Below are 72089 nucleotides of genomic sequence, written 5' to 3' on the forward strand. Positions count from 1 at the left end.
TGGAGCACAGTGTGTAAGTGAAAACTCAGCTGCATTTCTGACCGCTGATCGCGCAGAAGCAAGGTAGAAGCAGTAATGGTTTCGTATTTGTGCACTGTCACTGAGGCCACGTGCGGCAAAAACTGCTCTGCTAAAAGGCTCAATAAATTAAAATTCAAATTTGCAACAGCATGACCTGTACAAACTCATGTCTGTGCATATGCAACTACAGATAGAGATGTCGCGGGATCGAATCCCGGCCACGGCGGCCGCATTTTCGATGGGGGCGAAATGCGAAAACACCCGTGTACTTAGATTTAGGTGCACGTTAAAGAACCCCAGGTCGTCCAAATTTCCGGAGTCCCCCACTACGGCGTGCCTCATAATCAGAACTGGTTTTGGCACGTAAAACCCCATAACTTAATTTTTTTACAGATAGAGATGATTTCAGCCATAACACATGCAAATATAATTATAATTATGTGGTGCTGCTTATGAATAACGTGACTCTGCAAGAAATTAAGGTCTATAAATTGCGGCAGGCTCACAATTGTTTTAGTTAAAAACCTAGCAGCGAAGCACCTGCCATAAGGTGCACCTTATCATCTTGCTCAGTGAGAAAAGTCAATGAAAGCATGTTTTTTTGCGTGCAGCAGTGAAAACTTTCTTGGCTAAGAGAAGACTTGCCTGTCACACAGATTCAAACATGCGCGCGCAGATTATCTTTTGTGTGTGGGTGTGTGTGTGTGCGAAACACATGCTTTAGCTCGTGTGTCCACTCCTTTCCGCGAATTTTGGCTTACTAGATGGGAGGTGCACCCTGCCTGCGTGAAGTGAGTATAGTATAGTGTTATGAAGTCCAAGCAGCCCCAAAACTTTTAAGCTTGCAGTGACCTTCCATGCTTTCGTTGTTTTTGGGTATAACGGCAGCAGTTATGAGTAATTGGATCCTGCTAATTAGCTTTAGTTTAGAATCTTTGTGTTCACGAGAGCAACAAATTGGGTAAGATGGTTTAGATTCATGGTTGGGGGCAGTCTAAGACAACCATGAAGACAGCAATATGACAAACACACTGTGAGCGCTGAATACCGTGTTTTTAGTCTCACTTTATTTGTCCCTTGCCCAGTCCCCAACCATGAATATATTGCTTAAATAAATAAGAGAGGTGATACATGTACATGTTCTGGAAACGATTCCGACTTATCAGGGCTAGCAAGAAGGGACTGACTTTTTCTTTTAAAGCACTATCAGTTCGTGCTGCCCCGTTATCACTTTTCGTAAACAGACCTATTGTGTATGCCTGATTCTGCAGTTTGGCTTCAGGGCAGTGTTACTTCTTTTTAAGTGACAACTGACAATTGTGCAAACTGACATGATCATGACACGAGAAGGAACCTCGGATCAAAAATAGGGGGGAGCGCGAGCAATGGCAGACACACTTGCAGAAAAGACCAGAAGTGAAGCATGTGCAAGCTACGTATACCTTAAAATGTCTCACGAAAACATGTCATAGACCAAATGTACAGAGCTCAAAATTAATTTCTATAAACAAATCATGACACAAGAGACAAAAATAAAACTACCATGGTGCACCAGTACAACCTCTTGAAAAGTTTTGCATTAGGAGAATGTACACTCAATGGATGTGTAGTGAATGCTGTCCAGGTATCATTTTGTAAAATACTACTTCTATAGACTATGCACGAGACAGAGAATGGCACAAAATGTTGTTTACTCTTTGTGGTTTGCTGTAGACCTATAGGTAATGTCAAAGCACAAAGCTTATGTATCATGTTAAACAACTGCCCTGAATGCTGTGCTGAAGCCACGCCATCATACAGGAGGCCAACATAGGCATGACATAGTAGACTTGAAATGCACGAGAACTATGTCGGTAGCTGATGCAAATATTATATAATGACTGGCACTTAGACATCTCAGCGTTGCATTGGGTTGTCTGTACGTGAGCACTCCCACGCTTGTTTCCACGCCATGTGATCAGATAGTGAGAACATCTTGCAATTCACGCTAGCAATCCACAGACACTGCTGCTCTTTGTCGAGTGGAAACGAATACAGTCAAAAAAGTTCAAAACACGTACACACACCGCAGCTGATTCACATTGCATGTTTGTACAGCAAAGAAAAATTTCCACATACTGTGGTTACTGCAGCACCCAAAGGCTACAGGCTACACAGTGGTTCCTCATTGACTTTGTGTAAACTAACATCGCATAATTCTTTCACAGAACTAGCTAAAGCATCTCCAAATCGTTCCGCAGCAGTGATGGTAACACATCTGGGCGGGACCACGCCATCTTGCACAAGCCAGAGAATGCGAACTAAAAAGGACTTTACCACAATGAGTCAGATAAGATGCAGGCACACTGAAAGCAGAGCAAATTACCACAAGAGGTGCTATAACTTATTTGATACTGCTTTGATGATGATGTATGGTGTTTAATGGCGCAAGGGCCAAGTATGGCCAAAGAGCGCCATGCCAGTGTTTTTGAGTTTGCAGTGGAGTGATGAATTCTGAGAAATAGATGATGATGATGATTAGTGGGGTTTAATTGCGCAAGGGCCAGATATGGCCAAAGAGCGCCATACACATGGTAATGAGTTTCCGATGAGTTGTTTATTAAATAGAGGAATGTGCTGTGAATGGTGTATGTTAAGTGGCTGTAAATAGGCCTAAAACAGTCGCTGTAACTTGCGTAAAATATATAACTATTAAAATGATGACAGTGACTAGAGATGTGGGAAATGACCATGGATGGTTTGTTCTGAGGTAAAAATGTGTACGTGAAAGTAGCACTGGTGCCTCAACAGGACCCTTGAACGCAAGGCCTGAGAAGCACGTGCTCTATAATATTGCTGTCGCAGCAGCAGCCTCTGGAGAGAGGATGTGCTACGAATGTTGGGGGCTGATGACTCGCAATGTACCGGCATCTTCAAGGAACTTTAAAACTAACCTGTAGTCAAAGAACGGTTCTGTGCCCAGAAACATTGCTGGGTGTAGAGGTATGTATTGTTTGTATGCTAAGGGAAAATATTTCTTTCTTTGAGTCTCTAATTCCTTGCACTCTATTAAGACATGGATACAGTTAGCGTGTCGCCACATTTGCTACAGGAAGGGGGTTCATTACCAGTCAACAGGTGCGAGTGCGTGCCGTACGTATGGCCAATTCGGAGGCGGCAAAGGATAACTTCGGTTTGTCTTGTTTTCGTAGTGGGTGGCCAATTCCCTAGTTGTGGTTTAATGGCGTGAAGTTTATTTATTGTTTCCTCGTCCCATAAGTGCTGCCAATATCTCCTAAGGCTTTTGCGCAGGAAGTGCTTCATATCTATTGCAGGAACAGCTATAGAGGAAGTGTTCCCCTTCCTTACAAGGGAAACGGCAGTTTCATCTGCAAGCATGTTGCCCTCAATACCTCTGTGGCCGGGTACCCAGCATATAGCGACACGTTGGTTAGACGTATATGCTGTGCACAGCACTGAATAGAGCTCACTGAGCACAGGGTTTTTGTGTTTACGAGGAGACATTAATGCCGTTACTACGCTTAATGAGTCGGTGAATATAACTGATTTTTGAAGCTTTGTTTTCATTATATACTTCCCTGCACACAATAGGGCATGAGCCTCAGCCGTAAATATGCTTGTTTCTGGATGCATTTCACCGGATTCAGAAAAGCATGGACCGATTGCCGCATAGGACACGCCAACATGTGACTTTGATGCGTCAGTAAAGAATTCCGGGCAAGAGTATTTCGATTGAAGTTCACGAAAGTGCATCCGGATATGTACTTCCGGAGCATGCTTCGAGACATCATCAAACGATGTGTCAATTTCTATAAGTTGCCATTGCCACGGCGGTAACGGCTTTGCCGGAGCCATTACATGGTGTTGAAACAGTGGGACACCGCTTTCTTCGCTGAGTTTCCTCACCCACAGTGAGAAGGGTTGCATTGCGGTAGGTCGGTTGTGGAAAAGTGTGGCACACGTAGTGTCATTTATAATGGAGTAACAAGGATGTCGGCAGTCCGAGTTTACTTTCAGGAAGTACATAAAGCTTGAGTAGGACCTTTGAAGGTTTAAGGGCCACTCATTTGATTCCACATAAAGACTTTGCACAGGGCTTGTTCTGAAGGCTCCGGTTGCCAAGCGGATGCCTAAATGATGAACAGGATCGATCATCTTTAAGGCACTGGGGGCGGCGGACTGATAGACTATCGCACCGTAGTCTATGCGTGAACGAATGAGGCTTTTGTATAAGTTCAACAAACACTTTCTGTCACTGCCCCATGTGGTGTGCGACAATATTTTAAGAATGTTTATTGCTTTTAAGCATTTGGCTTTAAGGTATTTTATGTGGGGAATAAAAGTCAGTTTAGAGTCTAGAATTGTGCCTAAAAATTTGTATTCTGTGTTTACTGGTATGAGCTGTCCGTGTAGTTGCAGTTCAGGGTCTGCTACGAGCCCTCTCTTTCGTGTGAATAGAACACAGGAACTTTTATTTGGGTTTACTTTAAAGCCATTTTCTGTGGCCCATTTAGAGACTTTGTTCAGGGCAACTTGAACCTGTCGTTGGCACACTGTAAGGTTACAGGATTTATAGCCTATCTGTACGTCGTCGACGTACACGGAATAAGATATGGCTGAAGGCAATGATGTGCGAAGTGAGTTCATCTTGACTATGAAGAGCGTACAGCTGAGAACGCCTCCCTGAGGTACCCCAGTTTCCTGTATGAATGAATGGGACAACGCATTACCTATTTTGACCCGGAAAGTGCGATTCTGCAAGTAGCTCTCTATAACGTTTAGCATGTTCCCGCGGATGCCCATTGCCGACAGGTCTCGCAGGATTCCGTAACGCCACGTTGTGTCATACGCCTTCTCCATATCTAGAAAAACAGATAAGAAGAACGGTTTATGTATGAAAGCATCCCGAATGTTTGTTTCGATGCGCACGAGATGGTCGGTTGTAGACCGGCCTTCTCTGAAACCGCATTGGTAAGGGTCAAGTAGTCTGTTAGATTCCAGGAAATGTAGAAGACGCCGATTAATCATTTTTTCAAATAACTTGCATAGACAACTAGTGAGCGCAATTGGGCGATAACTTGTCACAGAGGATGGGTCCTTGCCCTGTTTTAAGACCGGGATTACAATGGCTTCTTTCCATGTAGATGGGAGATGTCCTGCAGCCCATATAGCATTGTACAGTGCAAGCAGTGTCATTTGAGTGTCTTCGTGAAAGTGTTTAATCATGTCGTACATGATTCTGTCAGGTCCGGGTGCAGAGCTGAGGCAAGCAGTCAGGGAGGCTTTCAGCTCGGCGATACAGAAGGGGAGGTTATAAGGTTCGTCATGTCTACATCTGCGGTTTATTACGTTGAGTTCTGCTATATCTTTACATTTTAAGAATGCCTCGGAATAGTGAACTGAACTGGATACACGCTCGAAGTGCTTGCCAAGAGCGTCAGCTTGGTCTTTTAATGTATTCCCTTGGTCATTGACCAGGGGTAATGGCTGGGTTTGCTGGCCATTAAGTCTTTTCAACCCATTCCAGACTTTTGCTTCCTGCGTGTAAGAGTTTATGTTTGAGAGAAACCTCTCCCAGCTTGCCCCCTTAGCCTGTCTGCGCATCCGCCTTCCCTGTGACTTGACGTGCTTGAACGCAACGAGATTTTCAGCAGTTGGAAATCGGCGCAATATGCTCCATGCTTTGTTTTGTTTCTTTCGCGCTTCCTTGCAGTCGTCGTTCCACCAGGGAACCCGTCTTTTAGATGAGCTGCCCTTTGTCTGAGGAATGCATTTCTCTGCTGCGTCTACAATAAAAGCAGTAAAATACGCTACGGCGTCGTCTATGTTAAAATCACTGATAAAATCCGATGATATGCAGGTTGACTCTTTAAAACACAACCAATCTGCTGCTGATAGTTTCCATCTAGGAGGATGCGGAGGACCATTTTCTTGTTTTACCAAGTTTAATGTCGCAGGGAAGTGGTCACTTCCAAAAAGATTGTTTATGACACTCCACTGCAGGTGGAGGAAGAGAGTCGGAGAGCCAATAGCTAAATCTATTGAGGAATATGAATTGTAATGTATGTTGTAGTATGTTGGCTCTTTCTTATTGAATAGGCAAGCACCGGACGTCACTAGAAAGTTTTCTATTAGACGATCTCTCGAGTCACACCGGGAGTCTCCCCACAGAGTGTTGTGCGCATTGAAATCGCCAACGACCACGTAAGGTTCAGGGAGCTGATTCATTAGGCTGTGAAGTTCTGTCTTGCTAAGGTGGTAATCCGGTGGTATGTAAATGGAACAGACAGTAACCAATTTGTTGCAAATAATTGCTCGTACTGATACTGCCTCGAGGGGCGTCTGAAGGACTAAGTGCCGACAAGCTACTGATTTATCAACAATTATTGCTACGCCGCCAGATGGGGCGTTAGCATTATCACGATCTTTGCGGAAGATGGCATATTGCCGCAGGAAATTTGTTTGCGTTGGCTTTAAATATGTCTCCTGTACACACAGCACCTTTGGATTGTATTTGTGTAGAAGCTCTTTAACGTCATCGAGGTTGTGCATAAGACCTCTCACGTTCCAGTGTAATATTTGTGTATCCATATTGTTTGTGTTCTTGTGCTGTGTGTCAAGAGGAGTCAAGTGGCTTACAGAGCCTTTCCAGGCCCCGTAATCCGTGGTTTGTCTTTCTTGGAGCGGTCGCGAGATTCGCGCCGTTCACAAGGCGCTGAGTGCGCCGGCTGGCTTGCAGTTGTGTCCATCGACTCCTGGGAGCCGCTGGACTTCCGCTCATTCGAGCGGAAAGTTTTCTGGGTAGGCCTTGCCTCAAAAAGCATGGCCTTGGAGGCCACCAACCCAGAGGTCGACGGGCCTTCCTTAAGAGATGGCGCAGCAGCGATGGCTGCTGTCGCCTGGGGGGCTGGTGGCACCGGCGCGGTCACACTCCTTGTGGACCGGGCCGATGCCGGAGTCTGCTGCGACGTTGCCCCCTTGCGCGTCGCATCAGCATACCCTGTGGTATGGAAAAAAGAAACACGTTTCCGCGCTTCCTGAAACGAGATGTTCTCCTTGATTTTCAGTGTAATTATGTCTTTTTCTTTTTTCCATGTGGGGCAAGTTCGAGAGTATGCTGCGTGTCCACCGTCACAGTTGGGACAGTGGAGCGTGCCACTGCAGTTGTCGGATGCGTGTTCGTGTTCGCCACATTTCGCACAGGTCAGTCGGCCTCGGCAGTTTTGCGAACCATGGCCATATCATTGACATTTGAAACATCTTCGGGGATTTGGGATGAAAGGCCTGACTCGAATTCTAGTATATCCTGTTTCTAGGGTTTCCGGTAGCTCACTCGACGCAAAGGTGAGGATCAGATGTTTAGTTGGAATATCCTGGTTGTCCCGCTTGATCTTTATTCTTTGCACTTGGATCACGTTGTGTTCTTTCCAGCCCTCCAGGAGCTCTTCCTCACTTAGGCTTAAGAGATCTTCATCAGAGATAACTCCTTTACTTGTGTTCATTGATCGATGCGGGCTAACAGTGATTGGCACATTACGGAATGCTACCAAATTTGAAAGTTTGCCGTGCTGTTGAGTGTCGCGAACCTCCAGAAGAAGGTCACCACTGCTCGATTTCGTCACTTTGTAGCCAGCACCTAGTGTGTCGGTGAGACATTTGGCCACAGTGAAAGGTGAAATGGTTCTTACTGTCTTTTCAGGGTCTTGACTGTGTGTCACATGGAAGCGGGGGAATGTTTCTTTGCGCTGGCTGAATAGCTGAAAAGTTTCTTCGGTGCGTCCTCTTTTAAAAAGAGGACGATCATGAAGTGGGGGGAATGACATCTTAGCCATAAAGGACTGATTCGATTTCGGCAGCTAGGCCAGCCGCCCACCACCGAGCCCAACATGGGGACGCTGCGAGACCCGGAGGAAACGCAGACGCCAGCTGTACGTAGCTACTATAACCTAATATAGAATACCCAAGGTTGGATAAAATACACCAGGTTAACCCTTGCTGCCTGGGAAAATTGGAAGTAAGTGGAAGAGAGAAGAAGACAGGAAAGATTGAAAGTGAGAGAGAAAGACGAAGGTTGGAGGGAGAGAGATACAGGAAAAGGCAACTACCGATTTCCCCCGGGTGGGTCAGTCCGGGGGTGCCGTCTACGTGAAGCCGAGGCCAAAGGGGTGTGTTGCCTCGGCTGAGGGGCCTTAAAGGTCCAAACACTCAGCGTCGGCTCAACCCCCAGGATCCCCTTTTCCCCGGACACGGCTAAGCCGCGCACGGCTACACGCGGGAGGGTCCAACCCTCGTGTGCTCGGGTCCGTGGTGTCGCAACACACCAAACGCCTGCTTGCGCAGACGCCCCTGCGGGTTTTGATACTGCTTTGCCTTAACAGGTACTGCGGAGGTACATCAAATCATTCAGAATAACATAACCCAAAAATCTTACTCTTAATGCAAGTTAAAAATAGGGTAATCCCCCAAGTGAATTTTGCCAACATCTGTTGTTTTTTGGAAGGAAATTGAATCCCAAGGCTTCCTAGTGTTGAGCAGCAAGGCACACAGGAGATGGACCTCCAATACTGTCATAGTGCATTGACAAAAGCAGCAAACAATCAAAAAGGCCAGGCACATCAGCATACTTCATACGCTAGTGCAGCTAGAGGACTGCAACTACCGGCATGCAGTGCAACATTGGTGGTGTAGTGCAACTCCAATTGTGATGAACCTATTACAACCATAGTCCATAAAGTTTAAAGACCGAGTCCATAAAAAAGGCGTTCCGCACTTATCTATGTAGCTCCCCTATGAAACAGTCTCTCTTACAGTCCACGCACAGCATTTAACGCTTCTCGAGCATTGGGAAGCAGTTAGAGAAAGCCTGTTTTGACAGAGCTGTCAGCTCCTCTTTCATGGTATCTTGAATGACCTTAACACTCGCCATGCAGCATCCTATTTGGGCTTTCTTTACAGTGGAAACAGAAGAAAAAAAGAAACATGGGGAGAGGCCAGGGCAGCAAGGCGGATGCACAAGTACAGTTTTCCTATACTTAGCGAGAAATTTTGTAATTTTCAGGGCAGTGTGCAGCCTTGCATTATAGTGCAAAGCACTCCATTGTCAAGATGCCCATAGGCCAGGGCAACATGGATGCAGTACATCATGCATGCATTCGAGCACCTCTCTTAATTCTCCCTCTTCCCTGGGTGTACAGAACGATTTAAGCTTAGCGTCCTTAGAAATAGGCCGTGTGGGATTGAATGCATCTGTCTCAGAGCTTTTGCCAGTCTTGGAACACTCTCCTATCATCCCACCACTGGATACATCCACTTATGTGAAGCGCATGCTTTTCTTATCTCCCACATGATACCAGCCCGTGAACTTTTGGCTGACATTTCGTACCACAGCTTAGTCCCAAAATACTGTACTACACACAAGCACCGACACGTTTTGGGGAATCGCTTTAATGGAACAAAATAAATTGGTCTTCGAGTATTACGGACAATGGTTGTATTATAACCCTAATTTATTTCACAGCTTGCATTGAGGGGTGTCTAAAGGGACACTAAAGAGAAACAATAAATCAGTTTAGATTGTTAAGTTACTCTGAAACAATGCTAGTTTAATTGATTTTGATGCAATAGGTTAATTATATTAGAAGAGAAAATGACGGTCAAAGTTTCATTTGTGAATTCCTATCTGATACACCAAAGTCGGTACGTCATTCTGATGTCATGGATGCCAAAGTATTCTTGCATATCAGCCATTGTGGTTCAGCAAAAGTTCTTAAAACTTCTTAAGCTCAGACTTTGGCTCTTTTAGAATTATATGTATTTCATTTTTACCGATGAACATTTAGCTAGGCCTGAGGGGACCCAGTCGGAATCCATGCTGTCACCGTGACCTGGTGCAGGAACTTCAAGGCGGTGTCACCACCAGTCTTTAGTTTTTGCATATTTTCTGGCTTACCAAACATCTCACCGTAAAAGTGGCTGTTTCAGTATTATGGAAGGGCAATGTACTAACTGATCAAAAAATGTTTCTCTTTAGCATCCCTTTAAATGGCTTCAACACCAAATTTATCGTTCAGCGTGCACAAATATGTGTTCCCATTGCAAACTACAGCAACACATTTTTGCACAGTAGTCATTGGCACTGTGATGTGTTCTCCAGTGCATTTGGCGAGGACAAATTGACAGGAACTGTTCCTGCAAAATGTGCCCAACACTTTGCCGCACACCCTGAACACTTCAATACGGAGCACAATGTGCCTCAGACATGTGCATTTTGCATGCCCCTCAGAACAAACTGCAATGATATCAATTAGACGGCCAAAGTGATCATCCACAAGAACAAAAGAATTGACTCTCTTTGATTTGTCAAGTTCGACAGTGCAAAATGTGAAGGAGCCTATTGCCATCTTCCTATAGTAAATGCCATCAGTCCTGTGTACAGCCTTGCCATAGAGCATGACCTCCCTATTTTGTACACACTTCTTCCTCAACTTATATCCCTTCACTAGCATTCGCAAAATGTCGTCAACATCAGCACTCCTTTTCGTTACGTGATGCCATAACAATGGCAGAGCCTGCATCAAACAAAACTTTTCGACAATCTGCCTTTCAGGATGTCTGGTACCTCTAACCATCTTAATGAGCTTACCATTCATAAATTCAAATGAGAACATGGAGTAATCCCACAGAGGTCCCCATTCCTTCACACTGTCAGCCAGGTGTAAAAGCAAATGCGAATTAAAAGTCATGTTACTAAGGCCATAGAGCTCCTGATATTCCCGCAGAAACTTTAACATTCGAATCTTTATGGCATGTAATTTCTCAAGCGTGATCCGGTCACTCAACATGCAGTGCATCATGTCGACAAAACACAACCAATGCTTAAAATTTCTTGAAGGGATGTAGCCAGATAGAACAACAGGTGAATACAACAGTAACCAGTTTCGTCAGTCAGCAGATTTCCAATATTTTACGTCCTTCAGAGATCTTGGCAGCCTAGACATTTCCCAGACAGGACGTATGCCTAACAACCTTCCATCAACCTCTTCAAAGCGAGCATGAAGGTGAAAGCCCTGGGACGCCCTTGACTTCAGCCATATTAAAGTTGTGGCTTTAACAAAACCGGAGAACACAGCATGCATATAATCGACCACAAAGCCAGAACAAAAAGTGAAGGAAGCCAGAAGTGTGAGAACGCTTGTGCCTTTCACTCCACAACTGGCTTTCTGTCTTTGTGATCTGGCTTTGTGGACATGCTCTATGAAAGAGTCGTTTGTGCGCAGCTTAGGAACAGATTTCGGTGCAGGGTAAACACGGCAGTGGCCATTACCTCGGGCAACCACTTGCCCTGGGGCTTCGCACCAACCGCAGCCATGTTTCCCATTAAATTGGGTCATGCCCATAACTTCACTCCTGGCTACACTATCGACCGTGCAAGATCCAGGATACACTTTTGTGGTTCTTTCACAGCCTTGATTGTCCAGCCACTTTAGACCACTAGAGGAAAGCTCATTCATTTTAAGCACAAAAGGTAAAAGAAAAGTATTCATAGCAGGTTTCTGTTTACCGAACCACAAACCAGCTAGAATAAGATTATTAGCCCTCTCTTTAAATGGCAGTTCATTTACTTGGGCAAGAAGCGGCCAAATTCCGTAGCTGCTGCTCTCAAAGAGTGAAACACCATCTGTATTGAATGTCAAACTAACATCACTTGTGGAAAGAGGAAGCTTCCTATAACCCACACTGTCTCGAATATCAGTAATGTCAAATGAAGCTGACTGTTGAACAGGTATGATATGCCCTGTTTTCATCAAATCGCATATTTGACCTTCAATGTCTAAGACAAAAAAATGATTCTTTCACAAGGTCAGACACCTGAAGCAGAGTCTTGTACTTGCTACATGTAACCTCTGCAACCTGTTCCAGAGGGCCAAGGTACAATGAACAAGTGTTGCAATAAAAGTGCCTGGCTTTCTTTGTGTCAACACCACTGAAATGCTGGAAGAAGGTATACTTTGATGTGGGCAGTAGAGTTCCTTCGGGAACGTGTGCATGGAGAAGTTTCAGGAGGCTTTCAGTTGCTTCTCTTGAAGCGTCATGGCGAATGCTGTGCCCCATGATTAGGAGAAGGCTTTCTGCTACTGTAACTTTTGAGCCCGGGTACAATGGTTGGTCCTGTGACAGAGGAGAAACAGTTTCATTTTATACAAAAAAATTCAACCTGCCTCACTTACACATTGCGTAAATCAAAACTGAACTTATAATAGCCTGCCTTAATAGGCTAGTGAAAACAAGCTTTAATAGGTCCTAAATTACAATGTTTTCATTGTTTTCGGATAATTTCATGTTCCTAATTTATAACAGTTGCTTCTGGACTATGTATTTGTACGTACGTGAGACTACTACAGCCTATAATCAACTCAAACAGCTGCATACGGTGACTGTCTGTTTGCTACCTACTACAAATAGTGTTTCGTTACCACTGAAAGCTCAACTAATTGTTAAAAATGAACATGAAACTTCTTTCCCTCATTTCGGGATTTTTTTTCTTGTGTCCACATTATAATGTTTATCCTTCATTTCATCTGCCATGTAACCTGAACTCACGTTAATTCTAACGGCTTGGAGCCAAATATTTCTGTATGTTACCCGACATTGAGTCATATAAAATTGGAGATGAAATAAGAACCTAATTTCAGTAACGTAATATACGCGATAGGGTTTGATTACCCAAAGCAAAACTTAGGCTATACGGCTGGGTACCGTTCATTAAAAAAAAGTTTAGAATCTTACCAGGTCAGCGTTCGTCTCCGGCGGTGTGCTATCTGGTTCTTCGCCTCCTGCTGCTTCGTATAGTTCACTTTCAATTGAGCTATCGAAGTTATCAGTGCTGCACTGAGTCTCCAGTGTGTCTAAATTCTGTTCACATGACTCATCAGAATCCACAAGGACGCCTTCATCCTGTAAAGGATCGGGACGGAGCGATAGCGCTTCACAGCTCTCACGGGTCGTCTCTACCTGGGAGCACGTTCGTAAACGTTCTGCAGAGTCCGCAGAGCGGTGTCGTGGAGATCCGTCAGCACCGTCAGTAGCAGCTGATGTCTTGGCACGATGTTTTGACCGAACCGGAACTTCAGCGTCCGAATTCCAAAGATATTCGTTATATTTTCTTTTTGGTGCCATACCCACGCGTTGCATAGACAATACGGGCAAACGGCTGTGGCGGCTATGGCTTAGCTAGGCTAGGCTACGAAAGATGTCAATCTTTGTTTCATTTTTTTAGTTCGTTTTGTGGCTTTTCTGCAATATGACAAATAATTTTAGAAAAACATCATCTCTTTTATATGTCCTTCTAAACACGATGACTTAAATTTTTATCAACTTTATAAGTTGGTACTTTCAAATTATGCGTGTTTGCGCGTATGTGCCACCGTGTTAGGGTGTCTCGATAGCAGCGCCAATGTTCCGCAGGGCTTGGTATCAAGTATTGAGGCAGGCCTATAGGCGACGTTTTCCCAAGCTCCTTGCATTGTACACGTGCGTACTTTGTTTATGTAATTTTTTTCTTACTTCGGAGCGGCAATATTGAACGATGACGCACGTGCTAGTCAAGTGGATTACAGAAGAGTCGTGGGACGTGTATCCCATACGCGCCATCGTAGACGCGCAGCTGGGGTTCCGACTGATGACGGAAGAAAATTATATTGATCAGGTCCGGGGCAACATTGTTGCGATAAAGTGGATTGCTGACTCGCCGCCAGCGGAGGCAGAGCTGCTCGATTTCGGTGAGTACCGAGTGGCACGGTAGTTAGAAATTTTCAAATCGCTAATGTGTTGTACGAATGAAATACGCAGGCGTGCTGAAGTCCATGGAGAAAAAAAGGACACAGCTCGTCAAAGCGGCCCTGCAGCGAAGGGGTGATCAGCCACTGGGACTGGAGATGACAAAAAGAAAGGTACACTGGCAGATGTTTTCTTCGTTTTGTCATTAACTTGCTGCTGCCAAAGTTCAGCTTGATGCATACGGCCGCGGACTGGCCCCTGCGCCGCACTTAGAAAGAGCGCGTGGGCGCGCGGACGTAATAGCATGTGCTTCATGCAGTGGCAAACAGTTGTGTACTGGAACTGTGTGTGAGCGGACATTGGAGTTTTATTTATTTATTTATTTATTTATTTATTTATTTATTTATTTATTTATTTGTTTGTTTATTTATTTATTTATTTATTTATTTATTTATTTATTTATTTATTTATTTATTTATTTATTTATTTATTTATTTATACCCTCGATATCCGAAGGCATTACAGAGGGAATGGGTTGAGCAGGATAAACAGGCAAAATACAATGAGCAAAATGAGTAAAAGACTAATTATACAACTTTAGATGATGGTAACAGCAAAAACAGTTATTTTGCAGTAACTTTTGTTCTGAAATTACCTCGGCGTGAGAGTCAAATTAGGGCTAATAAATTTTGCTAAAAGGCACTTTCTTCAAAAACTGATCTAGGCTTGTACAACCATAGTCCTATTAAATATAGCACACTATAGTGTTAGCGCTAATTTCTAAGTACAAGCACATATCGCATAAAGTAGGGCTAGTTGTAAATGTGGCATTATTGGATATCACTGGCACTTTTAAGAAATAACAAGAACGGTGCAATAGTGCAAAGCTGTTGGTATGCAGCTAATTTTAGTTGAAAAAAATGCATTTATACACAGATCATGTCGACTGCAGTGGAAGGCACTTTCACAACATCGGCTTCTCAACACGTACGCATATCGCATAAGCCCTGACAGAAATTATATCTTTTGTTTGACAGTGTGATCAAAGGGCTGCTCATGCAACTACCACTTTCTCGTTTAACACATTATGCTTCATCTTGTCTTCCTTTTGCACCTTCATGCTTCACCAAAACATGTGAGCTTTCAAAGGAATGCGCACACCTGCAAATATGATTTGCAAGGGGTCCCAGCCCCATTAGAGCTTGCTCCTGCACATGGGACTCTTCGTCAATGCAGTGCCCTGTCTGACCAACACTGCAAAAGCTGTACTAAACAGATCTGTATTGTAAACTATTTTTGTTCTGCATGTAAGAAGTGTGCATTGTCTTGCACTTGCAGCAACATTTTCTTTTATACACCGCTTAACACATACGTGCCAGGTTATTCGGCAGTGAAACAGCCGAAAACATCTCCTAGCTGTTCTGTGAAAGCTAGAGCACATAGAACACAATAACTGGGCTCATTTCTGCCCCAGCGGAAGTGCTGCTATGATTTCATCCACTGCGCTTCACTTCATTGAGGCTAAAACTGAGGCTGCAATATGTTACAGAAAGCTCACCCTTCATGCACTGTACTTTGCCTCCCAGCCAGTAATCACTAGATTTTAATGTGGGCCATTCACAAGCAGTTTAGAACTTTTTACAGGCAAGCATGCATGCACAAAACAAGCCAAATGAGCTTTGATTGTGTTAGAGACCATCGATCAGTTAATTAGCTCTTTTCATCTTCTCTTGACAAAATCAAGCATAATGTGCTAAAAAAGAAGGTGATAGTTGTGTGAATGTGTCATTTATCACAATGTTAAATAGAAGATTAGATCATATCTGTCATGGGCTGCATGCTACGCATATGTGTTAAGTGGCAAGAACCACATGTCAGTGGCGGTACACTTGTGCCAAATTATACCAAGAGCATTCCTTTGTGCCATTCTCTCTAAATTGCATTTTAGCTGCAAATTTCACCAAGCCTGCACCAAAGAAAGCATAAGAACAAGAGCGTCATTTCGAACATGTTGCCTTGCTAGTAAAACTGAAGCAAGAATTAAAAATGTGCTATCATCATTGTGGAAGTAAATGGAGTGGCAATAGCCAAGAATTATCCAGTGCTGTTGGTCTGGCATTTTCTGTTTTTGCTCTTTTGCTGCATTTCTCTCCAGTGGGTGTTCGTATGTACTGCTATTGTACTATTTTGTTGTTTGTGCTGTTTGTCCTGTAGTTCTGTATTCCTCGTACCTGCATGGCACAGAGCTCACTCAAGGAGGTTGTTGGATCAATCAAAAGGCACTGAATAATGTCTGGTTGCACATAGTTTAGCATAGATCTTGATCGCACCACTCAGAAGTACTTTGTAAGTTGCGTACTCAACCATGGGAACTTCCTTGCATCCCTTCACGATCTGAAGAGCAGATTCCACGGTTGGTAGGTAAAATGGCTTTCTCTTGAACAAGGCATAGTTATGTGAGAGATTAGGTAAATTAAAAGCAAAGGACATCTGGACGCCATCACTGGCTTTGATTTAGTTTTGCGCAAGTCCTATGGTGTGGTATTTCTCACATGCGCTTGTTCCGCCATCTTTTTTTATTTATTGCTTTCTTGAAGCCTGCCAAGCATGCGAATGCAGCTGTTGCAAGTTAAAAGAGTAGAAAAGACTATACCATGCACAGTGAAACCCATTCTTCTAACTATAAGAAAACTATTCTGGCAATTTTCATTTGGAGGGCCATATTGATGCACATAACGCCAGCTACGCTCTATTTATTCGACACTGTGCCAATTGGCTTTTTTGGTTGGTTGTTTTTGAAAAAGGTCGAATGGCTATTCCATAATTGACATGTTGTAAGGGTACCTTTCACTACCGTTACACAATCTGCCATGTGATACATTTTTTCAGAGTAAAATCAGTTCTAGACGAGCATCTTAGCACTATCGTTCTGTTTTTGTTGTTTCTTGAAAGTGCTGGAGATATCCAATAATGTAACGGTGACAGTTTTCGGAAGACTTTAGGTTACAATGAAACAGATCGAGAAATAGGAGAAATTTTCTTTAGGTGGGAAGTTGGAGAATAATACGGCTACATAAATGTTTTCTACATTAATTGAGTTGCTCATATGGGCAAAAAGTTATTGCACCTGATGTTGAGAATGTCGCATGTGCTTGTTTTCAAAGTCGGGTCTTTCATGTGTGGCTTGGTCGATTGTTTCATGTGCTTTGAAGCTACTCTCAAGGTCAAACACGGTCAGATAGGTTTTGGTGGGGCACTGTTTACTTTAAAGAAAGCCATTGTATTTTTTTCACCCTCTGCATTTGATTCTTGATGAAACGGTCGTCTTGGCTCATGCAATATTTCTGGGCACAGTATGAAGCCGGGTGCGACTGCGAGTGCGAGGCCTCAAGAAAGGTCATCTTGTTAGAGGCCCAGGTTCAAGACCTGACCGAAAAACTTCAAGCGGCCAATGACAACCTTGGTGAGATATGTATTTCTACACATTCTCTCAGATGTTTGCTGCTGTTGTTCGCATAATTTTGATCAAGATATCTGCATATGCTGTATTTATGCGGGAGCCGAACATGGCTATTAGAAAAATGGTAACAAGTATCGCCACCTGCATTGCAAGTTTTTTTTATTAATGATCGTTTTAGTGGATATTGTGTAGGGATAATATCTGCCACCACAAATGTTTTAAAATTTGCCTGTCATTGTCTGATATGCTCTTTTTTAAAAATCACTCAAGGTGTTTTGTGAAATGTCTGGTATGAATAAAAATTGAATTGTTCTTAATTCACTGGAACCTGTATTTGCCATTTTTCAGTTTAATAGATGCAGGATGGTTCCAAGCATTCTGTTGCAGTGACAATTCCTAATTATATGCAGTCAGTGTCTTTTCTCCAGTAAGTTACGCAACAGTTGTGTAAACAAATTGTAAAGTAGCCAGAACATTGTGGCAGGTGGGTTTAATAAGCACATAGCACATGAAAACTTATCAGCCCAAGGTTTGTTTGGCTAAAAATAAACTTAAAGGTGCTTTGCAGGTTATGTCCAATAAAAATGAGCTAGGAATATATCTCATAATATTCAATATTCAGTTTAGGTGGTGTAGTACAAACTAAGTTTATCATTGTTTTATTGGAATATTTTAGATTCATGCTTCTTTTTGGGGGCAAATCTTCATTTTTGTGCAGTCATTATTTTACTGAACATTTCGAAATATTGGGGGTGTCCCAGCTAACACAAAGCATGTAAAAATTTGATTTACAGTTGATTTCATCAGCGCAGATAAAATCAACTGTATCTTGTTAGCAACGCTTTGGAGAAGCCTACAGCATTTGGGCATTTTACATGTATTTAAATGGGAAATTAAGAGTTGGCCGTGAGCTAAAGCTTCCTTTTAATAGTGTTATTACTACTGATTAACAGACCTTTTATATTAATTGTCTGACATGTTACCTTTTGCATAGTTCTTTCTTGCATTCCCAAGGGAAAGCCTGTAACACATTTAAAAAGCAACTGCAGCCCACTGCTAGTACACCACAGTGGTATAAGATAGCGCAAAAAGAGCCATGCAAAAGGTACCACATTACAAACAACTCGAAGAGATGTTTGCAGATGTGCTCTGCAAGCATTGCATTGTCATTGGGGCCCTAAAAATGTTTGATAGTAATTATTCCCTACTAGTTACTTTATTATTAAAAACACAAGACAGCTGGAGGCTTCTACTCCCGGGAGGTCGCTAGACAGTTGCTTTCTTGTGCACATAAAGCTTTTCTTTAAAACTTGTTTTGTGTTGGCTAGTACACCCAGCATTTAATTGACTGCTATTAATTTAGCATCATATAGAAACTGAGTTAGCAAATTCCAAACGGGACTTCAACCATTTCACATGACTCAACAAGACCAGAATGGTAGATCAACTATTTTTTTAACAGGTTCATGACATGTAACATGAGTTCTGTGCAATTATGCATAAATTGATGGCGTGTTTCTGTCCTATTTTTGTGTCTGCTCTAGACTCCTTTGCCATGCTCAAACGAGCAAAAAAAGCTAGTGAGAAAGTTGGAGAACCTGACGGAGGCGCCCAAGGTCACGCAAGTGGTGCAGGCCGAGCAAGTAAGATACCGGACCGGCTTCTTGAAACGCTTATGCTCATATTTGTACTAGAGTTGGAAATTCTTGTGTTGTATATTGCATGTCACTAGGCTTCTTTAGATTGCCGGCACACTTTCATATTGGTCATATTATGCAAAGTAATTTAACTTTACAGCTGTCAATACATTTCTCGTACTCTGCTGATATTATTTGTCTGTGTGAATATTTTGCTTCATTTTCGGGTACAAGAATGAACATCAACTGTTGCTATGCTAGTCAACAGTCCCGTGAGGGAGACTTTACGGCATAGGTGGTCATAAGCTATGGATACTCAAGTCTGAAAGGAATGAGCTAAGAAAAAGCAGTATGCTCGCTAACTATAAATGTCAAGCCTTGCAAAAAGATCTAAGCCAAACAAGTTGTTTTTTATATTTTGCGTGTGTGTGCTATTACTGCTGCTGGACATGATAATAGTAGAACAGCTTATTCTCCCACTGAGAGTGTTTGATGGTGCTGCTATTCTGAGTTCACGGGTGCACAGTCACATGGTGTTTTTCATATTTTGCAGGCTTTCTAACTCATTACATGATAGCAGAGACACCCTGTGTACATACACACATACACACACACTACATTTTTTATATTTAGTGTCTTGCCTGCTTGTACTATACCGTAAAATTCCGAGCAAGCGCCCCCCCTCAAGCAAGTCTAAATTACCGGCAAAGTTAGGGGGAGCGCTATCCCGGAACGGCACCGAAATTCAAGATGGCAACGACAAAATTTTCCCGGCAAAAAAAAGAAGCGCAGTGGGAATGGCTTTAAAATTTTACTGAACATGAACTTTATTAAGCCAAAGATTTGTTAGTGGTGTTTATGACTCTCAAAACCACCCAAAGAACTACAGAAAGAGCGCATCGACGCTGCACCGACACGTCGCCGCGACCGGTGAAACGAACATTGGTTATGCAGCTTCTATTCCAGGCAAAATTATGTCCGCTAGAGTGAAGTAACGCGTAATGTTCACTTTATTAATAACCATGTCCACAGTGGAACGTTAAGCACTAATGAGAGTTCTGATACAAGTCAAGCTCAGCTGCAGTGCATGGCTACCGACGGCGGAGAGCGAACCGCGGCTCGGCCATGCTTGCATCGCAGCTGGTGGCACCGCAAATATCAGCATGTTTTCTTCATCGTGTGAAATTATTGCGAGGAGAGGGTAAAGCGGCAACCACGGTAACAAAATATTGCTGTTTGGGTGCGTCGGCGGTTCGTTCTGAAGCGCCGTCTGCTACAGATTCGAAGTGAACTGCAGTGAACTGTAAAAGGCCTAGCGATGATATCGGTGGCGAGTGATTAGTAGCGGTGAAGCTGCCGGCGACCACTCCTCTGTCGCCGAGTAGTCACGTCGCTGTGCCGCAGGGAAATCCTTTGTGCCGTGTAAGAGGCAGATCTCGCTGTCTGCCGGCGGTCCGTGAACTACAGACCGCCAGCCGCAGTTCGCCCCGATGCGCACGTGTGCCCACTGGTGCGCTTAAAATCCCTAGAAAAAATATCCAGGGACTTTAGGGGCGCCGGGTGCGACCATGATTCGATGAAATGGCTCATCGGGGCACCCTGATGCGCATCGGTACGATTTGCCGCATTTTCCATTATTTTCGTGGACTGGATGTGGCAGGCCAGTGTTGGTGCGGGGGGGGGGGGGGGGGGGCTTTCCCGGGACGGCGCGGAAATTCGAAATTGGCCGTGAAGTTGGGCTCTTGCACGGGCAGGGGCGCTTGCTTGGAATTTTACGGTAGTGTCGGTCTGGCATATAAACTGGCATTATGAAGCGGTGTTGTCAATCTGCAGTTTTTTGTTCCAAGAATCACGGACAGTGTTTATTGTTCGCCAATACTCACAGCCGTAATATGCCATATCTTAGAGCTCATTTGTAAATTTCGTATAGGCACTATTAAATTTACTATTCATTTGGGGCCAGTTTTAGGGCCAAGTTTATAAGAAAGCAAGAAAAGCAAAACAGGGTCCCCTGTCTGATTTCTCAGCCTGATTTTTTGAACCTGCAGGAATAATTAGGCCTCTGCACACTAGCACCATCCACTTATTGATGTAATAGAAAGCAAAATATTGGCCGCCAAAACGTGAATGCTTCATGAGTAAACATCATGAACGTTTTTGTTTGTCTGTGGCGCAGATGATTCTTGCTGTGACTGCAGATCAAAATACCTGTCTACAGAACACTTTTCGAATTTCTGAAATGAAAAGTGGACATCTCGAATAATAGAATAATTTTTAGCATATTTCACCAAACAGTACTAGTTTCTGGTTTCGACTGTAGTATTTTTCAACTGCTTGTGTTGACAGGTCAGGTCAATGAATATGTTTTTGGCGGAATGCAGGAGGGCATGTGACCTTAGATGGTTATAGATACAGAAAAGATGATTACAAACAAAATTCAGTATTTTAATAGACCAAGTGCAAGTTTTTCTGACATCTATAGGATTGTAACACCTGCTTTGTATGTACATAGATCTTAATTCAGGAAATATTAATTTGTCTCTTTCTTGTCTTCATTATGCAGATGGACATCGGAGGAGGTGTGCTTGTGGAAAAAACTGTGCTCAACCGCCTCCATGCACACTGCAATGGCCTGCCCACAAAATTTGCCCGCAATTTGTTGCGGCACGTCTTTGGGGACGAGGAGTTGCGGGGCAAGTCCCTGTACGGGAAAGGTTCGAACTCCAACAAAGATGGCCCGTTGAAAAAGGTCCTTGACCCTTTGAGGCTGAACGCAGTCATAGGTATGTAATAGTTTAAAACCACAAAGACACCGTACATAAAAAGGTGATCCGTGTCTGTAGAAATGTGTACCTTTAGGCTTTAGCAAGTCAATGCACTAGTCTAGTTGTGTGTTCTATCAAGGCTGCAGGGGGCTCATTCTGATGATGACGGAATACAAAAACACTCATGTGCTGTGCATTGAGTGCATGTTAGAATCCCGGGGTGTGGGGGGTCAGAATTAATCCTTAGCCTTCTGCTATGGCGTGACTTGGACACGTAAAGCCTGCAGAGTATTTGACGCAAGACTAGGATATTACAATTGAAAAACATGCAGATTTACTGTCACGGGATGGAAATTTGTTCCCATGCTATCAGGCAGCTTTCTTTCGCTGTCTGTGGACCACATATTTCTCCATACGGATTCTATTGCATTTGATATTTGACTGTGGAAGTCATTAGCAGGATGATTACGCATGGCTCAAACAACTACTGCACCAGTTTGTCTTCTGATGTGGCTGCTGGTATAGCTTAATGAGCAAATAAAATGTTTTTCAATTAGCCTTAGGAACTAATCTGGCACATTATTATCACTAACCTATGTGAAAAGTTTGTTCCCTCACCACCTTGTAATAATGGCACTAGCTCTGGAAGTAGGCTGTTGCAAAAGCTGGTGGAGGCAGTTTTGGTATTCTACACAACTGCACGCCATTTCTGGTTTGAGAATTGGGTAAATACAGTGTGTATTTCTGTGGTTGATTGCTAAGAAAGCTTCGTTAATTTTCTGTTCTTTCATTCATGCAGGATACACTTTTGTTAATTTTCTGTTCTTTCATTCACGCAGGGTACACGTGCAGTCATTTCGGCAGCACGACCCTCCACCTCAAAAACAGCCTCTCTTCAATGATAATTAGGGAGATTAAATGAAAGGGAAATATTACATCTGTAACCAGGCAGATGTAATATCTTCCTTTCATTTAACCTCCCTCTGCTTTGTATAAAGTGTTAATAAATGTTATTGTCAACTTTCTTTCATTGAGAAATGTTTCATGTTTAGCATATGTATGGGCCCATGTACGTATTGTAAAACGTGCTGCACCTACGCTTGATATATTTATGTATGTATGTAAGCTGCATATATCAAACACCAAGGACGGTCAGGCGCAGGTAACATGTTTAAATAAGATCTGACTGCCATCAAGACATCAGAAACTGTTACCACACGTGGTGGCCAATTTTGTTGTAGGAATGCTATTAATTCCAGCAATCTAATGCATAAACTCAGTAGAAGCTCATTAGGAAAACATCACACAGTCGCAAGGAAACTGCTTTGGAGTGCGCATTAGGAAGACATCTCATGCTCGCAAGAAAAACACTCATCAAGTATGCATCAGAACGACGGTGGCCAATATGTTTCAGAATGACATTAGGAATGCATCAGAATTTTTCCGAAGAAACACATCAGAGACTCACTTGGCTGTAATGTCAAAAGTCATCAGACCTTCATGTGAAACTCATCTCATATTTTCTTAAGGGCTGGCTGCATGCTGCTGTTCGTTCTAGCCACTGTGGCCATTTCCTACCATCGATGAAGATTTGGCGAGAAGAAAGATGCGTCTGCAATATGCTAACAATTCCGCACGAGTTCACAGACACAATCGTCGAAACACCTCGTACGAACACGTTGCCGAAAGGCGCTGCCGACGCACTTAACAGCCCAGCATAGCGCGGCATTGGCGTTTCTGGCGAGAGCCGCTAGGCGGCGCTAGTAGTGTGAGTATGGCGGCGCCCAGCTGCCTTACGTAAAATAGTCTATAGCTTTGCAAGTCTCCTTTCAAGTTTCCATAACATTTTATACTATCTTCATTAATTGAAGAGAATTCCAGAGGCACGATTGTTTAGCCAACAAAGGAATCAAGCTAAGGTATATATATATATATATATAATTATAATAATATATACGATTTGGCACGGCATCGGTCATTAAGGGCCTTCCATCTTCTGTTGTTCAGATATGTTCTGTTGTTCATGGATCAGAAAGCGCGGGCCTGGTCAGCGGCCGGGTAAAGCTTTTATTGGCACGCGTGGCGAAGGTCGGGCCTGGGCTTGATGCCCATGGGCTTGAGTCAGGCTTGAAGTAGCTGGCCCGGGCCATGCACAGGCCCGTTCACTGATGAGCCGAGGTCGAGGCTTCGAGCACACTCGGGCGCTCTGCATAGATACAAGCCACTCCGTGCGAAGCTCAAGTGACAGCTTAGAAAAACTGGCTCGTCATTGATTCAACAAACAAAATAAAAAAACCGTTTCAATTCATATTTTGAACATTTTTGTTAAAGCGTCTGAATTCTTTTTGTTTCTACACAAAAAAGCCGCAGTTTTGCCCGCAATGCATTGATAGCGATAGCACAGTATTACATAACTGCACAAATTAAGGTTCATAGTTTTACCTGGTATAAAATTGCAGTGAGCATTCGCTCACTAATCGAATTATCAAAATTGGTGTCACGCGCGCACACGCAAACATGAACTGACCTCACTCGATGACCGCGAACACACGCTGTAGCAACGCTGGCGTGATGAAGAGCGCAAACCGAAGGGAGTGAACGCTTCTACGAAGGTCACTTCTGCTGCCTTTCCCTGCAACACGTCTCCGAAGCTTCAGATTACGCGACCTCCAGCGCTATGCGCGCGCGAAGACAGCGCGCATGCAGCCGCAGGCCATCTCGGCTCACCTACCTGCGGAACCGCAGGAGATTACCTCCAAGATAGGGCGTGTCGAAGCACGGATGGTCTAGAGAAGCAGGCGCGCGCTCACCTGCCGCCCCCCCTCCCTCCCTTTCTCCCCAGGGGCGCGCGCTTGATCAGGGCGCCGCCCCTCTCCACCCACCCTTGCGCACGCGAGAAGACGCGCGCATCAAGCCACCATCCTTCTCGGCTCACCCATGCACCCTTCCCTTCGCAACCACAGCATACGGCGTGCGGGGCGCGATCGGATCTTATCGCACTTGTACTTTATACGAAACGTCACGGTGACGCCGACGGCGAGAATTCGCCTGCAGTGTCCATATAAATTAGTATCGCAATAAGTGAAACTTTGCTCTCGCCAAAGAAAAAATGATAATGAATACCGCTTTTGATACGGTCTGAATGTTTTTATTTTTGCGATTGCAATATTTTATCGCTCGCTATATGATTATGTTTTTTTAATTTTTATTTAGAATACTGCTACTCTCATTTGAGAGCATGGCAGTTGGGCGATACAGTATACATGTATATCAGTACGCACCTAGGCAGAACAGTTAATTGAAAAAAAGGAAAATGAAAAGAAAACAATTGCCCAAGAATGGCAATATAAAAGGAAGCTGAGTTTAGGAATAAAATGCATGTCTTCACATGACAGTTAACTAACATGATACTAGCAGTGAAGAACAGGTACGTAACCCGTTATACATGAAATAGGAACGAACTGAAAGATAACACTTAACGCGTCAAGAAATTTTAATGTTCTGTGAAGAGATGCGCTTAAAACATATGCACTTTGAGCGAGAGAAGGAACTAATTGTAAAAAAAAATTTAAATCTAGGCAAACAATTAGCAGGAAAATGGCAGAGACAACAATCTTGTCAGGACTAGAAGTAATACAGTAATGAAATTTATTTTGGGAACAGAGCGTAGCAAATGTCCACATAACGGCAACAACGAAAAAAAGAAAAAAGAAAAAATAGGACGTCGAAAGCAACACAATGCAAAATTTGTGACGATGATTCATGCGATGATAAATGATTTTATTTACGCACTGCAGCTGCTGCTTGTGAGGTAACTTCGGATAGCGATTCGATGGGGGTACAGCAGGACAACGTCGGTTGCATTCAGCTACTGTGAGGGGGAAGAATGAATACCTAAACGTGTCGTTGTTGGGGGGGGGGGGGGCATCTGTATGCTTTTAAAGTGTACGCATGTTTGTTACATTTTTTTTGAGCCTCCGAAAATGAAATGTACCTGGACAAATCTATCTTATAGTTATTTCTTAGAAGCTGAAACCACAACTTCAGGCGAGCGTGTTTTGCTCTGGCAGATAGCGTTTGCAATCCAGACTGCGTTAGAAGATTCGTCGGTGAGTCGGCGTGTTTATATTTGTTGGGAATGAAGCTTATGGCCCTTCTTTGTACTGCCTCTAATTTTGTTATGTTAGTCATTATATGAGGAAACCAGACTGTGTTAGCGTATTCGAGAACTGGCCTAACGAAAGTTGTGTAGGCCTGTAGCTTCGTTGATGTCGCAGAGAGCGCAACCTACTTTTGAGGAAGAATAATTTGCGTAACGCTCCTGCGGTGATATTCGAAATATGTTTATCCCACCTGAGGTCTGAGGTTAATGTAACTCCCAGGTATTTATGTTCAACTTGAGTTAGTGGTATGCCATTAATCACATATGTAAAGTTAGATGATCTTGTTTTCCTTGTTACGGTCATAGCCACAGACGTTTTACGTTAATTTACATCTGCCAATTACAGCACCAAATAGCTAGAATGTTGAGGGATGTATTAAGTGCGATGTGGTCGCTATAATTGGTAATTTCGCTATAGATAACGCAGTCGTCGGCCAACAGTTTTATATTACAACCAATGTTTGCTGTGATGTCAATAATGTAGATTAAGAAGCGTAATGGCCCAAGAATTGAGCCTTGGGGAACTCCGGAAGTTACGGCGACAGTGTTAGATAACATTTTTTCGTAGATTACAAATTGTAAACGATTTGCTAGAATTTTTTATGCAGGTTGAAAGGAGCCTTATGTTATCTTGATTACGTCATTTTACCGCGTTTGAGTTAGGTTGAAAGGAGCCTTATGTTATCTTGATTACGTCATTTTACCGCGTTTGAGTTCATCATCATCATCAGCCTATATTTATGTCCGCTGCAGGACGAAGGCCTCTCCCTGATATCTCCAATTACCCGTCTTGCGCTAGCGTATTCCAACTTGCGCCTGCAAATTTCCTAACTTCGTCATCCCACCTGGTTTTCTGCCGTCCTCGACTGCGCTTCCCTTCTCTTGGTATCCATTCTGTAACCCTAATGGTCCACCGGTTATCCATCCTACGCATTACATGGCCTGCCCAGCTCCATTTCTTCTGCTTAATGTCAACTAGAATATCGGCTACCCCCGTTTGTTCTCTGATCCACACCGCTCTCTTCCAGTCTCTTAACGTTACTCCTAAGATTTTTCGCTCCATCGCTCTTTGTGCGGTCCTTAACTTGTTCTCGAGCTTCTTTGTTAACCTCCAAGTTTCTGCCCCATATGTTAGCATCGGTAGAATGCAATGATTGTACACTTTTCTTTTCAACGACAGTGGTAAGCTCCCAGTCAGGATTTGGCAATGCCTGCCGTATGCACTCCAACCCAATTTTATTCTTCTGTAAATTTCTTTCTCATGATCAGGGTCCCCTGTGAGTAATTGACCTAGATAAACGTACTCCTTTACAGACTCTAGAGGCTGACTGGCGATCCTGAATTCTTGTTCCCTTACCAGGCTATTGAACATTATCTTTGTCTTCTGCATATTCATCTCCAACCCAATTCTTACACTTTCTTGATTAAGGTCCTCAATCATTTGTTGTAATTCGTCTCCATTGTTGCTGAATAGGACAATGTCATCTGCAAACCGAAGGTTGCTGAGATATTCGCCGTTGATCCTCACTCCTAAGCCTTCGCAGTCTAAGAGCTTGAATACTTCTTCTAAGCATGCAGTGAATAGCATTGGAGATATTGCGTCTCCTTGTCTGACCCCTTTCTTGATAGGTAACTTTCTATTTTTCTTGTCGAAAAGCAAGCTAGCTGTGGAATCCTTGTAGATATTTGCTACCTACCTACTACCTCTGCTCCGCGCAGGTGGCGTGGAGCAGAGGTAGAACACCCAACCCCAAATCTGAAGGTCGTAAGCTCGAATCCTGCTCGAGTCCACTACATTTTTCAGGCATGGAGTGGTGCCTGACACCGGCAAAAAAATATATTGCCGAGAGCTAGTGGGGCTATACTAGTTCCGGTCCAACTAAACTAGGCAGGCCCACTAAGCTTCATAAAAGCGTTTGGCTTTATAGCTCCACAACGACGATGGCTTAATTGTTGCTGCAGTGCTCATGTATGACTTCTACTTTAACCGCATGTGCAATGTTCTTCGGCGGCCTTAAATTTATGCATTAGCAGTGCGTTGTCGTGGGCGTGGCAGTGCATCTCCCACCTTCTTTATTTTCATGCCCAAATAGCGCGTTCGAACTTTCAGCTGCTGTGCAACGTAAATACAAATTTAAGCCTTTTTTGCTGCAAGAACTATAAGATCCATTTCATTGCGATAGCAAGGAACACACACCAGCGCAAACGGCACAACGTCGGGCTGCTGCGTGGTAAGACATCAGCCCTGTACTATTCAACCAAGCATGTGGATGGAACAAGCGCCTCCGTTTGACAAGACGAACAGTTTACACGAGAAAGAAATTGCTCTGTCTTCAAGTCGTCACGGAAATAAGTTGTAATAAATGTATAAGAGGAAAGGCTGCCCTTGAAAGATGGGCAAGCGTGTAGCCGGAGCCGTGCCTCTAACGGGATCTACAGGCGACTACGAATGCGGTATACACGGTGCACGATGTCATAATGCCACCGTAGCGCATGCGCAGCTTACGTTCAGAAGGAGTTGCTGACGTGGACTGTAACACTGCAACTATGACACCACGCAGGACTGCATAGTGTTGTTCTTAACAGTCTTCCTTGGTACTTCGGTGCATGTTGTCAAGGCCACAGCACTTGGGTGTATTCAGAGCAGTCATCAACCAAACGCACGCTTCCGTTTGCTGAAATCGCAGATCTTGACCTTGATTTGTTTCGCTCCGGGCCCCTTACCCACCTGTCCCATATTTCCACATTTCCTTGCCTGCATGTCCCTATGACGGGATGTACTACATGCTGAAATGAAAAGAGAGGAGGCGGTTTCCCCCCCCCCTTTTTTTTCAAGCATACGCGTTTATTATAAGGAAAGCTATGACGGTGCAGTAAATATCAGACGCGCTTTCTCATGTATCGCCACCACGTTTCCTCGTCTTATTTTGTGTTGCGAAAGCAGCATCCCAAAACGTTCGCAATGCAGCACCATTTATAACCGATTAGCCGCCTTCTTAGAAATCGCAGGCAAAACAGCTAAACAGCTTAAACGTTTCACTTCACCTATATTCTAGTGCTTCTTGTCAAAATACTTATTCCATAACAAATAAATCAATAGATCAAAAACACAGCGAGGCGCCCATGTGGCTTCACGTGATGTCACACGCCATGTACCTGTAGAGAAAAAGATAACCTCAGAAGCATGTATGCCGTGTACGCGCGTTTAAACTAACAAAATAAATAAAACAAGGCTGCGGGAGAAATCTCGATTTTGGGAGGGCTCGAGCCTCCAACCTTCCGGTTAACATCCGGATGCGCTAGCCGAGTGCCCCACAAAGGCAACCGCTCGCCGCTGTTTTACAACACGATAATGCAACGGTCAACGCACTGAGGACGGTAATGACGGTGTGTTGCTAGTGTTCCTGCGCCTAGTGCAAATATCGCAGCCAGAGTAAACAGGCAATCAAAGCCTGACCTTTAAAGCGAATCGCTTCTCACTAATTGTCAATCGAATGGAGACCCAGCAGTTTCCACGTGGCATACTGTATATATTAGTCATCGCCATCTCGTTATGCTGGCATGTTTATAATTTTTGGTCGTATTTCTCGAAACTAGGGCTAAGCGCAGGTATCTTCTACATAATCGTCATCATCAGCAGCCTATATTTATGTCCACTGCAGGACGAAGGCCTCTCCCTGCGATCTCCAGTTACCCATGTCTTGCGCTAGCGTATTCCAACTTGCGCCTGCGAATTTCCTAACTTCATCATCCCACCTGACTTTCTGCCGTCCTCGACTGCGCTTCCCTTCTCTTGGTATCCATTCTGTAACCCTAATGGTCCACCGGTTATCCATCCTACGCATTACATGGCCTGCCCAGCTCCATTTCTTCCGCTTAATGTCAACTATAGAATATCGGCTATCCCCGTTTGCTCTCTAATCCCCACCGCTCTCTTCCTGTCTCTTAGCGTTAGGCCTAACATTTTTCGTTCCATTGCTCTTTGTGCGGTCCTTAACTTAACCTCCCTCATGACTCCGACAATTACATCTACATGAATGTGCCTTAATAAATAATGGTTAGAACGGTAATTAGCGAAACTGTTAATCAGCTACTATTACTCGATTTGTCTTGAAATTTGACTCTTCATTAATTCCACTGATTCGACAGAAGTGCGGCATTTCCCATAGGATAATTCTAGTTTGTTAAGATTGTGGCTTGGGCAAGTTGTTTCATGGCGCTAAAGTAGGGGAACAGCTCAAAATTAACAGAACACAAGACTAAGAAAGGACGAACACGGCGCTGACTCACAACTTTTGTTGTAAGTTGTGGCGTCCGAACCTAATTTTTTACTGGGGGAGCGAAAAAAGAAACGCTGCGAAAACATCATCATCAGCTGATGCCATCATCATCATTTATTCTCTTTGAGTGCCCAATAGTTCATAAACACAATTAACACAGACATAAAGGCAATACTATAAACAAACTATAATTTGGTTTACTAACTGCAGCAAATAATTTTTACATTTTGCAGAATTTTGTAGAATATTTTTCGTTAGTTACTATTTAAAAAGTTGGTTAAGCAATCTTTGTTAATTACCCGGCTTGGCCGATTGGAAAAAAGATATAATGACGTGCTTCATACGGCTCAGAACAATACTGCTCCAATTCCACACGAGTAGCGCCTATGTTTGTAGTTTTATTACTTTGCCCAAGTTAGCTGAAGCACCCTGTATATATATATATATATATATATATATATATATATATTGAAATGCTGTCACGTATTTCAGAGCTGTATTTCAGAGATGTTATCAGAGATATTAAATTATGTGGTTTTACGTGCTCAAACCGCGATCTGATTATGAGGAACGCCGTAGTGCAGGACTCCGGATTAATTTTGACAACCTGGGGTTCTTTAACGTGCACCTAAACCTAAGTACGCGGGTGATTTTGCATTTTGCCCCCATCGAAATGAAGCCACCAGTGGCCGGGATTCGATCCCAGCGACCCCGTGCCTATAGCAACGCAATCTATGAAACGGGCCTGCATACTTATGTTTAACTCCATTATGATGTTATCCCACGTTGCACACCAAGAGACAAAAAAACGAAAAAAGAAAACGACAAAGCCACTAAGCAGTCACGGTGGGTTAGAAAAAGAGACAAAGTACTGCCGCGCGCTGCTGTCTGCTCAAGCCACGATACTCACGCTTGACGCAGCGATACGTCCTCGCAGCTATGTTGACAGCTGGACTATCGTGCTGCTCTGCGAGCGCTTGCCTGTGTGGCGCAATCGGCTAGCGCGTTCGGCTGTTAACCGAAAGGTTGGAGGTTCGAGCCCTCCCAGAGGCGAGTCTTTTTCATTTTTTTTCACTCTAGCCTTTGTTTTTGTTGTTGTTTGGAAGGTACGAACATAGAAACGGGCATTTTTCTCACTTCAATACTGTTATTCATCCAGATCAAAGGGCAAAAACCCAGATTTGCATTCACAGTCACGTTAACTATTGTATAAGCGACATGGGGCAATACTTACCTAATTCATTTATCCCCAATACAGCACATAAAAAACCAAGCCATTCAAATAATAACGTTTAGTTCTATCGCAGGAGTACCTCTTCGTTGCTTCATATATTTGATATACTCTAAATTCCTAGTCTATTTAAGTATCATCACGCCATTATCCTGTTCAAGTCATTGAATCATCTTACAGCATGAAGTGCGTTTCGTACTGCTGATCATCTTAACACTAATCCTTCTAGATTTGCGTCAGATAGAAATTTTTTACTACCTATAATACGGACTAATTATGGTGGACATACCACATATTTTTCTCCTTTATCTATTTGGAACACTCTACCAACTTATCTCAAACACTGTTCATTACTTGGTACTTTTAACAACTAATTTTTTGTTGCTTACTGAGTTAATAGGTTTATGCTCATCTCTTCAGAATAATGTTGATTGTTTGGTTTTCGCTTCGTATTTTTTTATATTTATCTGATTTTAGTTTCCTGTTCTAATTCAACTACGTTTACTACGGTTATAATGCTGTTTTACTTTAGCCACTACACTTGTTTGTACCTTTGGCCAGGAGGTCCGCCTGCAGCCTAGTGCTCTCAGACCTCCTTCTGTGTATTTATCTGCACGTTGTTTTTTTTTTTTGTCATGAACTTCATCAACTTGATTCTTGATTCCTGAAATGGCACACTCCAGTAATGTGCGATACATTGGGCACCGCAGCACCACAGCAGTGCGGGCACCTGACAGTCCGTTTGTCTTCAATGTGCAGCTTTTTCTCGGACTGGAGCTTCACGCCAGTCCAAGCATTCACCCGTCGGCCCAATCCTGGGTTGCGAGGGGCTTCAATGCGAGCAGCTGGCACGTGCCGGATTCGTCATGGAGTACTGCGCTACACCATTCCTCGACAACTTGCGCAGATCACAGGGCGCTGATAACATAGGTCGGCAGTGTGGGAAAATACTCACTCACACTCACTCACCATAATTTTTTCCAGGCCCCACACTCACTCACGTTCACACTCACCTCCACTCACACTCACAGCACTTACTCGCACTCACTTCCACTCACACTCACTGGCACTCACTCGCACTTGCACTTACCTGCACTCACACTCACTGGTACTCACTCGCACTCACCTGCACTCACACTCACTGGCACTCACTCGCACTCGCACTCACTTCTACTCACATTCACAGGCACTCACTCGCACTCGCACTTATCTCCACTCACACTCACTGGCACTCACTCGCACTCACTTCCAGTCACACTCACTGACACTCACTCGCACTCGCACTCACTTCTACTCACATTCACTGGCACACACTCGCACTCACCTCCACTCACAATCACACTCACTGGCACTCACCCGCACTCCCCCCTTTGAAATGAATGCGAGTGTGAGTGAGTCGCACTCATGAGTCACTGTGCCCAACTATACCGCTCACAATTCGTGTATATTCATAACGGAGCTTCCAATTTAGCAGTTGTTGCATCGTGAATGCGAAAAGGCAGTGTTTTGGACCCAGTTTTATTTTTAATATACATAAAAGATTTGCCTTCCCGATTACATGGTAACATCCAACTATTCGCTGACTATTCTATTACGTACCGCGAAATTAATCACAGCGATAATCACAATATACAAAATTCTGCCTTTCCTTGGTGTCAGGAGTGGCAGATGACTCTAAATGCCCAAAAATCTGTAACGCTAACAGTAAGAAAGAAACAGATATCTGAGTTTGCTTACATTACTAATGACACACATCTCACTTGTGCATTTCAGCGTAAATATTTAGGTGTCACTTTAACATACGCTCTCCGATGGGAAAGCCATGTTAACAAAATAACCCCAAGTGGAAATCAATGTACATGCTGAGCACTAAAGCGACTCTTCTTTCTGAGAAGACACCTTCGTCTTGCGTCCCCAGATAAAATTTGCTGGCCTACAAAATGCTTGTTCGAACAGTGCTGGAGCACGCCAATATTGTTTGGTTTCAGTACACAAATAAACTCATTGCAAGAATGGAAGGGGTGTAGAGGAAGGCAATAAGGTTCTGTTTTAATAAGTACAAGTTAACGGATTTATTGACTGAATTATTAAAGAGAGCTGGTTTATTAACACTGCAAAGTAGAGCAAAACAAGCACGACTAAAGTTTTCGTTTCAATTTATTCATGGTGACATTAACAATGACGTCAGCCCCAACCTCTCTCTTTCCATCTCTCTGTCATTGACATTATACGTGTACATGCTTGCCGCCCATGCTCGCTAAGCTCCTCTTTGGTCACATTCAGCCAAGAGAGCGGGAAATAGTGGAAGAGATTGACTGTCCGTATACTTAGTCAACCACTTAACGCCGAAACAAACACAAAAGGGAGAACAAAGCGGTATCTATCATTGCATCTTCGCTTTTTCTACATGTTTGCGAGCGTGCGTGTCGGTTACTATGTGCAAACTTGGCTAGTCCCTATTCCGCTCAGCCTGTCTATATAAGGAGCTCGTACGTGTACGTTTAAGAGGGAAGTAGGAAGAAAATGAGGAGCCATTCAGACCTCTGAAGGCGGATGACCAGCGAAGGTGTAGCAACTCACACGTTATTAAGCGTCTTCACTCAGTGGAAGTGATGGCAAAATTTGCCGGTCATGATTTATATATGTCTGCCATCAGCTCTCCACCCCATACATATTCCCTGGCGTATTAAAGAAAATGTCGCAGTTTCGCCCGACAGGCGAAGCTTCGATTGCGATAGCAAATTAGTAGAGAGCTATACGAAGCAAGGATAGTCGTTTAATGGGCCGTATAAACTTGTAAACATTCGCCTACTAACTAAATAGACAAGCACGGTGTCACGCGCGCACAGGTAAACATGAACGCATCTCGCTCGATGACCGCGGAAACTCGCTGTCAGAACGCGGAAGTAAGAAGGCGCAGCTATAGCCGCGAGCGAATTGACCTTCGTGCCGCCTCTCGCTTCAAAGCGAACTAAACGTCGAAAACACAGCGCATACGAAGTTACCGGCTCTAGTTGAAGATAGTTCACGTCGCAAATCGCTTTGAAGAGGGGAGGCCCGCGCCGGCGCGCACTTTTTCCACGTCGCAGATCGCTTTCGGGATGCGACACCCACGCGGCCGCAGCCGGAGCAAGACGACCCTACCCTCCCTCCCCTTCCTCCCCCCTTCCCCCGTGCCTGACGCGCGACAGAAGCAGCGCGCTTCCACCCCTCATTTTCCCTCGCGCGCGCGAGATTGAGCAGCAGGTGTCGGCTGACCCTCGCGAGCTTGCACTCGCATACGCAACGCACCGCCGGCACGCGGCGCCGATTTTGCCGTGTTTGGACTTTATACGGAACCTCACAACGGCGTCCACGACCACGGCCGAAGTTCGCTTGGAGTGTCCATATAATTGCTATCGCAATATAATATATCCGCTCATTTCATTATACATTGTCTCAATCATGCCTGAACCTCGGATTATTACAACCTTAGTGAGCGGTTTCTATCTTGGCGTGACAATCTGCTAGCGCGATAAGTCATCACCGCGAGTAAGCTTGTACACACAACGCGACTCCATTTTTCCGCAAGCAAGGTGAACCGATATCACCTCTGCTTATCGTTCAAGCACTCACCACGTTCACACTCACTTCCACTCACAAGCCCTCACTCATGTTCACACTCACCTGCACTCACACTCACGTTCACACACACCTCTATACACCCAGAAGCACTCACCACGTTCACACTCAGCTGCACTCACACAGCACTCAGTCACGTTAACACTAATCTCCACTCCCATTCACAGGCACTCACCACGTTCACACTCACTTCCACTCACACTCATTGGCTCTCACCTCCACTCACACTCACTGGCACTCACTCACACTCACTGGCACTCACCTCCACTCACTCACACTCACCTCCACTCACACTCACACTCACCGGCACTCACTCGCACTCACACTCACTGGCACTCACTCTCACTCGCACTCACTGGCACTCACTCTCACTCGCACTCACTTCCACTCACACTCACTGGCACTCACTCGCACTCGCACTCACCTCCACTCACACTCACAGGCACTCACTCGCACTCGCACTCGCACTTACACTCACTGGTACTCACTCACACTCGCAATCACCTGCACTCACTCTCACTGGCACTCACTCGCACTCGCACTCACCTGCACTCACACTCACTGGCACTCACTCTCACTCGCACTCACTTCCACTCACACGCACTGGCACTCACTCGCACTCGCACTCACCTGCACTCAAACTCACTGGCACTCACTCGCACTCGCACTCACCTGCACTCACACTCACACCTTTGAAATGAGTGCGAGTGAGTGTGAGTGAGTGCACTCATGAGTGAGTGCACTCACCTATGAGCCTGATGATGATGATGATGATGATGATGATGATGATGATTTAATGGCATCCTCTTTGAAACGGGGCGGTGACAAATAGTCACCTAGCCTGCTGATTATCTTGGTGGGTGCTTGAGTAAGTCTTTTCTTCGTTGGTCGTGCGCTGAGCACTGCCAGTGCTCAGCGCCACCCCATGAGCCGCCTACAAAAGCAGCTCCGGCGCGCGGAAGGACCGTAACAATTCGCGCACCTTACAATACGTTTGTCTAAATTGTACAGGCGAGAAAGCGATACGGAATGTATATACGCTCCAGTGATGCTTTCTTGGTCAAGCTGCCGTGCCCGCAGATGTGTGACGCGATGTTTGGACATGCAGTACTTTTGATTGCTTTTACTACATGTTTTTTTTTATTTAGCTTTTTGTATATACCTCCTTAATCTTTCTTTTGTTCCCTTAAAACTCTACCTTGTACCACTACCTATGACTGTAAGAGGCCCGGCCGTATCTGCCTCAATAGTATCTGCCGTATCTGCCCGGCCTCTGCTTTTTTTCCACCAGTTCTCCAAACGTCTCTTAATTTTGCTTTTCTCGACTGCTAACCGGTTGATGCTTCCGTCCACTTTAAACCGAAGCACTTCTGGAAGGTGCACGTACTATACTTACGGTTCTCACTGGGTGAATTCCTTCGCATTCCATTAGGATCTACTGAGTGGTCTCCATTTTTTTTTCTGCAGCATACACATACCTCATCTAGTTCCGAATATTTGCTCCGGTACGTTTTGGTCCTGAGGCAACCGACTCGAGCCTCAAATAGCAAGGCACTGCCCTTTGTGTTATCCTACAGATTTTCCCTTCTAATTTCTTTCTTCTAATTCTTGTAAATCTCCATGGTCTTATTCGTTTTCATTCTTTGCATCCAATTCACTGTCTCTATTTCTCTTTTTTTCTGATGACTCCTGGTTGTCAATATACAGCTTCAAGTACCCTGTACTTGGTTGCCACTTAACTTGCTTGACCTCTTAGTTCCTCCATTCTGTGTCCACGCTTTTAAGGTACAGATACTTGTGCACTTTAGCCACCCATTTATTTTCATCCATGTTCCCGAGTATTTCTCCAAAATTAATTTTGCTTTTCACTGCTCGGACTTCAAACGAGGCCCAACCCATGTCAATACTGCCCTGCCTCATTTGTGGTTTTTGCCGTGGGCTCCCAAAGCCAACCAGCCTACAGATCTCTGGTTAACTTCCAACCTCGACAAGATATAAAATTTTAAGCATAGAATGGCATTTCCGAATGTTAGCGCTGGCACCATTACTGCTTTCCAGATTACACGTAGGACCTCATTCTTAGTGGGGCCCCACAGTGCTCTGTGTTTCATTATTGCTGCATTCCGCTTCCCCTTTATTTTCAGATTATCTTGGGTGCTTGAGTAAGTCTTTTCTTCGTTGGTCGTGCGCTGAGCACTACCAGTGCTCAGCGCCACCCCATGAGCCGCCCACAAAAGCAGCTCCGGCGCGCGGAAGGACCGTAGCAATGCGCGCACCTTACAATACATTTGTCTACATTGTGCAGGCGATAAATCGATACGGAAAGTGTATACGCTCCAGTGATGCTTTCTTGGTCGAGCTGCCGTGCCCGCAGATGTGTGACGCGATGTTTGGACATGCAGTACTTGTGCTTTTACTACTCGGTGGAGACATTGAAGGTAACCGCGGTCCTGACAATAAGCAACAACTTTTAAAAAATAGCCGTGGATATTAAAGACAGGAATCTTGATTGCTTGATATCTATCGAAAGCTAGACATGCTAACCAAACTGGTGCAAAAGTTCGACACCTGCCAAGAAAAAATAGCGAACATGAATATGGTAATAAGGCCAATGCAAAAAAAAAGAATTGATGACCTGGTTAATCGTAGCAGACGTTCTAACATGATAGTGGATGGTCTACCGGAGGTAGCAGGAGAGACCCCACAGACCCTGGAACGTACCGTGAACGAAGCGATAGTCAAGAAAACTCTAGAATCAAGTGGCCAATATACGGATACATCGTATAGCTAAAGCAGAACCAAACAAAATTCGGCCTGTAATCTTCAAGTTACTAAACTCAAGAGATAAATCGTCAATATTGAAAAGAGGGTTCAAATTAAAGAGTACGAAGCTATCTATCGGAGAACCCTTTTCGAAACAAGTGCGCGACATTCGAATAATGCCGTGGAACAGCACTAATGTAAACAGGGAAACAAATTAGAAGGTTTCACTTAATTTCGACAAATTGTACATTAATAAGCGCACGTTCATTTGGAGCGACGGGAACAACGACAAGGTACCGCGTGGAAAAAACGACGAAAAAATCGGATCAGTGACCGGTCCATCCGTGGAATGAACGAACGCAGCCAACGACAAAGAAAACAGCGCAGTCGTAACTCGACGAGCTGCAAAGTCAACTGAACTAATGCTTCTCGCGGTAAATGCAAGAAGCGTCGTCAATAAACCGGAAGCACTTGAACATTCGATCATTGATCATGAACCTGATGTTGCAGCCGTCACAGAAACATGGGTCACGTCTAACTACTATGTCGTTCGAAGGAATCGCCCAACCCGTAGCAATGGAGTGACTTTATGGATAAAAAAAGTTCCATTCGTGATTACGTGCAACCTCAGGCCCACGGTTTACGCATCATCCTCATGGGTGACCTTAATCTTCCGGATATTGATTGAAATAGTATGCGCTATAGTCATCAGCCTCGGACGCGCTTTTTGATATCTCGCTAAGCTTCAATCTTCATCAGGGGCCGGACTCACAAAAATGTTCTTGCGCTAAAGCTGTTCGTAGAAGCAGGTATCAGCCAATCGTGGTGTTGGACATATCATTACCGACTGGCGGCTGGCCAACGGCAAGCAGCACTTACGAACGAAAAGCTTTGTGGATTTCGTCCCCAGATCTTTTCGCGTCCAACGCGTACACACGGACCTACACAAAGCATTCTTCACCTAATATTTCTCAGCTGTCATTTGGACATAAATAACATACGAACTGATGTCATTCATGACATATCCGATCATGATATACAAGTGTGCATGTTAACACTCGGTGGCACAATCACCAGTCATTCCCTAGTAACATTAGTATATTGGATTTTCAAAATGCCTGACGATACTATCATATTAACAGACCTTGATTATGAGTTCCAGTCCATTCTGCAGATGAGTTCGGATGCCTCTGCTGACGCAGGCTGCCTTTGCCTTCAGTTTAAATCTATCGTCCTTCACTGCTTCACTCAATATATACCCGCAAGAGGCAAACAGCCACCGAAAAAAAAACAGGGATCACGCGAGCAGAAATCCAAGCAAAACGACGAATGAGACGATTGCGCAAGGCGATAAAAACGCAACGTAATGAAGCATGCATCAAAACACAACTGACGAATGCAATAGCGGAATTCAAGCAAACAGCTAAACGTGCCAAAGGACATTATTTTATCGTCACTCTACCTAACTTTCTTACAATCCCAGCAGATTCTGGAGGCACTCTCGCGTCGGTGGGTCGACGGTGTCGCACCTTTCTACCGAGGAAAATGCGGCTAAGGCTAGTGCATGTAACAATTTCTTTCGACCGGTATTTACTACGGACAATAACATTATTCCCCGTATTAGGACAGTAGTATAAGTTAGTATTGATTAACTAGGCGTTACAGACGCTGGTATACTTAATCTGTTATTTAATGTTGACCCCAAAAACGCTAGCGGCCCCGATAACATACCTAACAAATTTCTCAAATGGTTTGCCGAATGCTGCAGTAGATACTTTGCCATAATTTTCGGGAAATAACTTCGTTCACTTCATTTACCTAATCACTAGAAGATAGCAAAAGTAATATCCATTCACAAATCACGCAACACCACAATAATTTCAAAGTATAGATCCAAGCGTGTAAACTTCTGGAACACATAATGCTAAAGCACATAACGTTTTTTTTTTTTTGAACGCATTAACTTTTTTTGTCCCTGTACCAACATGGCTTTCGCAGTGGTTTATCGACAGTAACACAGCTAACGGAGCTAGTTCACGAACTTGCCTTCACAATCAATAACCGCGGTCAAACTGACATGATTTTATTCGAGCTAACAAAAGCATTTACCTGCATTTGCCATGGCAAATTAACGGCGAAAGTTGACAACATTATTAAAAGAGGGCCAGTCAACGCTTTGATTAAACGTTTTCAAACGAATCGCTTACAGTTTGTTGTCTACGATCGAACGCCATCAGATGTGCTGGGACCATTACTTTTCCTAATATATATTAATGACATCACAGCTGACATTAACTGCAAAATTAACTTCTTCGCCGACGACTGCGTTATGTATCAGGACAACCCTAACAATACTGATAAGGTGACGCTTAATACGTCCCTGAACAGCTTAGCTATCTGGTGCTCTGATTAGCAGATTTTAGTTTATAGAAAAAGGTCTGTAACCATGACAGTAACATTAAGTAAAACTTAACCGCCTAACTTCACATACAAGATTAACGACATACCACTAGCTATAGTTGAAAAGCATAAATATTTAGGAGTTACATTAACCAGTGATCTCAGATGGCACAACCGTATTTCTAATGTCACTGCAGCTGCATTACGTTAATTGTTTTTTCTCACAAAAAGCCTTGCTCTTTCAACCATGCCTACAAGCATAGACAACTTTCATACGGCCAGTTCTCGAATACACTAACACAGTCTGGTTTGCACATTCGAAAACTTACATAACAAAATTAGAAGCTATACAAAGAAGGAGCAATCAGGTTCATACAGAACAAATTTAAGCGCACATATTCACCCACTAACCTTCTGGTTCACTTCTTGTTGAAAAGGCCGCCCACGAGAGCAAACCATGCACGCTTGAAATTCTTGTATCAACTATTAAAAAGTAGCTCTTAGATGGATGGTTCGAAATACATCTGATGTTTTCTGACGACCAACATGTCATTTACACAAGTACACATTAACGGAGTTCCCCAGTAATAATAACGCGTTTAAGTACTATTTCTTCCCACTCGTCAGAGCAGAATGGGACAGACTAGACGCTGCCATCACGAAAATTGCATCGCTATCAGAGTTCACTGTAGCCATAGAAGATATAGATTAAGTTATCGCAACGTCGCTACCTGCGTTAGCACTTATTTTGTATGTATGTGGTCTGTCACTATGTGAAACTATGCCACTTTTTACCTTAATATTCGTATTGCTTCTTGCTCTGCATTTGTCTTGTTTTACGTGATGATTTACTTATCCTAATTTATGCATTTATTATTTCTGTAAAGCCTCGGTATATGATTAATCTTGGCTTTGTTGTTTTCTTGATATTCCTGCCTAGTTGCATTCGTCAATTGTTTTACCTCTTTTTACATTGTATAACTAATTATGTTGTCGTTTCATTCGTTATTGTTTGAATTAGTTGCCTTGTAACCTTGCATTGCCCACCTGCCATGCTCTCGAATGAGAGCAGCAGTATTGAAAATAAATAAAATGAATAAAATAAATATGGGCGCCTCACCTCAAAATCGATCTGACGACTCCTCCTTCTCCTCCCTCAATCTCTCCTCTCTATCTCTTCTTCGCGCGAGACACGTTGGCTTGAGCGAGGAAAGTGCGCGTTCAGCTATATAATTATTTCTGTAAAGGTGTGGGTACGGATACACGCCTACATGAAGTAGAAAACATTTTACGCTATTCAGTTGAAAAACCAAGCTGCGAAACTTTTAGACACCCTGGCACCCGTATATTTGAGGGCCTTGAATAGGATGGCATCCTTAACAGACTTTTGGGACTCCCAAGAATGCACTTACACAATGCGCTCCAAAAAGTAGGTACAACAGTGCTTTAATTGGTTCAGCTGAATTTCGGAGCATTTTTTTCGGAGCAATGAATAAACCGTAATTAGGTTGATCTCAGAAGCAGCAATTGAAGTGGGAGGTAAGGCACCAAGGTAACCAGTAGGCAAGCTCTCCCAAGAAACAAAGGACCTAATAAAGAAACGACAAAACATGAAAATGTCCAACTCAAGAGATCAGATAGAATTCGCTGAACTGTCAAAACTGATCAACAAAAAGAAAGTAAGGGATATTCGAAATTCTAACGTGGTAAAGATTGAGGAAGCCGTAAAATATGGACGCAGCATTAATTCAGTAAGAAGAAAGCTTGGCATAGGACAAGGCAAGATGCATGCATTGAAAGATAAGCATGGTAATATCATCAGCAATTTCGATGACATAGTAAAAACAGCGGAAGAATTCTATACTGACCTGTACAGTGCCCAAGACAGTCAAGCTACTTTCGTTTGAAATAGTGATGAACCGGATACAGAGGCTCCTTCTATAACTAGCGAAGAAGTTAGAAGGGCCTTGAAAGACATGACCAGGGGAAAAGCTGCTGGAGAAGACGGAATAACAGTAGATTTAATCACAGACGGAGGAGATATCATACTTTAAAAGTTTGCGGCCCTTTATACGCAATGCCTCCCAACTTCAAGTGTACCAGAGAGCTGGAAGAACGCCAACATTATACTTATCCATAAGAAGGGAGACCTTAAAGAATTGAAGAATTACAGACCCATAAGCTTGCTTTCAGTATTGTATAAAATATTCACCAAGATAATTTCCAGTAGAATCAGGGCAACACTTGACTTCAGTCAACCAAGAGAACAGGCTGGCTTCAGGAAGGGATATTCTACGATGGATTATATCCATGTCATCAATCAGATAATCGAGAAATCTGCGGAGTACAATCAACCTCTCTATATGGCTTTCATAGATTATGAAAAGGCATTTGATTCAGTAGAGATACCAGCAGTCATAGAGGCATTGCGTAATCAAGGAGTACAGGAGGCATACGTGAATATCTTAGCAAATATCTACAAGGATTTCACAGCTACCTTGGTTCTCCACAAGAAAAGTAGAAAGTTACCTATAAAGAAAGGGGTCAGGCTAGGAGACACAATCTCTCCAATGTTATACACTGCATGCTCAGAAGAAGTATTCAAGCTCTTAGACTGGGAAGGCTTAGGAGTGAGGATCAACGGCGAACATCTCAGCAACCTTCGGTTTGCAGATGACATTGTCCTATTCAGCAACAATGGAGACGAATTACAACAAGTGATTGAGGACCTTAATCGAGAAAGTGGAAGAATTGGGTTTAAGATGAATATGCAGAAGACAAAGCTAATCTTCAAGAGCCTGGGAAGGGAACAAGAATTCAGGATCGCCAGTCAGCCTCTAGAGTCTGTAAAGGAGTACGTTTATCTAGGTCAATTACTCACAGTGGACCCTGATCACGAGAAAGAAATTTACAGAAGAATAAAATTGGGTTGGAGTGCATACGTCAGGCATTGCCAAATCCTGACTGGGAGCTTACCACTGTCGTTGAAAACAAAAGTGTACAATCATTGCATTCTACCCGTGCTAACATATGGGGCAGAAACTTGGAGGTTAACAAAGAAGCTTGAGAACAAGTTAAGGACCGCACAACGAGCGATGGAACGAAAAATCTTAGGAGTAACGTTAAGAAACAGGAAGAGAGCGGCGTGGATCAGAGAGCAAACGGGGATAGCCGATATTCTAGTTGACATTAAGCGGAAGAAATGGAGCTGGGCAGGCCATGTAATGCGTAGGATGGATAACCAGTAGACCATTAAGGATACAGAATGGATACCAAGAGAAGGGAAGCGCATGCAGTCGAGGACGGCAGAAAACCAGATGGGATGATGAAGTTAGGAAATTTGCAGGCGCAAGTTGGAATACGCTAGCGCAAGACAGAGGTAATTGGAGATTCCAGGGAGAGGCCTTCGTTCTGCAGTGGACATGGGCTGATGATGATGATGATGACATCATCATCATCAATGACCTAGCCTGATGATGATGATGATGATGATGATGATGAAAATCGAGCCGTTTGAATCAATACACTAGACTGGCGCAGTTTTCAAAAATCCCGAAGGCTAGGTAATGTCTTCGGAGATAAGGCGTGCTGCCTAGTCGGTACCGTCGCTGTCGTGTTACCTCTGGAGGCTCCAGTATGACGGTAATATGAGGCATCACCAGCAACGGGACTCGTTAAAGGTGCAACGTATATGTTACGCGTAAAGAGAACTATCGCAGAGGCTCTCATATTTTTCTTCGTATGTCCAGTTTTTTCAATTTTACAGCGAACATAAGTTGGCTTTTAACGCCAAATGGCTTCTCCGAGGTCCTTGAAAGTAAACAAAAACAATAAAAATGGGGACGGAATGGAAAAAGTAAGGCGGAGAAAATTGGGTTCACAAATCACATTTCGCGCGCACCGGATGGGCTGTTCTATCGGTGGCCGTCCGTAAGAAAGTTTGCGCGCACTCACGCCCGTCTTTTCTCCTTGGTTTACACTTTTCGCGAGAGTGGACGCTGACTGGTCGTGTCTGCGTCAGCCGCGTAGCGCCGGCTGGTGATGCAAGCGCTACCCGGCTTCTGGGTTTCTCTCGAGCGAAGCACACGCTGAACACTGGCACAGCATCATCCATCAGTCGCGGAACCCCCCCTTTCTCATTCGGCCCGTCCTGATCTGATCTTTCCGGCAATGAATTGTCCGCGCGCCCGACAATGGAGTCTGGCCCTAATCGGACCCTGCGATCGCGTCAGCTCCATGATCGCGACGCAGCACTGGTGTGAGAGGGGGGGCCGCACCGTAAATAGAGCCCGGCCTGCACTAAACGACGGCGCATTACAACCCGAAACTGGCCCCTGTTTAGGAACCGGCTGATCGGGAGAACCTTTCTGGCCCCGCTTGCTTAGTTTTCGATTGGGCGATGGGGAAAGCAGCGGAGGGGGAGAGGGGCGGAGGCGGCGCCGGTGGCCCAAGTTGCCGAACGCGAACGATGCGTTGCCAAAGAGTGTGCGTGCTACAGCGGCTGGCTCGAAGGCAAAACTTGTTTGCAAAACACTTTACGAAATGCGCTGCCGAAAGTGCTCAGTGGGCGAGTGCGTTGTGATGTCCAAGCCACTGGGATCAGTTGCGCAGGTCGTGGAGTTTTCTTTAAAATGTATCGCGCAACCGCTTGGGCACTTCAACGTACCTATGCTGGTTGGCTGTCTGACCGCGCGGTACAAATTTAAAAGGATACAAGGCATTCGATGTCACGAAATTCCCCACTAGAGAAAAGAAATTGATGCACACACGTTCTTTGACATCCGTAATAGAAAAAAACCAACGCAGACGGCGACAGACGTTGGAAGGAAAGCAATGCAGCGAGCAGACAAAACTTCACATAAGGTTGCCACATGGGGAGGTATTCTGTAAGAGTCCATTTAGTGGACGGTCCACTTCGGCTTTCACCATTGGCTGCTGCTTCACGTGCAGGAAGGTGCCAGCCAGTGTCCTTCCTGCACGTGAAGCAGCAGCCAATCAGCGACAGCCGAAATGGACAGTCCACTAATTGGACTCTTACAGAATACCACCCCTGGTCAACTGATGGGCACGATAGTGTTCCACACGCACCTAGTCGCACCCGTTGGTATAACCTATCCTTCCGCCTCAGTAAAAAGACTTCTCGTTAGTTTTGAATCCCCTCTCCTACATGCTCCTGACGCCTCGACAAGCTCCTTCGAGACCTAGTCGACAAGCGGGAACTGCGTTAGTGGATTGGACTTCTTAGCGGAATAAGACATCACCGAGCTCATGCGCAGATTGTCTTGGATAGGATTCAGTTTACCTATCCAACGTGGTTCGCGGAAGCCAGCATCCACATGATTTTTTTTAATTTTTTTACGTGCCGTGAAAAGTACCGAATCTCTAAGGCGCAGGTCAGACTTATTTTCCTGATGTCCATGGCAATCGCAGCTCGGCATAGCGTAATCGTGATTTTCAAGAGTGCGCTACACGGAAGGCTTCGGCTTATCAACATCATCTTCTGTATGGATGTCCATTCTAAAACTTTAATTTGAACAATAAGCCAGAACTACGTCACGGCCAGAGCCCCATGCATGCCTAACATGAGTGCCGAACATGGGTGGTGCATACAAAGCAGCTTACTTCTACTAAGTTGCACAGGCAGTCTTACAGTCACCAGCCTCTCCTCTGCACGAAGAAAAATTTCATGACGTAAGTACAAATAACTTCGCCAACACTTCAGATTGCACTTTAATGGAAGTGCTTCATTCAGATGGGGCAACCTTTATTTTTCATCGTGTCATTTTATGTATGGCGTAAATTAAAAAAAAGACATACTGTGGCCAGGCCAATCTCCTGAACAGGTTCCTTAGGCCCTACGCTTAAATTGTTGCCATATTTTCAGTAATACTCTTTCGAGCTTCCTTGTTATGTGCAAAAGCGACCAACAATTGGAAGACCGCGCAAGTTGCACCAGATTTTAACAAAGGCGATTGTTTATTACTAGAAAATTATCACCCTATGCTATTAACCTCGTCATACTGCAATTTATGCCATTTTTGCGCCTCGTATTAATATATTTTGAGAAGAAAACTTGATATTTACTATTTTTCAACGTATATTGAGAAAAGCCTATTCTACCAGCTAATCATAACGATTCATACCTCCTAATTCACACATTTGCCAAAGCTTTACATAGTAACGGTGACATTTACTCGCTCTTCTTGAAGTTCACCAATACATTTGTGTTAAGGAAATTTGTGAACGAATTCTAAAATTGAGAAATATCAATCTCCGAGATGTCATAGGTTCTTGGTTATACAGGTGAACTGACAAACCATGTACAGTTTGTTTCAATATATGGCATGAATTGACGTCAACCTAACCACCTGGTTGATGCACCAATGCGCTGAGAACCTGTGTAATTAACCAGAAGCACGTGAGGACGCCTTCCTATAAAAAGGCAGTACATTGTACGGCGCCGCTTATTCTGTGGTTCTGGCATATATCTCAGCTGCGTTCCGGCCGCATCTCTCTCACAATGAAGCAGGTCACCGCGGCAGTGAATATGCCACGCTAACGTCAACATGGCCGCATTGTTGGCGTACCAGCACGGCGAGCTACTGCATCGGTGACGTCTCGTGCAAGGTGTAGATGGGGAGCACTTGAGCTGTCTACCAGTCACATCAGGTTTACCCCGGGGTAGTGACCTGAGCCAATGGCCTGTCTTACAGCGACGCTGTTAAAGGGACGTATTCGATTCTAAAATGGCCCCGCATTTTCTGTGAAACGAAATGACTACTCATTATAAAATAATAGTTGCCTTGCGTGTATCTCACTCGAATAAGCAATAGCTTATACATGTGTGGGTTTTTTAACTAGTAATCCGCAATTTTTGCTTCGCACTTCGCGTTATACGGGCTTCACCTTGAAGGTCAGCTAGGAGTTTGTACGGCTGCGGTGGTGAAAGGCAGACCCCGTCGTGTTGCAAAGCAGCCTGCGTTGCAGCTACTGCGTTCGAAAGGCCTGAAGCAGACACCTATACTTCATGTGTGTGAGAACTTGCTTTGCAGCTTTGCTGTCTTTGATGTTTCAGTTGTCAGATTGGCATATATCTGTGAATAATTTTAATGTTCGTCGATGAAAACGGCACTGTTTTTCCACCTGGAACATAAATAAAGTTATTTGCAGGTGACTGTGTGGTAATTTGTGAAATTACTTGAGTGCAGGATATGAAGGAACTTGATTTAAGCTCGAATAATATATTAGGTTGGCACTGAGTGGGACATAGCTCCCAGCATGGATAAATTATTTTGTCTTAGCATAACACGCAAAAATAAAAAAATAGATGTGGAGTACGCTTAAGCTTCGCCTTTAACAGTGGAACGCGATATCATTAAAAGATCCCTGAATGCTTGTCAGGCTTCCCGGCAACTGCAGCTTTTTTATACACCTTGGCATCTGCGCGCCGCTGCCGGTTTACGCTGCCGAGGAGGCGAGCTCCATCTGGATGGTGTTTTTGTAAGTAACCTACCCGGGCGCGCCGCTGTTGGTATGGTAGAAATGCCGCAAAAAGGGTTTGTGTTTGAGTTTCCTCATAACTGAATTATGTTTTCTCGTATATTCATATTACAGTCCGACGCTATCATGTCTGTAGGTTGGGGTTATGTCGTATTTTACCATTTTCCTGTCGGATTTTACTTTGAGAAATTCAGTTACTTCACCAACGCCTCTACGCCCACGGAGGGCCTGCGTGAGTGAGTGAGTGAAAAACATTTATTGTCGCTATATACAAAGAGAGAGTTTGGGACGAGCCAGAAGGGCCCGCCCCGTACAAAGTCTAGGAGGGGTTCCTATTCCGGGACCCCTGTGGCTTTTGCGGCAGCCCGGGCTCGGTCCACCAGGGCACGTTGGTCCTGTATGGTCGAGCAGCAGAGCAGGGCAGCTTCCCAGCTCTCTCGGGAACGATGGGGGTGGGGGAGGTAGGCCGCGTGGTTGGGGCATGCCCATACCATGTGGTAGGTGTCCGCGGACACGTTCCCACAGTGCGGGCACACGCCTGAAAAAGCTGAATTAAAATGCTTGAGTACTGCCGGGCACAGTACTGTGTTGGTATAGAGGCGCAGGAGCCAGCGCTCCTCTGCCTTCGTGAGGCCTTTACACGGGGGAGGATACCGACCGTGAGAGGAGATTGGTAGAAATTAGAAATTTGCCGGAAATTAATAGTCGAATTGAAATCCTGGTCCTCTATATGCGACGGATGAGGCGATGCCGGGTAGTTAAGAGCGCGGGCGGTAGCGTCGGCTACCTCATTTCCCTCGATCCCCGCATGTGCTGGGGCTCAGATGACGGTTCGTCGGGTCGGGGAACCCTGGTACTCACATCGGTGAAGAATTTTAAAGGCACGATACGGAATGTGTCCCTGCTCCAGGTTGCGACAGGCTTCCCTAGAGTGGGTGATGACTCGGGAAGCTGGATCCGCGGCGGCTAGCGCGATGGCGACTTCCCCCGCGTGTGTTATGTTAGGGGCACGGAAAGTGAGGCCCTGTACTGGTTCGTTTTGGTGGATGACAGCTGCCGAATACCAGCCCCCGTGGTGCGGGCCAGCTGCATCATTGTAGAATACCCCGGGCCAGGTGCCGTACCGCTCGGAAATGGAAGCTGCGCGCGCGAGGCGGCGGCCATCGTGGGCATCCTTAGCCATGTTGCTGGGGAGGGGTCGTACCTTTAGTGCGAAGCGCCAGGCTTCAGTCAAGGAGACCCGCTCCTCCGGTTGAGTTGTGTAAGCGATGTGTAAGCGGGTCAGAAGGCGGCTACCCGCTGCTGTTTTGCTTAACCGCAAGTATTGATTGTTGAAATGCGCCTCACGGAGCTCCCCAAAGGCACTCGTCATTCCTAACTCGAGAAGACGTTGATTGGACGTAGTGATGGGGAGATCGAGGGCTCTCTTGTAGAGTTTGCGGAGAATTCGAGTGCGTTCTCATCGCACTTGCGCAGGTGGAGGTATGGTGCCGAATACAGGATCCGGCTAGCCACGAACGCATTCGCCAGCCGCAGGGCGTCTTTGCATCGCAAACCCCCCCCCCCCCCTTTGTTAGAAACCCGGCGGACCATGCGGCCCCCTTGGCCCCCACCTTGCGGAGCTTTTGGAGAGTTGTATCAATCTTGCGGTTCCGGTGAATAAAGAGTACCAATACTCGTATCTCCTCGTGTTCGGGGATTGGCCCGCTAAGCAGGGAGAGGGCGATTTTGGTTGTGCATTTCGGATTGGGCCGAAGGTGCACGAATTCCGATTTGCTCGGAAAGCATTCAAGACCGCAGCGGCGTGCGTATTCGTCCACAATAGACGCCGCTTGCTGCAGGTTGGTCTCGATGTCTCCTACCAAACCATGTGTTGCCCACATAGTGATGTCGTCAGCGTACAGAGCGTGCTGCAGCCATGGTCAGGCTGCCTGCCCTACTGAGTGCGGGCCTGCGTGGTCGGGGTGGTTCGGGATGATTGTCTCAGCCGCGGACGCCGAAACCGACACCGACGCCGACGCCGGATTTTCTGCGACACGGTGCCCTTAAAGCTATCACGTTAAAAATCCCGTTTCAGTATGTCTGCAAAATGGGGTCTTCACCGAGGAAGCAGGTTGACAGCCACAAATACACTGGTGTAGCATTCACTAATAACTTTTCTTGAAATCTTCACATTGACAACATAACAACATCGGCGACATAAACTTCAAAAATCGCCTCCCAGCGTTAAGCTACTCAGTTACCGCAGATTTGTCAGGCCGAAAATGAAAAATGCTTTGCAGTGCAGAGGATCCGTATACTAAACTTGCCATTAGCAAACTCGACAGAATCAGAGAAAGACTGCATGTTCTGTTCATTTATTCTGAGTTAAAGATTACTTACTTTCCATCAGAGGTAATGATGTCTAATAACCTTTCATCCCTTGAACTAAGGAGATAGAAATACCGTCTAGATTCTTACACTTACTCATTAACCATAAATTAGCCACAGACCCCTCGCTATGCGTAGCTCGACTATCCCCAAGGCACACACGTCACTGTCACTATGAATCAATAACACTTTATTATTCTCAGACAGACACGTACAAGTTCTCTCCCCTCGTACAATTTTCGTATATAGCATTCTGTAGCCAAGCCCTATCAATTGTATGCTCTTTGATAGCTCTTCAAAATTTGTGTAGATATTTGTTGCTTGTATTGGTGTTTACTCTATCTTGCATGCTTTCATGTATTCCCGTCCAGCAGGCACCATATGTTGGTTTCCACAATGTACTTAATAAAACTTCAAAACACATTTCGATAACCGCAAAGAAGGCATACAGCGTTGATGCCACCTCGAGAGTGCTGTCACAAACCGTGTAATCGTGGGACCGACGCGCCGCAATACAGCGGACCCCATACGCGAAAGTTTCTTGCGACGCAGAGAACGCACCTATATTAATATCATGTACTCCGATCTTCACTAGGGTCTTCGTTAGACAGGCACAGTGATCTACTGTACCTTAGGGTTGTTCATGCACTGTATGCCGAACAGCGATGTAGAAGATGACATGCTTTACACAAGATCCAATGACGGCAATGCAATTGATATTACATTAATTAAAGCGCGTAGCTGTTTTCGTGACATGTTGAACTTTGGCTCTGTATCTTTAGAGTTTGGAAATTATTTTTTGTTCATGACGTAAATTAAGGGGTGGACGATTGAATCATTAGTCTTCCTAATGATCTATTATTACTTAATTCGCAACCATTCTTTGTGATCGCGATTAATTAGTTGAGGTCACGAACAAAATTGGTCAGACGTCTGGCGCTGACGTCGCTTGCTCAAGAGCAAGCAATGGAACAACGCGCTGAGCCACGCATGAGCACTGCGCTTCAAGCCGGTCTTGAAGTCAGTGTAGGCCAAATCCAATGCCACGTGAGCCCCTGTTTACTACAACTGACCATGCCTGTTAATAAGCAAAGGAATTTTCTACTACTAGAGGACCTTATCGAATTTCTTTTCCCTCTCTGCTGGACCTTGTTGCGTATGCTCAATATGTCGGCTAACGCAAAGTGTCCCTTACCGGTAAATGCCGATTTAATAGACACTGTTTGCTCTTTCACCTTTCGTACGTGAATTCACAGATGACAATTATAGATTAAGAGTTCCGGATTAATTTGATTAAACATGTTTAGTCGATAACCAGACGGTGTGGATGTGTTTTTTTTAATACATTGCGTTCGGGATGAGTTGAGAGCACAAAACGCGGGACTGGCCCATCAAGAAAAGTCAATTGAGCGTCGTAGAATAAGCACTCCCAAAGGCATAAAATTTATACACGATATTATATAGTCACATTATAGTCTTGCACGTATGTGCTGTCACTGAAAATTTTATATGCAATTAACACATACACGCTAATCCAAGCAAGACAAAGCCTTCAACAGTGGTCGAACAAGCCTAGAGCCAGCGTTTCGACATTGGGACTTGTGTTCGTCAGTGCAACAAGCATCCCAATTGTCCTAACGATGACTACAGCCTCCGCATTCCCTTGTCCACCTGCTGTTGATCGCACACACAGTGGCATCGCCTAATGAGCAAGATGTAAAAACACATTAGCGCGCCTGTCGCTTGTAATTTCAGTGAGAGTGCTGTTAATTTCCCCTCGAATTTCATGCAGTTGCGTCGACTTCTCTACGGAGGATTGCAGTAGAGCCGTATTCGGACCGGTCGCAGACATACCCATTCAAGTATACAGGAATTCTTAATGCCTGTCAAACGTTGCCACATTGTAGTGCGTGCAATGCCGCAAGGATCATCTGCAGACTCAGCCGTCGCAACCTTCCAAGATATTTATTTATTCTTTTTTTGCTTCCGCGGCGCAGCAAACAGATTCCTTTTTTTTTCTTGCAAAATAATCTAAAAACAGGCTAGTTGGTATACTTACTGAAATAAATAAGCGCGAAGCAATAAGTGCAGAAAGACGGGAAAAACAACATGTCCTGCTATAGTTTCTCTGTCCTTGTGTCTCGTTCTTTCGCGCTGTTCAATTTCAATAGACTGTATATCGCGCGCACAAAGCAACACGGCTCTTGTTTCTGTGTTCACGGACCACGCCAACGCGGCATTTGCACGGCGTGGAGTTAAAGTTTACCATATACCACTGTTAAGTTAACCTACACCGGCTTATGCTGCACCGTTTTTTAAGCCCCCATCACGCAGCCGCTAATCGGTCGCCAAGTTTATGTCAATCCTGCGCATGTGCACTGGAGGGCCCACGCGGCGGTCACGCCGAGTGGCAGCCCACATTGCCCATTGTAAGAACGCCAGATTCACATCTACTACACTACAGGCGTGAGGAGGGTTCAAGGCTCGCCATACCTTATCTTTCATTTTCCTGGCACCGACGGACAGGCAACAAGCTTTCCTGTCGATGCTGCAGTGCAGCATCTGTAGGAGGGCCCGTTGATTTAAGACGCAAGCATCTATCGCTTAAAGTGACCCTAAAGACAGACGCTCATTGTATTCTGCCGGGGTATGTTTACAGGCCCACCGCTGTGGCTATACCGCATATGGCATTCTGTTGCTGAGGACGAGGTAGCGGGTTCGATTACCGGTCTTGGCAAAAAAAACTCATGTCCTATATTATCCGGACAATATAGGACCTAGGTAATGAGAATGAATCTCAAGGCCCTCTACTATGTCACCTCCATTACGCTTTATAAGGTTAAATCCTAGGCTTAAACCAATCTGTCTTTTTTTTTCGGGGATATCGTAAAACAAAAAACAAAATATTTGTGCCGCTTATTGTGTACAGCACACTTGCCATAAGTTACCACGTTCCGTCTTTTCTCACTTTCGAATGCAGTGTAACCCTTTATTGATAATCCATGTTTACCACGAGCACATGCTATTAAAGTTCTTGACAAAACGGGCAACTGGTGCGTGAAGTTTCAAGGATGCGTCGCCAGGGCTCAAACGTACTTTCTCGGTGTCCCAAGATAACATGTTCTTTCTTCTATCCCATTCTTGACCCTTTTGAGGACAACTGTTCTTTTGTTTAAACCGTAATTCGTCGCATAGTTCGTACATTTTTGCTTCTCCAGTCGCTTGAACATTTAGTTTTAGGCTAACTATGCCATTATTACGTGCCGTTTATTATCGCACAAAATTTTTATTTCTAGCCATCCTGCAGTCATGGTAATCCCTAGAGTTCCAGACAGCATCCGATACGTAACCTTAATGACACCAATGATCGCAGCGTCGCAAACTGAGGTACATCGCTGAGTAAATAGTGTCCACTGTTCGCTTTTCCGGTGGAGGCGCCTGTCCGCCTTCACGTGCGCCCCCTGTCCCCTTGTTTGGGAGAAAAAAAAAAACAAGTAGAGACTCAAACAGGAAAGGAGGTCCCGCCGACGGCCGCAATCAATCACGTGCCGTACTGGAAAAGCGCGGCGCGACACCGCCTTTTTCCGCTGTACAACCCTGATCCGGCGTCCCGAGAGTGCGTCTCTCCAAACAACGAGGGTGTGTTGTGTGCGCGCGCGCCCCGAAGTCGCGGTTCGAACCAGCGTCGCCGGCGCCTGTCCCGCCGCAGAATGCGGTGCGGCGACAATGCGCGCCGAAATGAACTCCGCGTACAAATTGACTCCTCGCGGCGACCGGCTCCTCGGTGTGAGCGTGCGCGCTTTGTCGGACCGCCCCATTGTGGTGCGGACGGCGACTCATTGTCGCGCGCCCGAGCCGATTAAGTGACTCTCCTGCGACCCCCGGTTGGCCATTGCGCGCCATGCCCTCCCGCTGGGGAGGCACCGCGGGCGTTTGTGCTGTATGCACGGTGCGCTCTACTGGAAGCGCGTCGCCACGCGGCCTTTTTCGCTTTTGAACGGTGCGGAGGCGTTGGCGAGGCTGATACACACAGGGGAAAGCATTTCAACTCTCGCCGGCACAGGAACAGCCTACTTTGCTTTTTAAAAGCGGCAGCTGAATAGCCGGCACAGTCACGGTGCCGGAGCCCGACAAGAAAGATGTGACAATGATATTTGAGGTCTCTTCTCTGTGGGCCGCCATCGAAGAAAGAGCTGCCAGAAAAAGAGACATGATGATGAACTCAAGTAAAATATCTTAAAAGGGCCAGGACGAAGAAAAATGGGCTTCATTGTTGGAAACACACAGATGAAACTGAGTGTGCAACTCAGTCTCTCAGGAAAGCGCAGAAAGTCGCGAAATACGAATATGCAGCAGCCTTCGATAGAATATATAGTGGACAATTCTACACTAGCTTCACTTTGACGCATATCATTCTGGATGAAAATAGATATTTATATTTCTGGCAGCTTGTACTCGCCGCACTGTTTTCGCGATCACTGTAGTACTGGGTTAAAATCGAAGGTTTACGCGTATAACGCATATGTAGGCCCTCTCCCAGTTGCATTCCGACTTAACATTTTCTCGTGATCATCATCACCGTTTTGAAAGTAGACATTCCAATTAACATATTTCCAGGGACGGCAGAGGCAAAGTTCCCTTGGGCTTTAATTTATTACTTTTTGAAAGCGCTTGAAATATTTAACAATGTCAGCTTTCCAACTACACCAACGCTCTGTAATGAAGAGTTTTCGTGCTCGCCGCTAGAGTGCCCTAGAAGTACGAAGAGTGGGCGGCCTTCACTTGAGGCGAGGAGCAGTCGTGGTGCAGCTCTACTCCGCCAACTTAGAGGCCAATTTGGGGGGCCAAAATGTTATAAAGCGAAACTTCTTTCGCCTACTTTCCCGGGTGTGGCGTGGCTGCCACGCTGCTGTTGGATCAGTCGCTATCTCGGCGGATATATTTGCAGATATTTACACAAAGGTTACATTAAAGTACCATCGAAATACCTCATATAACCCCTGTATGCTGACCAAGTGTGCGTACCCTTTGATCTGCAAACAGAAATTGGCTGTGGCTTAACTCAGTTATGACTGAGTGTGCGTAGCGAGAGGTACGGTTAATCTTATTGTTTAGCTAGGTTCTCTCTACGGTTACAGCTTTATCGTTTAGCTTCATACGTCTCAGTGGTTAGGTTTAGTTGTTACCTCACGTTAAGTTATGGTTACCTTAAAGTCTAGCCATTTTTAAAGCGTAATGCATTTATTTTGAAAGTCTTCATGTTGTTGTTTCTCAATTGCAACAAAGACGTCCCGATGGTCGGTGAGGCGGGAGAATAAGGGGTTGTCGTCCAGTGACTTGAACACGTTTCGGGTGCTATCCTCATCTGAATGGACTCGCCTGGCCGCTTCGTACTTACGACGCTTCTCGAGGCATGCGGCTCGTTCTTCCTCTGACTCCTCGGCTCGCTGCCCCCTCTTGGTTTCGTTCCGACGACGAAGTCTGGCTTCTTTCAGTCTCTCCGACTCACTTTTCATATCTGCCGACGAATCCTACCGAGCCGTCCCTTCTATATAAAGGATGCAACGCCGACTCCTTTTCTATTGTTGCAACGCGATTTCACCGGCTCCTCCTCTGACGTCATGCCAGATGGCGCGACGAGTGGTGGTGCCAGCTGCGGTGGTTGCTAGGCAACGGCTCAGCTCGTGGTGCGGCCACCGGCCACAGCCAAACGGCGAGAATACGGCCAATGTAGCTCTCGCTACAAAAACTTCCTACATAAGACCTGGACATTTACTGTCAGCTCACAAGCTACTGAAATGCGCACGGATGTGTTAATGAAATGGTGAATTATAGTTAGTGGATTCTGAGTTATTTTACTTTTCTTTGATTTGGCCACTCCGTATGTGCCACTGGATGTGCGCCCGGGCGTTCTTTTCCAGTCCTGGAGATGCCGCGCAACTATTCCTACATAAAACCTTAACATATAAACGTCCTTACTTAATCGTAAAAACCGTCCCATAATCTCGATATGTTATTTTGTACAACCGCAAGCGGGTGGTAGAGCGAGTGAGTGGCAGAGCGAGACAACATTCAGAATGTTGTCTGAATAAGTGTGAGAATATGAATGAACAGGAAGGTGTCGAAGATTATGCTGAAAAAATTCGCCGACGATTATGATACCCTAATGCGAATTTTGAGAGCAGCTCTATACGTGTTTTCATTGCGCGATATTTGAGGCATCGTACCGATCACCGCACCGACTGGCGGAGCCACGACGCGCGGCGCTATACCATACCGGGTGTCCCAGTTAACTTGGACCAAGATTTCAAAAAAAAAAAAAACAGGAGCTCTAGAGAAATCGCACCGACTGCACAGTAGCCGTAGTCGTGTGTACTTACGGCCTGTATTTTTTTTTCATCACGAAGTATTAATTTATTATTTGCTTTTAATTAGTGAACTTTTTAATTTTTGCTTGAATCACAAGCATATCAATTACAAAGTTCTAGGGCACCTTAAATAAGCTCCGAATCAAGCATTTGTTTCGTGCTCTGCTTTTCCTCGTTGGTTTTTCCGACAAACAACCAAAGCGTGCGAAACATCCAAAATATGAAGTATATACTCAAGCGCTCCCAAGCGAGTATATGTGAAGAAGAGCCCCGGATGCACGGCTTTACTAGCGCCGGCAGATCGATACAGGGCTTCACGCTAAGTGATGGTCGCGGCATCATGAGAACGCGCCGCTGACGCATTGATAAGCGTAGCGGAGCCGTAGGGGGGAGGGGGGGATTTCGAAGCCGGGAAACCGTGACGGCGCACTTGGGACTCTAATTTTTCGTAGATAGGCGCGCTCGGAATATATGTTCATTTTGTTCCCTTTAGCAATGAAAACAACCTTTGCGCAGGCTATGTCCATCCAATGCGTTTTGGCGGATCTGGACGGCCAGCATATGCTGTTGTCAATACGTATATCATTTTTGCTTGACGTGTCAGTGCGTAGATAATAACGGGAGATCTCAACGGTATGCTCTTCAAGAAGACAGTTATGCCCTTCACGAATGATCAGAAGGCTAAAATGATTCTGGCTCTGGGGGCGGCGCACGGCGACAAAAGGAAGGCAGCCGAGCTATTCCGGATGGGGCATTGTACTTAGAACGTACGAAGTCCTTTGCGATACCGGTATCTTCTCAAGAAAGTGACACAGGACTGCGACGGTAGTTCAAGAAGCGGAAACAGATGTTTGGGCATTCTTTGCTGCTAGCCCTCACGGTAATGTGCCCTATGCCAGTGAACCTCAAGGTCATCCGTGTGGAGGGTTTTAAAAAAAGGTCGAATGCACCCGTACCATGTACATTTTCATCAAAAACTTGAAGACTGCGATTTTGTAAACAGACTTCACTTTGCCAATTGGATTTTCACGAAATGTGAAGAATAACCGGACTTTCTCACTCGCGTGCTTTGGACGGATGAGTCTAATTTCTCCAGAAATGCACAAGTTAAGCTCTACAATGCACACTACGGCAGTGATCAGTGTCCTGATATAATCTCGACCGGGTGAGGTGGGTCGTCACCGCAGGAATCAGGAGATGGCGATGAAGGCGGGCATCGTGAGGATGAAAAATAGAAAAGATTGTATTAACTTCATTGGTACATGGTTTTGACTCTATCCGAGTCTCGAGCGGTTCTGATTAACACGGGGGCCAGGATGTTTCCTTCGGGGAAGTCCTCTCTCCGGTGGTCAAGTGGACGATCTCCTCTCCCTCGGGTCCTCCTTCTTGGTAGCTCGCCGTTTTCGTCTGCTGCGTAGAGGTGAGACGCTCTCTCGGGGATGAAGGGGATTATCTCGTCACGGGAAAAGCGCTGGGGCTTGCTTCCCACATTGGAGAGATACAGATTCCAGGAAGATCATAACCTGCCGATGACTCCATTGGGGAACTTGTGGAAGTGTCAGACCTCTGTCGGGCGGTCAAGTTGACGACCTCCTCTCCCTCGGGTCCTCCTTCTTGGTAGCTCGCCGTTTTCGTCTGCTCCGTAGAGGTCAGACGCTCTCTCGGGGATGAAAGAGGATTATCTCGTCACGGGAAAGGCGCTCGGGCTTGATTCCCACATTTGACAGGTGCAGTTCCAAGCCGATCATAACAGTCCCCACTGGCTGGCACAAACACGACACCAATAACAGTGGTCGTTTAAAGTGTGTGTGTGGGGGGGGGGGTATTTTTGATGGCAACATCAGCGGACCCATCTTTTTTGACAACACACTAATGACGCAACGCTACGTCAACGACATCCTCGAGGGCCCCCGTTAACGACGTCTGCTGCAACGTTCCACTTGCGCGCCTTCGGAACATCTGGTTTCAACACGATGGGGCTCCTGCGCATAGTACTAGACAGTCTCGAGTGTGGCTCAACAAGCTTTTTCTTGGACAGTGGACTTGGCCAGCACGGACCAGCATCCTGGCCTGCAAGGTCGCCGGACATGACACCGCTGGACTTCTCCTCGTGGGGCTACGTGAAAGATCGCGTGTATAGCAGCTAAATTACCACACCGGACGCCCTAAAGGCAAAAATAAGCAGATCCTGCCGCGATATTACAACGTCGATGGTCAAAGCTGCAACAGCACAAGTGTTGGAAGTAAGCAAGTACTGGTGTTGCTTCAGACGGTGACCTGTCCGAGCACGCGCTGTATGTGGCAGTGGAAAATAACTGCTCAAAACTGGGGTAAAACGGGACTTTTTAGCGCACCTTGATGATGTCACCTTATCTTTACATAAAAAAAGCTTGAGAAAAAGATAGAAATAGTTAAATAACTGCTTCGTTTTGCCTCTCTTGCGGAATTCAAGAGACGGAAATTGGTAAATGGCTAAGCCTGTTCCACCTTTGGATGTTTGTGGGCGGCTGAGATGCCTTACGTGCTTTTGGTTTATTTTTCATTGCAACAAACTCCTGAGTAGCTCCTTTCTCTTCCTAGAGCTGCCTTTTTTCTATTTTCGAGCGCTTTTGCGCACAATTTCTTTTAACGCGGGGTGAATTTCTTTGACAGCTTTGTTTCATGATACGCGAAGGTTAAAGATATCCCGAGTGCCTTATGATCGAGCACAACATTCTTGCGTCCGCAGATGCTGACGCTTATCACACCACGCCAGTTAGGTCGCGAAACCTCTCGAGCCATCCTACATGACGAAGCCTTGTACGAGGTGGCGATAAACGAATGCAGCCGTATATTTTTCAAAGGCTGCTTGGAGGCGCTTCAGTAGCGGCGCGAGCGCATATCTATTTCGTATTCGGCGTATTTCGCGGGTCATTCGTTTTTTATTGGAAAAAACAACCAGGCGCGCTTCAGCCCGAAATAATTGCTTGATTCAGAGGTTATTTGAGGTGCCCTACAACTTTGTAATTGACATTTTCGCGATTCAAGCATGAATTAAAAAGGCACTAATTACAAGCACTTAATTATTTTTACTTGGTGATGAAAAAATACTGGCTGTAAGTACACACGACTGCCGCTACTATGCAGTCAGTACGATATCTCTAGAGCTCCTGTTTTTTTTTTTTTATTATTCTTGGTCCAAGTTACCTGGGACACCCGGTATAGACCGGCCACACATGTTGCCGCTTCCCGGCAACTGTAGCTTATGCAACCATAATATTTACCGGGAAACGCTTGCGGCGAATGCTATGCGAGAAGACGAGCTCTCTGGTTCTTTTTTTTTCCTCTGCTCCGCCGCCGCTGCCACGGATGATCAGATGTAAAGTCCCTATAAAGTAAAAGTACCGCCTTCTACTCTTTCCTCCGCCGTATCCTCTCCTAAAGCACTTGTTTTTTTCTTTACTTTTTGCTTGAGAAAGCAAGTCGACCGTGGCGCCCCCAAAAAGTCCACGTTGAAGCTTTCAGGCCGGGCGCGCGCCGACGCCGCCGCCGGTGACTGCGGCTGCGCAGAGTGCCTTTTAACGTGGCTCAGAGGCGGGAAAAAAATATAAAGAAGTGAAAGCGCGCGCTATCATCGTCCAATCGAAGATGCAGGAAAGAGAGAAGCGGCGTCGATCAAAGGATGGAGGCACTTTTCTAACATGGGTACAGTGTACTGGAAGGGGCAGTGCAGCGCGCCGCCGGTGGCGAAAGAAGCGGCGGCGCTGCAATCGCCCACTCTTGAATTGCTTGCTTCGTGGATTGGAAGCGCTTGCTATGGCGCTTGTTAGGTGCTGTTTCTCCCGCTTTTCTCTGAATGTGTGGTGCTAAAGCGCGCGAATGGCTCCTAAGCAACGCTTAAACCATTGTTTCGCCACTGGATGCAGCGCAGGGTACTCGCGAAGCAAAGAAACGGCGAAGTTTTCACTGTTTAAAGCGCCCGCAGACCCGGAGCGAAGAAGTGTTTCGGAACGTAATTTGCACAGATGCGATAAGAGGCTTACACGTGATTCCGCAGTGTGTGAGCTACATTTTGAGCAGTGCTTCATCGTTAGAGGTTCTTTATTCTATGGCTAGAGACTATGTGCATTGGATCAATGGCACGGAGATACGGATTCCGCGGGGGACGCCAACGATCACTCGGATGCTGTTCCCACCATCTTGCCTATAACGTTGCCCCACATTTAAGCAAGCGCTTGCCTCCAAAGAGAAACATGAGAAAGAGGAGGTCCGAAGATGTGTTCACCAACTGCGTCAGTGTGCGCAAATTTCACAGTGAATATATAATGGATGTTTTGCCCATGATACATCATGCTTCCCGCTTGCAGGTCGGTTGCGAAGACCATGAAAAGAGCCTAACTGCACGTATGGTCGGGTCTTATGTTATCGTGAGGACTGCACTTTTTTGTGAAAGGCAAAAACAAATCCAAACTGCTGAGGAAGCGTAATTCAGCCAAACACCTTAAGCTAAGCAGGTTAAGCTATAGGTGCAGTGTAACTATCATATCGCGTGTTTTATTTGTGTCTCCCTAACCTGCTCTGTTATTTATTTTTTTTTTGCACTTCACCTTGCTAATTGTGCGGATTTGCTGAAGCAAAGCAAGCAGCTGCACATTTGTAGTTCATTTGCTGCCCATTACCATGACAATGCTGTCACTGCATTAGTGTGGACAGCTATTCCAGATATCAGTGTTCATACTCTGTGATGCCTTATTGTTACCATTTAGTTGCAGGTTGCACAGGCAATGAGCTTGTGCCCCTTTTGTGAAATGCTGTAGCTCGTTTAGCTGCTTTTCCATTTCACTGAAATTGCCATTTGGCTTCCTGCATCATTGCGCTGTGCTAGCCTTCTGATCATATGTGTTTACTTTGCGGGTGGGGACATGGTTTAACAGCTGAACTTCAGTGATTTTTTTTTTCAGAATAAATTGCTTCTGTGGATGTATGTGACTTTTTCAATTCGTGCATGAATGTTTCCTGTGTAGCTTTTTAATTCGTGAAAATTTCAGCTGGTGTCAACAGCAACGAGTCTAGCTGATTCTGCGCGACGTTATTCATTGGCGCAGTTTTTTTCTTTCTTTTTTTTCTCTTTTTCCAGACCGTCACCTAACGTGTCATTGAAAGGTGTAGCCAAGGAGATAACGAGTGTACAATGTACCGCTTAATTTAAACTTACTTTCGTTGTTGCTGGGACTAGCTACGTTTTATTCCCCTGTCACGCGGCCAGCCGATTGCGATTATGTACAGTCCGAATCTGCTCGCTCGCGATCGTAGACTCGTCTGCTCCCTCAAGCTCTTTAAGCTTAACAAACTCAATCCTGATCGGTGAACGTGTTGAAAAAGTTCATTTGGATGGGACTCAAATGCGATCGACACTGCCCGTATTCTCAAGAGCGTGGCAAGATTCAAGCGGCTAGGATAGACGCGCTGTAGTCATTTCAGAGACCGCTTTTGTTTCTGTCGCAAAAAAGAGAGAATAAAAAGCAGTACGCATTGTATTTTCTGATAATAAGCAGACAATAAACTAAATAAACTAAGTGCTTACAGGCAAAAATCTAAACAATGTTTCCAGCGCGCACCAAGCATATACGAGCGTCGCAGTGGATGCGAGTGTGTCGTCTGCTTCTCTTCAAGAGTGGTCGATCGCAGCGCCGCCGCTACTGACGACGCCACCGGAGCCACGCTGAGAGTGCCGCCCGCTGCACTGCCCCTTCTAGTAGACTGTAACATGGGGAGTTTACGCAGATGGTCCCTCTGGCGCCATCTCGTAGCGGTCGTCGCCCATGTTGCGCGGCACTGCGCTTTTCCTCTCATGCTATCGTGTACAACCGCACGGAAGTGGCAGAGCGAGTGGGTGGCACTCCTTTTCCATTGTACAGTGTGTCCAAAGGTGCCCAGAGATTTGAACTTGCTTGCACCGCGGCGGGTGCGGCACATGCAACTTGCGATGTAGCAATTACACGCACAACGTCCGTACAACCTGCTCCGAGGAAATAAAGTTTATATTACAATCCGGACTGTTACGTGCCAAAAATATCTGAGAAACGAAATTGCCGTAAGTGTTCGGGCAGTATATCAAACTGCTCTCCTTGAAAGCAAAACAGCACTTTCATAGTCGGTAGATTAGAATCCCAAAGCGATCAAAAATCCATGGGCTAACAAAACGTCCAGAAAATAGTTACACAACGTACCCATCGTGCTGTAACTAGTGTCGAGATCTCCGTAAAGGGAGTTTCACCTGTTTCTTTGGCGTAGTTATGGTCAAATAGTTTAAGGCATAATAAAAATGTTTCAAAAGCTTTCGTAAAAATTACTTATCATATTTTTTACACTTTCAAAAGCTAGAAATCGCATTTCTGCTCCGCTCGCGTTAATTCCCGTTGGCTTAGCTCAGACGACGCAAAGCGGCCGCGATGTAATTTTAGAGCGATAGCACGACTACTCCAAGTACAAACCCAGAAAACGTCTGGTTCCGTAAATCTGACCTTCAAGCTCAGCCAAGGTCGAAATGGGACTTAGCCTGCCTAATGCTTTGTGGAGAGAAAACGAAAAGCGGCTCCAGGTCAGTATTTCGTGCCGCCACCGCCAAAGGCTGCTTGCAAGTTTACTGCGCATTCGCGCCGAGAGCGCCGACGGCGCCGAGTAGCGTCTGTTTCTTCCGTCTCAGCATCGAAGCGCGACGCCTGCAACGCTGTTGGCGGCGCTGCTCATCAAGCCAGCGTTCTGAGACGCCATCGGCTCAACGCTAAACCGCCATACCGCCTCGAATTAGTCGCTTTCGGGCGAAATTGACAATTCTTTTTTAGCTTGCGCGTTCTATACAAACGAGTGGGCGACTGCTTTTCTTTAATGCTATAGCATGACATGGTAAATACACTACTTTGCGCGCTGTATAATTGGTGTGATGATTTGGGTAGCAAACCACTTGAAAGAGTTCCCAAACGGCGGCGTGCGCGGCTTCGCTTTGGTGTTAGAGGACGGACGCGGTATTTGCAAAATGAGCACCCATGGAAGAGCAGGCAAAAAAATGTTACAGCGGCACAGCCAAAACAAAGTTCCAAAAGAACTTCTTCTTGGGCAAGTTGGTGCTGATATTTCCTAGGTGAACTTGTCTGTGGCGCGAAATGCATTTTGTGAAAAGGGGACAGAAGAGAAGAGACAGTGAAGCGCCAAACTACCAACTGTTTAATGACAGCGCCAGAGCATACAGAAACAAAGTTTCTGTATGTTGGTGTAGGTTGGTGTGCTGCTAGAAGCAGCACACCAACCCTGTCAGAAGCTGTATTGAAGGGGTGGTCTATGAGATACCCCTAGACTGCGGTAGGTCCTACATTGGACAAACGGGACGTTGCATTAATGACAGACTGAGGGAGCATGCCAATAGTATTGGTAAGTGTGACAATGCGCATCTTCCTGCGCATTGTAAGGCCTGTCATTGTGAGCCACGCTTTAAGCAAGTGTCGATTCTGGGCAAAAGTAGCGACAAAACTTCGAGGGAGTTGTTGGAAGCTTACTTTATTAAAAAGAAAGGGTCTGATTGTATTAGTGACACATCCATCACATTGTATTCTGCAGAAATGTGCTTTCTTGATAAAATGTTATCATGACCATGTAGTTCCATGTCATACCTTGGCTCTCTGCGCACGCGCGGAAGTTAACTTTGTTTCTGTATGCTCTGGCGCTGTCATTAAACAGTTGGTAGTTTGGCGCTTCACTGTCTCTTCTCTTCTGTCCCCTTTTCACAAAATGCATTTCGCGCCACAGACAAGTTCACCTAGGAAACAAAACAAAGTTATTCGCGCAATCTTTCACTTTCAAGCAACTGTTGTATAGTTATGCATAATAACGGCTGCGCTGACAGCTACTTAATTATTTTTACTTAAGTACAAAGTACAGTATAATTATAGACCAACCAGGTGAGATATTGACATCATGGTTTCAAGCAACAATGCAGATGACTAAACAAACGGAAAATTGACGAGAATACAACTTACATCAAAGCAGAAAGGCGAGTCAAATTGAGCAGAAGCCAACGCAGTTTTTTTTTCCGGGTTTTACGTGTCCAAACAACGATATGATTATGAGGCACGCCGCAGCGCGGGACACCGGATTAATTTTAACACCCTGGGATTCTTCAACGAGCACCTAATACATGGTACACGAGCGTTCTTGCACCCCAGTGCGGCCACCACGGTCGGGAATGAACCCATGCACGACCCTCTAGCTCAGCAGCGCAACGCCGTATAGACTGGGTCACTGCGGCGACTGCCATCCGCAGGTGTATTGTCAGTGCGAGGCGATAGCTTCCCGACATATCTGCTGAGATATACTGCTGGGACACCCATTGGTTAGATCGGTTGGTTAATGCGATGATGAAGCGCGTGGGTGCTGTGACGTATCGGTATGACGCGGAGCGCCTCGACAGGTAGTCTTCAGCCTCACCATGCGACGAGAGGAGAGACTTGTTGGTGTATTCGTATTCCCTGCACAGCTATAGTTATACCGTCAGAGAGGCTGTAGCCAATATATATATATATATATATATATATATATAGGTGTGTGTGTGTGTGTGTGTGTGTGTGTGTGTGTGTGTGTGTGTGTGTGTGTGTGTGTGTGTGTGTGTGTGTGTGTGTGTGTGTGTGTGTGTGTGTGTGTGTGTGTGTGTGTGTGTGTGTGTGTGTGTGTGTGTGTGTGTGTGTGTTAGGGGTCTTGCGAATATTAGAAGATTACGAATCGAATCGGAATATCAAAAATACAATGTTTGATTAGTATTCGCAAAGTACTCGCATGCAGCATTCTCAAATACTCGAAAATTTTCGAATAGTCGTTGCGATACGATTATTCGAATGCACCGAAGGTATCTTTAGCCGTGTAAATTTACATCTAGTTTATGAATGTGTGTCCGATTTGGCACTACCTAGCACGCTCCAGTGAAGGCGAAATTTAGCGCAATGGGTCTCCGTTCCGGATAAGCTCTGACAAGTTTTCCGTTGCTATAGTCAATGACAGGGGAGATCTCCTCTCGGCAGCTTCGCTAAAGACCTCGTTGGTCGACGTGGCGGAACAGGCTGCTATAGCTCTCGCATTACTTGACACAACACGCACTACAGTGTACGCGGACTCCCGAGCGGCAATTAGAGCGTTCGCATCGGGATTGATAGCCAAAAAGGAAGCCAGGATTATCAACGGCAGACCCCCCTCAGACACTATTCATCACATAGTCTGGTTCCCAGCACACATGGGACCAGACGTATTACCGGGTCACCTGAACCCCAATGAGATAGCCCACGACCGTGCGCGAGGCTTTCATATGCCGCGACGGGACGGTGTCTCGGGTGAGTTCGGGAGAGCTCTTCCACAGTGATCCTGTAGTTACTTTTCACGAAATCAGATCACATTACAGAGGGGATAGGCAGAGTTTTTCCTCCCCCCATCATAATCTGAACAGATCACAATCTAGCACACTCCGCATGCTCCAGACGGGGTCCTACTCGGCTTTTCAAACAGGCTTCACCCCGACATCGATCCAGGCTGCCCAGATTGTGGCACTGAATTTTGCTCATTAAATCACATGATCTGTGCCCTGTGTTACCGGATTTTAACCAAGAAGAAGACTGGACGAAAGCCATCACAGATCCCAGACAAAACGTCCAACTCCTGGCTGTCCAGAGGGCCCTTGAACGAGCGGAGAGGCACGGCCTCTCTGTTCCGACATGGGACTAGCCAACGGCTAGCAGGCCCCCCTGCCTAGCTTCTCAGGACCTAAATAAAGTGTTTACTACTACTACTACTACTAGCGCAATAGGTAAGCTCAGCCGCCGGACGACTCATCTGCGCGGCCAAGTCAACCTCTCAAAAAAAAAGGCGCGGTTTGCGAATGGTAAAGCCTCAACATAGCACAACTAATGGAATGTTTTAGCTCATCAGTTATCATCTTTGCCTATTCTTCCACCCTGTTGTCAGACTAAACGCCGCACGCAACAGCCGTGTCACATCAGGGAGGAGCTTTGCGCCGATCCTCACTCTCTTGCATGCGCAATCATGCGAACGACAATTAAAATTTGGAGTCGGATATCTCGGAGCACAGACATGCTAGAAGAATTCTTCCAATTGAAACTGTATAAATATACGACTGCCTCTAACTTTTGAATACAAACATACACACTGCCGTCAATAAAAACTTAATTATTCAATTTTAATTATTTCGGCTCCTGACTCCCGCTAGGGAGTCAGGAGTCAGGAATTATTTCGGCTCCTTTCGACTCCCGCTAGGGGGCTAAGCACTGCTGGCGCACTTCGCATGGGCTCCTGCTTTTTTCGGCAATTTTCCGGATACCTGCTTTTATTCATCGAAACTGTGGCATCGACGGAATCGGCAAGAGAAGTGGAACCGTAGGATATCAAGTTTATGAGCAGTACGTGGAATTACCGTCATTTTTTGCCGTTTGAAGATTTCACGCCGCGCTAACGGAGCTAACCCTACAAGAGTAAGGGGCCAGCCGAACGCGCATGACCCGTGTCCCATGGCTCGTGAGCGCTCGTGAGCCGCCGCTCGCTCTCTTCGAGAGCGACTCGGCGCTGCCGCCAAGTATCAATGACTGACGCATCCGACACTGCAAGAACTGCACGGGAACTGAACCAGGAAAATAACAGCGTTGAAATGCATGTGGAGACGATACAAGAGCAGCAACAACTGGAAGCGGAGTGGACGTATGACGAGAACAGCTGGGAAGGCAATAAACATCCAGGAAAAATGGCACACATGGGAGAGGAGAGGAAAGACGACTCAGGTGCATATAAACCCCACAGCCGAGGAAGCAGACCAACAACGAATGCAGCAAGCCGGAGCAACAAAACCTTTGGCGAGAAACATGCCACATTACAGGAAACCGAGACTTCCACCTTTGCCAGTGAACGACACGAAGATTATCTACAGACCAAAGGCGGGATTACAACTCTCCAAATGGACATTGGTGGCAGTGACACATGCCATCGGCCGAGCAAGCAAGTTGTCCCAAAAAGACTTCTATGACAACATCCGGATTCAAGTGCAACATGTCGAGAATATAATCATCGCAAGTACACCAAACAAAGACATAGCGTACGACATGCTCCTCAAGATCACCAACATCCAGCTTGCAGGATCCATTTACGAAGTTAAAGCAAATGTCAAGACACCAGAGGGCATCAGCAAGGGCGTGATCTACAACATCCCGCCAAGAACGAGCGAAGAAGAACTACTTCAAGGGCTACGAGTATCCGCAAGATACACGGTTCTCGCAGCACGCATGCTGGGAAGATCGTCAACAGCACTCATCTACTTCGACGGACCGCACGTCCCATACAACATCATATATAAATACTGTGACTACCGCTGCAAACCATACAGGGAATCCGTGCAATACTGCAGAGCCTGCGGGGAACTAGGGCACCGGCAAGATATCTGCCCGAAACCCCTTATCAACTTCTGCTATATATGCGGGATGGAAAATCGACAGGAATATCATGACTGCCAACCCAGCTGTAGAATCTGCCAACAACCCCATGAGACAGCAGGAAAGGAGTGCCGACATAAACTCAAACCAAATCCACCACCGTACAAGATCAGATTGCATTGGGAAAACAAGAACCAAGAGCAGCAACGCAGATGGAACTCAACTTCCGACTCCGACTTTCCGGCACTATCCGAATCAAGCAGTACCTCACTACAGAGTCCACGAAGATCCAGAAGTGACTCCAAATCAACAGGCGGTCAAGCAGACGAAAGAACCCGGTCAAGATCACGGTCCGGATCACGTACCCGCAACCCACAAAAGCGAGTTACGTATGCAGACGCTGCAGGGGGAAACACACGAGCACAAGAACCCACGGAAACCGAACGAGATCTGCGAGCACAACTCCAAAACAACAAGCCCTCACTGACAAGCTCATACGAAGGTGCAAAGAACAAGACACCGCCAATCAAACCTCGAAACCTCAAGGAATGCCCAACATGCCACCGCCCCTTACGGAAGAACGAATCAAGGAAATTGTAACAATGGAGGTCCGGAAGCAGATACAGGAGGCCATGACCACTTTTGCAAAGGAAATAACCCAACAGCTACAGCAACACATCACCACTCAGCTTGCCCCTATCCATGCTACCCTCCAAGACCTCAGTAACTTCATGTCCTATGCCAAGCAGAACCACGTAACGAAAGCCACAGTAGAAACTTTGCTCAACAACACCGACACGGCTCGCAAGAAAGCACGTAAAGACCTCCACAATGCTGCCAGACCGGAATCCATGGCCTGGGGCGATAACACCGATATTGATCAAGATGGCGAGTAATCCCAAGAAGAGATTCCCACAATTTCCAATGAAGTTGTGGCAATGGAACTGTCGCTCTATACGAACCAAAAGAACAAACCTCCAGGAACTGACCAAACAGGAACAACCAGATATCATCGCTATCCAAGAAACTTATCAGACCAATCTACGCATACAGGGATATGATACACACACCGGATCTCAGAGAACAGCCATCCTGACGAAGAAAAATCTCACCACGCAAGATCACACAATCCAGGGAACAACCGTGGAACACACCCTAGTGAAGGTGCTACCTGAGAAGAAGACACACCAAAGTCTATATGTCCTATGCTTATATAGTCCACCCAGGGATCCGTTATCTGACTTTCTCAAGTTCATCACGGAAGCCAGAAGGCTATCTAAAGGCCATAAACTTGTAATTATGGGGGATTTTAATGCCCCCCACACAGCATGGGGTTATCAGCACACGACCAAGAAAGGAGCGCGACACAACATTCGGCACAACAGAATCACCTCACACTCTGGAATGATCCTAAACTAAAGACTCGAATAGGCAACAGTGTATCCAGGGATACAAATCCCGACCTCACATTTACAATAGGTATCTCCAAGGCCGAATGGACCCAACTGGAAGAAAATCTCGGCAGGCGATCACCACACCCTTCAGCTAGAAATCCTGCACCATAAGAAGCCGAGCAGAACCGGAACGGCAAGGCTGACGGACTGGAAGGCCTTTAGAGAGCATGACATAGAAGAGAACATGAAAAATATTGAAGAGTGGCTCACCGAAGTGGTCTAGACGGCGGAGAAGCACACTAAGGTCATCCAACTCACAATGGACACTCCAGCTGTAGACTCTCATCTCCTACATCTTTGGGATGCCAGAAGAGGCCTACTGAGGCGGTGGAAAAAGATGAAACATAACCGCAAACTGCAGAAACGGATCGCCCACATAACAAAGCAAGCAGAAGAATACTCAGCAGTCAGAACTGGCATAAGCTGTGCGACCAACTTCAAGGCACACTCAGCACAAAGAAGACCTGGCATATACTGCGAGCCCTTCTAGCTACCACCGAAACCAAGACACAACAAAGACATGACCTCAACAAAATCATTCACTCTCATCCAGGAACTCAGAAACAAATTTTGGAAGAACTCAAGCGTAAACTTGTCGGAGACAATGCCCCCAAGGTCTCGGATCCCCGACCGTACAAAGGAGAACCAAACCTGACCCTCGACAGCCCTTTTACGCTTCCTGAACTTCACGCCACTCTTGCCAAATTGACCCGTAACACGTCGCCAGGAAATGACAAGGTGACCAACAGGATCCTACGAAACCTCCCGGACAAGGCCTTAAATGGGCTCCTCAACTGCATGAATAACTGCTGGAAAGAAGGTAAGCTCCCGGCAGAATGGAAGCACGCAGAAGTCATTATGATTCCAAAACCCAACAAGCCACTACAAATCAGCAACCTACGGCCCATCTCCCTGACTTCCTGCGCTGGAAAGCTTCTCGAACACATGGTTCACGATCGCCTCACCACATACCTCGAAGACTCAGGACTCATGCCTGACACAATGTTTGGCTTCCGACAGCTCCTCTCAGCCCAAGATATACTTTTACAGCTCAAGGAAGACCTCTTGGACTACCTAGAACGCCACAAAAAGTTCTCTATTTTAGCAATAGATGTAAAAGGAGCCTTCGATAATGTGAAGCATGATGCAATCCTCCAGAATCTCCAAGACACTAACTGCGGAATCCGGACCTACCAATACGTACAGGACTTTCTCAAGGATCGCACGGCTACGGTGGGCATCGGCAACATCCGAAGCGACAAATTCGAAATGCCCAACAAAGCCACTCCACAAGGGTCAGTCATGTCACCTTTGCTATTCAACCTCGCTATGATTAAGCTCCCGCAACAACTCGATGACATCGAAGGTTTAAGCCATGCAATATACGCCGACGATATAACGTTATGGACAAAAGCGTCGACAACCGGCCGACAGCAAACTACCCTCCAAGAGGCAATCGATCTGATAGAACAGTACCTATCAAGATGCGGTCTCCAGTGCGCCCCCGAAAAATCAGAGCTACTTATACTCAAGGCAAGGACCCGGGGAAGACCACCAGCCTACATCGACCCCGATCCCAACGTCACACTCAATGGAGTCGATATACCTCAAGTTAACTCCCTCCGCGTCCTTGGCCTCACCCTACATAAAGATGGTTCTGGCGTAGTTACACTTCCCAAGCTTCAGAAGACCCTAACACAAGTAACTCATCTCATTAGGCGTATAACCACTCAAAGAAGAGGACTTGAAGAGCAAGAAACCGTCCAAATTATCCAAGCACTCCTTATAAGCCGGATAACATATGGCACCCCGTATCTACTCCTCAAGAAAGCTGAAATTGAAAAACTCAACACCGTCATCAGAAACGCAATCAAGAGCGCACTAGGACTTCCCAGTACGACCTCAACCACGACACTACTCAAACTTGGCCTCCATAACACCTGGGAAGAAATGAATGAAGCGCACAGGGCCAGCCAGCTGGAACGCCTTAAGCTGACTTAAACAGGAAGAGCAGTACTTCGCAAACTCGCATACAGCGAAAACTTTATAGCAGACTCAGACATGAAAGCCCGATTGCCGCCACTTCTCCGTGACTCTATTTCAGTCACTTCAATACCTCGAAACATGCATGCAACACACCACAAAGACAGAAGACAAGCAAGAGTTCGAGCGCTAAGCAAGAAATACTCAAGGAACCCCAACATGAGATATACAGATGCGGCAAAATACCCAGGTAAAATAGCCTACGCAATTACCGTGACCAACAACAAAGGGAATGAGCTAGTCGCTGCCACCATTTTGGCCAGAAATCTAGAAACGGCGGAGGAAGTGGCCATCATCCTCGGCATCGCCACATGCAAGGACACCGCAATCATCTTGAGCGACTCGCAAACGGCATGTAGAAACTTACAAAAAGGCCGAATCTCTGCCGCAGCCGTGAAAATTCTAAAAGAGCTATCAAGACGCCAAGAACTACCCGAAACCTACGTCGTATGGACCCCAGGCCACGAACACCTGGCAGGAAACGAAGCAGCACATGCTGTCTCCCGAAAACATACCAGCCGAGATTTCCTGCCGCACGGGATCCGGAAGTCGACGAGAGTGGAGGACATTCCCATCAACTACGCCATAATACTGCAACATTACCGACTCGAAAGAAGAGAATATCCTTTACCACATCCAAAATTAAGCAAGGAAGAAGCCACCGCCCTCCTAAGACTACAAACTAATACATATGTCCATGGAATTATCATGCACCGGATGCATCCCACTAAATTCTCATACCTATGCCGATATTGTGATGTAAGAGACACCCTACAACACATGGT

At 45.5% G+C, this 72089-nt stretch overlaps 1 protein-coding gene and 1 non-coding gene across 2 annotated transcripts; both read left to right on the top strand.

The window, feature by feature from the left end:
• The first annotated feature begins 11878 nt into the window (after positions 1–11878).
• LOC125942615 (uncharacterized) lies at positions 11879–21739 on the top strand. The gene is made up of 5 exons (XM_049660817.1): positions 11879–13799; positions 13870–13970; positions 17152–17260; positions 18802–18900; positions 21458–21739. Exons 1-5 carry the CDS (start codon positions 13607–13609, stop codon positions 21649–21651), a joined length of 696 nt encoding a protein of 231 aa, XP_049516774.1. The 5' UTR covers positions 11879–13606; the 3' UTR covers positions 21652–21739.
• A 9341-nt stretch (positions 21740–31080) lies between these two features.
• Positions 31081–31154, top strand: Trnan-guu (transfer RNA asparagine (anticodon GUU)). The gene has a single exon. It is a non-coding gene; the product is annotated as a tRNA-Asn (tRNA).
• Positions 31155–72089: the final 40935 nt, after the last annotated feature.

This window comes from Dermacentor silvarum, chromosome 1, assembly GCF_013339745.2.
Source record: "Dermacentor silvarum isolate Dsil-2018 chromosome 1, BIME_Dsil_1.4, whole genome shotgun sequence".
Classification (NCBI taxonomy): domain Eukaryota; kingdom Metazoa; phylum Arthropoda; class Arachnida; order Ixodida; family Ixodidae; genus Dermacentor; species Dermacentor silvarum.

What these genes read in the sequence shown, in the direction of transcription:
- LOC125942615 (XM_049660817.1), top strand. Translation starts at nt 13,607, where the DNA reads ATGACGCACGTGCTAGTCAAGTGGATTACAGAAGAGTCGTGGGACGTG. An exon ending in GGCAGAGCTGCTCGATTTCG is followed by an intron (nt 13,800 to 13,869) that starts GTGAGTACCGAG and finishes TGAAATACGCAG; the next exon opens with GCGTGCTGAAGTCCATGGAG. An exon ending in TGGAGATGACAAAAAGAAAG is followed by an intron (nt 13,971 to 17,151) that starts GTACACTGGCAG and finishes TTCTGGGCACAG; the next exon opens with TATGAAGCCGGGTGCGACTG.